General features: G+C 37.5%; 4 pseudogenes; all 4 read right to left on the bottom strand.

Annotated features, from left to right (window-relative positions):
- Positions 1–11,792, bottom strand: part of LOC125137424 (olfactory receptor 8K3-like) — a 12,659-nt pseudogene extending 867 nt beyond the window's left edge.
- Positions 11,793–39,189: 27,397 nt separating this feature from the next.
- LOC125137423 (olfactory receptor 1030-like) lies at positions 39,190–41,668 on the bottom strand (annotated as a pseudogene).
- A 24,085-nt stretch (positions 41,669–65,753) lies between these two features.
- LOC125137422 (polyadenylate-binding protein 2-like) lies at positions 65,754–66,552 on the bottom strand (annotated as a pseudogene).
- A 2,906-nt stretch (positions 66,553–69,458) lies between these two features.
- On the bottom strand, positions 69,459–70,194 carry LOC125137421 (olfactory receptor 5D13-like; annotated as a pseudogene).
- Between the last annotated feature and the right edge of the window lie 1,895 nt (positions 70,195–72,089).

The following is a 72,089-nucleotide window of genomic DNA, read 5'->3' as shown; positions in this document are numbered from 1 at the left end:
TCCTTCCAAGTCATTAAGGACTATAACTGTGGGAAGAACCACTGGAAAATATCTGGGTTTCTGGAGACCGCATCTGTTAAAGCTTTAGTATGCAGAACTATTATGTGTAAGATAATTCCAATCATTGTTGATAGAGCAACTTAAAACAAGACTCATGGAGTTCCTATTGTGGCTCAGCTGTAAAACCAAATAGTATATATGAGGACATGGGTTTGACCCCTCGCCTTGCTTAGTAGGTTAAGGACCTGGTATTGCCATGAGTTATAGTATAGGCCAGCAGCTGCAGCTCCAATTTGACCTCTAGCCTGGGAACTTCCATATGCTTAAGGTGTGGCCCTAAAAAGTCATATAAAAACATAAATAAACAAACAAGCAAACAAGACTCACCTCAATTACAGAACCTGGAGCCAAATTTAGAAACCATTGCAGCCTAGGATATATAGTAGCCATTTTATCTTTTCTGTCATGTTCTGATTCCTATTACAAGGTCAATACAGCCTCTCTATTTTTTTGTCAACAATATATCATTAGAAATATATGGCCAGAATGGAAATCCTGATATTTTTCAAAATATTTCTTTTTTTTTAATTTAAAAGAGATACTTGGGAGTTTTCTGGTGGCCTAACAGTTTAAGGATCACTGCTATGTTTCAGGGGGGTCACTGTTGTGGTGCAGTTTGGATACCTGACCACAGGAATTTCCACATGCCATGCCATGGCCAAAAAACAAAAAATTAAAAAAAAATGGGTTTGATCAAATGGGTTTGATCCAAGTTAAAAAATAAGTAAATAAATAAATTAACATGCAAACATGTAATTATTTAAACTGCATCAAATTTTAGAAGGAATTAAAGAAGTAATAGCCCTCTGCTTCTTGCCCTTACAACTTCAGTCTCTGTCACTAAAGAAAACTGTTGTTAAGCTCATTTAATAGGCTTGTCTTCATTATAACTCCACATATCCAAATGGTATTTTTATTCCACTCTTTTTTTGATTTTTTAAATTGTCCTCTCATTCAACTACATTTTTATGAATTTAAATGTTATTTAATGATTTTATAATGATATAAAATAATTTAGCTAGCTAGCAATAGTCCTTAACATGCCCACTTTATTGCACATAAATGTATTTCACTTTCTCTAGAAGAATGTATATGAGTTCCAGCACTGTGTGCTGATTTTTGAAGTTTCTCATATTTTTCCTGTGGTGCATATCAAGTAAGACTTGCATCTATAATCTATTCAATCTGAAAAAGAACAACAGGCAGGCATTCCCACATTCACTGTGACCCTAACTCAGTATCTCTGAAATGATTAATTTAACACTGCAGTCACATTTTCCTAGCACATTTTAAGTAACATGAAAACTTATTAAAACATGTTTGCTAATGTACCACTTAAAATCATCCAGTAAGCTATCATGAATATACTTATCTAACACACAGAAACATCACTCGAAATATAGAATTCTATTTCAAATACCTCAGGAGCAGGCAAAGTATATAATTATATGAAATATAAAAATGAAAAGGAAAGGAATAATAGGAAATAAAAGGAACTAGATAATGCATGGTTCATTTGAATTATCTGAATTTTGCTTGATTAAAAATACATGGACAGGATAACTAATTATTTGATCCAGATAAAGTCAACTGGACATGACATTCAGAGAAATGAAGCATATTTACTATATTTTGATTCAAAAGCTATACTTACGCTTTTTTTTTCATCTTCCATCAGGTCTATGCCCCATGTTTTGAATGAACATATTTTAAATTAAGGATAACATAGTCTCTGCTTCTACTTTTCTATCTCCTTTTTCCTTCTATTTTTTTTTAAAGTCAGGTGCTTCAAAACTTTTATGAAAAGTAATTATTCATATTTATATATTTATATATGCATATAATATATATAGTACAAATTCTCTCAGAGTTTGGATAATGACAGTCACACTGTAGCTCATTCTAAGAAGCCAGAAAAAAACTAATTTAAAAAAATGATAAAAAGCAGGTTAATGTCTACTATTTCAATTATAAAGGTGTAAATACACTAAGCATTAACATATTATTTACATCAGTTTTCAAACATATAAAAATGCTGTGCATTATGTTCAATCTGTGTTGATCCCAAGTATGACTATGGTTTAGTTTTAGAAAACTTACAAATATATCTCATAACCTTATCAGATGGAATTTTTGAAAAATGAGTATTTGAAGAGATGAAGAAATAATACTGTTTTGGATGGATAAAAATCAATGATATTAAGAATAAAATGGAAAGTCTATGATGATAGAATATTGTATAAAAACTAAACTGAAAAATGAGAAAAATTAAAACATTATTGAAAAACCTGACAGAAGTTCTATGTAAGTTGGTAGAAATACTATGTTGTCTATTTTGTATTATTTTGCCTTTGCCATCAACTTACTACAGACAGCACTGTAGTGGACACATCTATTTCTCCTCTTTTGTCATTCTGGATCACCTCTGACTTGACCTACAGCCATGCTGGCATCTGGTAACTTCCCATTTCAGGGGCTTGACTTCTTTTCCTGAGGTCAAAGATGCTGAGACTTTCCTCAGACCACTCTCAAGGTGGTTTGGAAATGCATGAGATCTAATGTGTTAAGAATGTAGAAAAAAGAATGTATACATGTATGTGTAACTGGGTCACCATGATGTACAGTAGAAAATTGACAGAACACTGTAAACCAGATATATTTTTTGGGGGGAGAAAAAAGCATTACACACACACACACACACACACACACACACACACACACACACACACATAGATAAAAGAAAAGAAAATGCACAAAAAAGAACACTACTCAACAAAGAAAACATAGAATTCAATGGATAAGTACCCCAGCTCTTTAGCCTTCATTTGGGCAATTCCTACCAGACATTTAAAGGAAAACTTCAAAACATCTTAAGTTGATTGAAACTTCATTGCATACAGAAGATGTGGTACATGTATACAATGGGGTGCCACTCAGCCATAAAAAAGTATGAAATAATGCCATTTGCATCACAATCAATGGAACTAGAGATGATCATACAGTATGAAGTTAGAAAGTGAAAGACCAATGTCATAATGATATCACTTCCATGTGGAATCTAAAATAAAGGACACAAATGAACTCATTTGCAGAACAGAAAAACACAGACTTTGAAAAACAAATTTATGTTTGCTAAAGGAGAATGCTGGGGGCAGGAATGGACTGGGGTTTTCAGACTGGCCTATGCACACTACGGTATGTGGAATGACTGGCCAATGGGGACCTGCTATAAAGTACAGAGAAGTCCACCCAACATTCTGTGATAATTTATATGGGAAAAAGTATCTGAAAGAGAATGGATATGTGTGCATGTGTAACTGAATCACTTTGTTGTACAGCAGAAATTATCGCAACATTGTAAATTAACTATACTTCAATAAAACTTAAAAATATGAAAAAATGCAGCAGCAATTTACTCTTTTTTGCACAATTTATTAACTTTCCTTCCTTCTCATTATCACACTCCCCACTCCCTCACTTTTTGCTTCCTAGAATATTTTATCTATATTATGTATATGTAATACATAAACATATATATTCTAGAATCACCTACCTAATACACATATACCAAGTAAATGTTACATTGTTCTTGACTCAGTCTTCTGTTGGGAGAATTTATACTCTGACAATCCAGTCTCATATGATAAGAGATAATGGTAAGGTTATGTTCCTGAATCACTGCAAGCCCTACCAGAAGCTATTATTATCTGAGGCATAGACACAGTATAAACAGTTCTGGCCTGATGATTAGCATCTTTACTTAGCCAAGATCTTAGGTGGAGCTTTAAATAAATGCTTACTTCGCCTTCAGAGTGCTTATGGCCTAGAGTCCTGGTATTTAAATTATAACATATAGAGACAATGTTGTTTACTCCTTTCACAGAACACATTAATTGTGGTAAAAACATATTCTTTCTCCAGAAATCTGTTATGAAAATGTAACTCACATTCATGGTATAGTTGTTGAGTCTGGCAACAGTGACTAAAACTCATATCTGTAATTTTAAATTGAAGAAGGGTCGATAATTTTCACTGGAGATATTCTAGTAATTATCCTAATCAGTGCCATCTACTCACCTAAACAAGGAATGCCTTCTTATTTCCCCATGTGATTACTAGTCTGACTGCAGTCAGAGAAATTTATGAGTGTCTTTCCCCATGGAGACAGTGCCCTAGGAACTTGAACACAATTTCATGGTTATTCTGAAAACACCTGAAATAGGAAATGATGTCACTGATCTTTGTTAATTAATTATTCAGGGTATCTTTGATTTCCCTACTGAGGAAAATTCTTTTAAATGTGATTCATCCGGTTTCTTTTGTTATTAGTTTGACTGTACTCCCTTGAATATTTGGATTTAAGTTTATTATTTTTTGGTAGATGCCTCAATCACACACATATTACTTCAACATTCAGTGTTTTCCATGATGGCTTATTCACAAGTTTTATGTATGAAGATGAAGATAAACCACTTTAACTATGCCCTATAGTTTTTTGAAAGATTCAGAAAGAATATAAACTCTGAATATGTATCTAATTTTATTTTTTAACTTGAGACTAAATTGAGTTAATTATACTTTGATTCCATACCACATAATCACTCCCAGTCCTCATTTCCCATACTTACTTCATTTTCACTTCCCCACATAGGAACCTATTCTACTAAAGATGGTAAATGTTATTAAAAAGGAATATAGTCATGTGATATAAATATAGTGTAAGTTTTAATGAGTGCTCATGTTGTTTTATTATTCACAACTTGAACTTTTGTTACCCAAAGGTTCTCATTCAACTGTTTTGGAAGCACATCCATTTTACTACTTACACACCAATATGTTGCTATCTTCTGTTTCATAAAATCACTAAGCTGAGTCTCCCCCACTTAAGATTTGTTTTTCCCCCATAGTAATAGGCATTCAGTGAGTTACCACTTCTATTTCTCCATATGTCCCTGCAATTAATAGCTTTGTATGTGTTATCACCAAGGATAGATAAATGAAAATGGGCCCCTGATGAGAAAAATAAGCAAAATTATTTTATTTAAATAAATATGGATATATTTCCAGATTTCTTTTATCAATATACATTCCATTGCCGGTACACAAGAACTTCATACTCAGCACATACAACTTATGAATATGTACTCTTTTTACATATAAAGGATTGCAATAAATAAATGAATCAGATTTAACTCTATAGAGCTAACATAATTTTGCTTAATCAATTATTTTAAAAAATAATCCAGATACTGGTCTTAATTTGGAATAGAATAATGTACTAAGCACAATCCACGTCAACAAAAAAAAGTTAAGATTAGGGAGTTCCCATCATGGCTCAGTGGTTAACGAATCTGACTAGGAACCATGAGGTTGTGAGTTCAATCCCTGGCCTTGCTCAGTGGGTTAAGGATCTGGCATTGCCATGAGCTGTGGTGTAGGTTGCAGATGCAGCTCAGATCCTGCATTGCTGTGGCTGTGGTGTAGGCCAGTGGTTACAGCTCCAATTCGACCCCTAGCCTGGGAACCTCCATATGCCATGGGAGGGGCCCGAGAAATGGCAAAAAGACAAAAAAAAGTTAAAATTAAAATGGAGACAGATAATGTCATAATTTTAATATAGGTTTTTAAATTTTCTATTAAATAGTTGATTTAGTGTTGTGTCAACTTCTGCTATATGGCATATTGACCCAGTCATACATACATATACATTTTTTCATACTATCTTCCATCATGTTCTATCCCAAGAGATTGGATATAGTTCCCTGTGCAATACAGTAGGATCTCATCACTTATCCACTCTAAAAGTCATAGTTTGCATCTACCAATAGTCAAATTTCTATAGCAGTGAGAATATTGACAATATTGGATAATTCCGATGAGATAAATACTGAAGTGACACCAATATGTAGCTGAAGCAGGCTGGATGATCACCAAATCTGTTTTCACTCCTTCCACCAGCCTCTCTTTCAGTACATCCCACTTTTTTTGAATTATTTCTTTGAATGGGCCTTTTCATTTCCATGGAGGTGACTTTTGGAAATACCCTTTGGTAAGCAAAGATGGCAGGTGTGACCTATGACAACATAAACAAATGTAGATGAGGCTTGAGGACTTCCAAGCTGGGGGCATTAGCTGCTCAAACCAAATTTGGCTAGAAATAGACCTTTTACAAAATATTGTTCTTTTTAAAAAATTATTAAACTATAGCTGATCCACAATGGTCCATCACTTTTTGCTATAGAACAAAGCGACCTAGTCATACATATTTATACATAATTTTCCTCCTACTATATTCCATCAAGTTCTATCATAAGTGATTGGGTATAATTCCCTGTGATGTACAGTAGGACCTCAGTGATTATTGATTCCAAATGTAATAAATAGTTTGCCTCTACCAACCCCAAACTCACTGTTCATCATCCCACTCCCTCCTCCCTCCCCTGTGGCAACCACAAGTATGTTCTCCATGTCCATGATCTGTTCCCAGAGTATTTTTCTTTTTTTTGAGCATTAGTAATCTGACCAAGGGATAAGAAAATTTCCACTGGAAACCTTAAAACTGTTAAATTTTGCTTTTGGATTAAAAATTCTGATTTATTACAATTTCTTTTTTCTTTTTGTTTACTGATGTAGTAGGGGCTTTTTCATTTGTTTGTTTAAACCAGATTGTTTTAGGATGTATGAAAAATATTGAGAATTTTTATTACAATCCTTCAAAATAAAAATTTCTGGGGAAAAAGCAGGGTCTATCAGTAAGGTTTGGGTTTTAAATTTATAGAATGACATTATTCTGAATTGCAGAAAATTGAATGATGTTTATTATTACACAAGCCCAAAATTGTTCACAGTGTGCCATCCAAGATCAATACATTTAGGGTGTTTTCTGCCTAGGAAATCCATTCCACCCATATCCGGGTCAAGCTTCTTATTGCTTCTGCTGCAGGTACAGAATGAGAGGCTCCCGTGGTTGCTGGATTTGTGGTTTCAAGATTTGTGGTTTCAAATCTTTCCTAACATTCATTATTTGGACACAAAGACTGTGGACACACCTGAGCACTCAGATAGGCATGACCTGAAAGTACAGGTGGCTTAATGCCCCAGAGGATGAGCTTTGAAAAATAGGACATGAGAGGTGGCAGATAAATTCTTTTTTCTAACTTACCTCACTGAAAATTGATGATTAGATTATGTTCCTGTGTGAGTGATTGATGGAGTCAATTAATCATTTCTGGTAAAGGGGTAACAAGTGATAAGAGAGTACATGTCTAGGTGTGTAACATGATTGGAACTTTGAACTACATACTTCTTGTTTATCTTTCCTTCAAAGGAGGTTTTGAGTGTGGTTTGTTTAGAACAGATTTTGTATCTAAGTAATGCAGAAAGGATATACAGTGTGTAAGCTTTTGTGAGACTATCTTATTGATTACTAATGGCAGGTGCAAGATTTTAGGTTGTCCATTTTCTCAAAATATGCCAACACAGATATTGATGCTTTAGACAGAATGACACCCCCCCCCCACCGGTCTGCCAAAGATGCCTAGTTCTGAATCTCTGGAATCTGTGACTATGTTGCCATGGAAGATAAAATAAGGTATTTGCTGATGTTATTGAGTTAAGGACCTTGAGATGGAGAGGGTACCCTGGATTATCTGGTGGGTCCAAAGTAATCACAAAGGAAAAAAGACACAAGAGAGGAGGGATCAAGGAGGAATATGTTATTAGTGAAAGCAGAGATCAGATTGATGCCCATGCTGGATGGAAGATGACATCAGGCTTGGGCTGTGGGCAGCTTCTAGGAGAGGCAAGAAAATAGTGGTTTTCCATACACATCTTGAAATGTATCCAATCTCCAGATACATTGATTTTAGCCCAGCAAGACTCATTTTGAACTTTTGCCCTCCAAAATTGTGGGATAAGAACTTCCTGAATCAAACCACTTATTTAATGGTATTTTGTTACAGAAACACTAGGAAAAGAATACAAGGAACAAGATAATTATTTTTTTGGGAAAAGTATATATGTAAACCAAATTAAAAGGTGGGAAACACTACAGCATTCATTCTTAATTTAATTCATTTTAAAATATATGGAGGATATGGATGAACCTAGAGATATCATACTGAGTGAAGTAACTCAAAGACAGATATCATATATCACTTCTCTGTGGAATCTGATTTTAAAATGATATGAAGGAACTTATAAAACAAAAACAAATTCACAGATTTCAAAACCAATCTTATGGTCATCAGAAGTGAAACCACTCATGAAGGGAAGACTTGGGAGGGTGGGAATAATATATCCACATTACTTTATAAAGCACATGATTAATGAGAATCTACTGGATAGCACAGGAAAATCTATTCAACAGTTTGTCATAACCTGTATGGGGGGAAAGGAATGGATATATTTATCTGCATGTATGATTTATTTTGCTATAAACCTGAAAATAATATCCAGTCCAGATGGTTCCAACAACTTATTTTCCTAATGACTTAGGCCATTTCCAAACCACAAATCCCAAGGCTACACATATGAAACTTTTCAAATTAAAGCATATTTGATAGTGGTTCTCTGAGTGCTTGGAAGAAAGTTATATGTGGTATTTTGCTGAGCCTAAATTTCTGTAAATATTGATATTGAACAGTAACCAATTTTATGTATGAGGTTCAGGAACTGGAGCTACATGTGCCCATTTTCAATTTTTGTCTCTGATGTTTGCATGACAATTGATGGAATAGCATCAGGTACTTCATTGATGACATCCTCACTTATTTCCTATTGACCAATTATATCTGTCATTTGACCACATTTAGAATCTGCTTAACTCAGTTTCATTTTTTTTAGAATATATACATGTACGTATGTTTGTGTACCTATATATGTGTGTGTGTGTGCATACATATGTGTGTATATATACATGTTTTCTAGTCCATATTCTACAAATCTGCACATACCCTCCATTTGCCTCAGAATTTCAGTACAGTTTTTTTCCTCATTTAACCATCCAGCTCCTGTTCATAGTATAATATGGTAACTATTTGTTAGAGTATGTTGAAAGTCATTACTAGGAAAAACAAGCCATTTTCTTCAATAAATAGCCCCTCTCCCCTACATTCACACTTAGTAAACTATGCTCTTTTATCTGTGCCCTGAGAGGTCAGCCCTTTCTTTTACAGAGTGTCTAGTGTAAGATAATTTTTTTAAATTATAAATAGTTCAAAAATTTTGAGTATCAATAACCTTGCCTCTATATCATTCCTTGGGCTTCATACTTGAGCAAATGATATTGAATGCTCTTGAGAAACTGTGAAAGCCTATGTAAAATTAGGTTTGCTTATTATATTAATTTACTGCCTATTTTATCTTGAAAATTAAAACATTAAGGAGTTACCACTGTGGCTCAGTGGGTTAAGAATCTGACTGCAATGGCTCAGGTTGCTGCAGAGGCACAGGTTCAAACCCCACTTAGTGCAGTGGGTTAAAGGAACTGGTGTTGCTGCAGATATGGCTTGGATTTAATCCCTGGCCTGGGAAAGTCTATATTTTGAGAGTGTGAGGTGCAGCCATTAAAAGAAAAAAAAACTGCAAAAAACTGGGAGTTCCCATCATGGCACAGAGGAAATGAATCTGACTAGGAACTATGAGATTGTGAGTTCAATCCCTGGCCTCACTCAGTGGGTTAAGGATCTGGTGTTGCTGTGAACTATGATGTAGGTTTCAGACATGGCTTGGATCTGGTATTGCTGTGGCTTTGGCATAGGCTGGCAGCTGTACCTCTGATTAGACCCCTAGCCTTGGAAACCTCCATATGCTGTGGGTACAGCCCTAAAAATACAAAAGACAAAAAAATAAAATTAACAATGTTCATACAAAAGCATTTACAAGAATGCCACATATATAAATGCAGCCTTGTAAGATTCAATTTCAAAAAGTATTGAATCAATTTTGGAAAAATGAGAAAGGTTACACAAATGTTATATCTGTTTTTGGTGTTGGTGGTATTATTTTATTCTGAAAAGAAACCTTTCAGGATTTCCCATCATGGCTCACTGGTAATGAACCCAACTAGTATCCATGAGAATGTAGTTTTGATACCTGGCCTAAATCAGTGGATTAAGGATCCATCATTGTCATAAACTGTGGTGTAGGTTGCAGACACTCCTGGGATCTGGTATTGCAGTGGCTGTGGCATGGGTGGGCAGCTGTAGCTCTGATTCATCCCCTAGCTTGGGAACCTCCATATGCTGCGGGTGTGGCCCTAGAAAGCAAAAAAGTAAAATAAAATAAAATATAATTCAATAATCTTTCTCATACATATTTTTAATAAAAGGAAAATATTGAGAGTTATTTGAGCATATATAACAATTGTTTAAAGTTATTGGAATATTTAAACAAAAGTATACTAATTTGTAAAAAAATTTCTAACAGGAAACAATACACTTAAAAATTTGACTCCAGAAGTGGTAATATGAAAAATGATTTTAAATTCTTATAATATTTACACCAAATATTTAGGATAATGTTTATTTATTTTGTTTTCTTACTATGACTTGTTTTCTTTCAATTTTTATGTAATACATGTGAATTAAAGGGGAAAAAAATCTTTGAGAATATGGATAGTCTTGCTTTTTTCAAAATATGCATAACATAATTAAAAACACACAAAGAAATTCAGAAAATACATTTAGTATGTATTTTAAAGCACTCAAAAACAGAACAGGAGAAGAGAAAAAATTAGGATAGTTTGGTAAAAATACAAGTTTTGGGCTAATTAAAAGGGTAAGTTTTTTAATGGTTTTCTTTTGAGCAGAAGAGAGAGACATTGATTTTACTTTTCACTGTTTAATCTCATATCATATTTCCATCAACCCTAGAGACTGGCAAAATAACGATCATCTCCATTTTCAGATATGAAAAAGGAGGGTGGCTGCTTAAGCCCTCTTTGTGTTTCATGATTAGTGTGGGGGGAAAGAAAAATAACTCACTAACTAGCCCTTGATTCCTGAACCTCAATTCCTAGTTTATAGCAATGAAGTTTTTTCAGAGAGGCAGGAATTTCCCCATTAATTGGAGATGAAGACAATTTTGGAAAGGCAATCTATTAATCTTTCCATGTCAAGTGTTTAGAAGAGTATCTTTCTTACAATATGTACTAAGTAAATTATTTTAAACTCCTAGAAGAATTAATAGTATTTTTATTCAATCTTACTCTTAAGAAACCCTGTGTATGATCCCATCACACTGATGACTACAGGATGTTATTCTTTGCAAAATATTCTGCAATATTATGAAGTGTTTTTCCATTGCCTCATTGACTTGTTTGCTGATGTCATTGCATTTCCTGGTTCTTACTCTTTCTGGTACTAATATTTCTCTGATGCATTGGCTCTTGCTCTGACATTACCAAACTGGCCCGTATCTTCAGTCATTTTAGTTTCTTTTCCTTAAACTGAAACTTGGCTCACCCTTGAAAACCTACTTTACTCCTACTTACTGCTCTGCTGACTTTCTGTTTGAAATGATCTCTATATTTTAAATGTGGCAGGTGAAGTAAGTCATCACCCTTGCTGGGAACATTGTTACAGATTTATTGCTATATCTTGCATTTGAGTACTCTCCTCTCCTGCTTTGAGGCTTAGATCCATATTCACTGTCCTCACATATACATCCAGGTCACTGAGGACTCTGGTATTAAGATCATTCTGCTTCTCTTCCATGAAGTTGTCATCCATGCCCATGAACACCACATATTCAGATGCTTGATCTCAGTTTCAGTGACCCCCATGACCATTTGAGCTTTCTACTTCCATGGCTCTACCTTGAAAATTGTTTTATATAGCAATTGGTCAAATGTTAAATATCCAAACTTAAAACATTCTTGGAGTTCCCATCATGGCCCAGTGGAAAGGAATCTGACTAGGAACCATGAGGTTGCAGGTTTGATCACTGGCCTCCCTCAGCAGGTTGAGGATCCAGCATTGCTGTGAGCTGTGGTGTAGGTCACAGACATGGCTTGGATATACCATTGCTGTAGCTCTGGGGTAGGCCAGCGGCAACAGCTCCAATTAGACCCCTAGCCTGGTAACCTCCATATGCCATGGGTGCAGCCCTAAAAAGACAAAAACAAACAAACATTCTCTTTCAATGACACTTTCTATGCTTTTCCTTTCACCTCAGTCGTGACACCACAATTCTTTATGTATCCACTCATATCACAATTCTTCTAACCCTGCTAATTATCGTTTACCTATTTGTCACCTCCTAGATTCAATTCTTACCCTATACAATTTAAACTCTGCAATTTTTTGCTAAATCTATCCTTTGCAGGATCCAAAACGTCCTCACACTCTTTCCTTACATATATGCCAAAATCTGGATATTTTGAAATGTTCTTCTCTTTGCTATCATTCCTGAGCAGAATAGCCAAGAACACTATTTAGGCAAAAGTGACTTATTATAAACTTATCACATTCAAAATCAAGTAGTCTCTCACTTGATCTACTTTTCTCCAAGTCAGTGTTTTTGTCTCCCAATGTTTATATGGCTATTTCAAACCCTTGTTTCCTTCCTATCCCCGACACCACTCCCCTCCCTCTCAATAGTTGCTAGCAATTCCAGCATCAGAGGGATGCCTAAGTAATAAAATGAAACTCTTTCTGAACTTCTTGTTACCAGTTGCACAAAACTACTCTTTCCACATCTATTCTTTCCATTTTTTTTGGGAGGGGTGAGGTGGGTAGAGGTGTGCTTTCTAGTATCTACATTTATAATTTGGTTCCCAAACTTTTGTATCCCATCTTCTTCCACTACAAACTTATTCAATCTTTCCCATTACTTTAAAAATAACATATATGCAAAAATTATCACTAGTGACCTGTGACTTCTCTTCTTTAACTCTATCCATTAATTCCCATTCTTCTCGGCATCCCTTCTGTACTAAGTTTCCCAGAATGTCATTTACTTTGTCTTTAGCATTTATAGGTATTCTAAAATGTCTTCTCAGGGTAATTATAACACCATTTCTCATTCCAAGTTCACTATACATCTCCTTCCTCCCAAAGGGAATGAAGACATCTTTTATGGCATCTCTGTAATACCAGACACCACTGACATCAGCTTTCATTATGAAAACCATTGTTTGTGTGTGGGGGTATTTTTGTTTTGTTTTGTATTGTTTGTTTTTTTTCCAAGTCACCAGAATCTCAGGGTTTCCCATCTTTCTGTCCACTCTTTACTCTCCTTGGTGGCTCTGCTTCCTGTGTTTATACTTTTAAAAAAGTTACTTTACAATTCTTTCCTAAACCAGCTCACATCATTTTTGCACACTCTGGTAGGGGTTCACATCTACTGCAAAGGGGACCATTGTCATTTTCATGATGGTGATGTGAAACTCTTAATTTCTAGGCCAAATTTCTCCTCTGAATTCCAGGTGTATATTTAAGAGGATCCCAGACAACTTCATTTAGATATTCCCAAGGTACCTAAGTTTAATATGTTCAAAAGAGAATTCAGTGATTCAAAAGGTATCCTATCCTGGAGTTCCTATCCTGGCTCAATGGAAATTAATCTGATTAGCATCCATGAGAACACAGGTTTGATCTCTGGCCTCACTTGGTGGGTTAAGAATCCAGCATTGCCATGAGTTGTGGTGAAGGTCACAGATGCTGCTCAGACCTTGCATCACTGTGGCTGTGACATAGGCCAGCAGCTACAGCTCCAATTCAACCCCTGGCCTGGGAAGCTCCATATGCTGTGGGTGTGGGCCTGAAAAAAAAAATCTATCCTATCTTATTCATATGCCTTAGAGCACATATTTTCTAACTCATTGAATGACATCATCTTCCAAATAGTTATCCAAGTAAGAAACCCAGAAAACATATTTCATATATCCCTCTAACTCCCACTAATATACACTAAATTTGTTCAACACTATTAATGATTTAAGCATTTTCCCCTCAAAATCTGTCTATTTCTAGTTTAAGTCTCTATTGCAACTTTCTGGATTATGGGTCTTCTCATATTTATCTTATCCACCAGTCATACCACCCTTTTTGTGCACATAGAAATTGAGTGTATTTTCTATCATGCAAAACTTAGCTTGTTGTTTGCCATTGACCATAGGATGGAGTCCAAACTTCTTAATGTGGCTATCTCAACCTTTGATTAAAAAGCAACAACCAAAAAGGAAAAAAAATGACAAAAAACATCTTCTTTGCAGACTAGTCTCTCTGCTTGTGATATATTTTACATAATCTCCATGCTCCAGCCATTACATCTACTATCAGTTTCTCAGATGTGACCATGGCTTTTGTACATAATTTAAGCAGAGTAATCCTTTTATCTTTACACATCTAGGTGACTACTATCTGTTTATCATACAGATCTCAGGTAATATCTTGCTTTCTCCTAGAGGCATTTCATCATCTCTCAAGTGTTACATCCAACAATTAACTCACCTGTAAATTTGTAACTAACTCTAAATTTCAAATTCTTGCTGAACAAAGACAGTGATTTTCCACACACACACACACACACACACACACACACACCCTACATACCTAGTAGGACTTAATTAGTACAAGGGCCAAATATACTAGTGGAATAATGGAACAAATAAATGCACGGTTTATGTTACTCCAAGCCCTTTTTGCTACCTCAGTTACCTTGATTTAACCCCACTATTGCTGACTTTAAATGACCCATGGCAAAATAAAAAAGGAGTCCAATATATCTTGAGGCTAACTCTGTGAATACCAAAAAAAGTTTCACTTCAGTGTAGTGAGTATACTTTTTATTATTTGTTGGCCCCTTTAGATACTGTTCCCTTGTACTATGTAATTTTAAGCAATTCCTGAACAAAAGAAAGTAATGATGTGCCACAAGCATGAATAATTATGTTACAGCTAATCTTTTGAGACCCAATTTGCTTAACAGGCAAGGACAATTAAAATTTCAGATCATTATGCTGAACCTAAGTATAATAAAGCACTGATAACAAACAATATGGGCTATTTAAATACATGGGAAAATAACTCAGAATACATTTAACTATTTTTACTTACTTCATATACTTTAGTAGGGGCTTTATTAAATTTTTAATGTTAATGAGAGGTCCCAGTATGTATTAAAAAAGTGAATTAATTTTTGCTCTTGGACTTTACAAAACTACCAAGTAATGATTTAGATTTCACCAAAAATCTAACCACATATCTGAAACTCAATACTCTATTGAGTTTTAAGGAAGTAGAGAACTTATATTCAGGAAAAAAAAAACTACCACATGGATATTTATAGTGACTTTATTCATAATTGTTAAAGCTTGGAAGCAATCAAGGTGTCCTTTGGTTGATGAATGAATAAACCATGGTGCATCAGACAATGAAATATTATTCAGAGCTAAGAAGAAATGAGGTATCAAGATATGAAAAGACACAGAGGAGGTTTAAATGCATTTTCCTAAGTAAAAGAAGCTATTCTGAAAAGGCTGTCAGTACTATGATATTCTGGAAAAGGCAAAACAATGGAGCCAAAAAGATCAGTGTTTTCCAGGGCTGAGAGTGGTGGTGGGGAGAGGGAAAGACAGAGAAGAGAGGAATTTTAGTGCAATGAAAATACTCTGTATAATATTAAAGTGATGGATACAAGTTATTACACTTTATTTAATTTTAATTTTTTGCTTTTTAGGGCCACACATATGGCATATGGACATTCCCAGGCTGGTTTGAATTGGAGCTGCAGCTGCCCACCTATGCCACAGCCAAGCAATGTAGGATCCAAACTGTATCTGTGACCTACCTGGCAGCTCACAGTAATGCCTGATCCTTAACCCACTAAGCCAGGCCAGGATCAAACCTACAACCTCATGTTGTATATTATATTTGGCTTCGTAACCTACTGAGCCACAACAAGAATTCTCAAGTCGTTACACATTTACCCAAATCCACTGTATACACAACAATAAGCATGAGCCTTAAGGTAAATTATGGACTTTGAGTGATTATGTTGCATCAACGCAGACCTAGTCTAACAAATGTTCCACTCTGATTGACAACTAGGAGGCTATGGATGTGTGTCAATAGAGGGTATAAGACCAATCTCAGTACCTGCCTCTTAGTTTTGTTGTAAACCAAAACTACTCTAAAGAGTTGTCTTTTAAACAAAGTTCAACCATAGTAATAGGGATGTTGTTAAGTGAAGAGTAGGTCATTTTTCAGGAAGTTTTAAACCCAAACCATGCACCTTGTTATTTTTTCCTCCAGTTCAATCATGAAAGAAAATCTTAGCTGATATTTGCACTATTGCATAGTTCATGTCTCAAGATAGTCTGAAATTCTCAATATTATAGTGAAATAAGATGAAGTTATGATTTTAAGGTGCTCGATTTGTCATTGCTCTTGTTGAAGCATCTGATGAAAATGGATGATTTTCATCTCTTTATTCTCCAACATTTGTTGTTTGTTGCCTCGTTAATCATGGCCACTCAAATGGGTGTGAGGTGATTCCTCATTGTAATTTTGATTTGCATTTCTCTAATAATTAATGATGGTGAGCATTTTTTCATGTTCCTGGAATGCGATGGAAGATAATGTGAGAAAAATTATGTAGATATATGTATGACTGTGTCACTTTGCTCTACACGCAAGAATTGACAGAACACTGTAAATCAATCAAAATAAAAATTTTAAAAATAACTGAAAATTGAAAAATAAATGCTTTTGGTACATATCCAGGTATACCATGAGCTTTTTAGGGTTATACCTGGCTCTGATATATCATTGTCATTTTCCTGAAGGATGCATTTTTCTTTCAACATGATCTTATTATTTTTAATTGTTCCATGTAATTGCCTATAATCTTTTTCTTCAAATGTTCTGGAGTTATTAAAAATTTAAATTAACACCTTCAAAAAAAAGGACCTCATTTTTTTACACCCTTGTGATTCCTGTGTTAAACCCTCTGATTTACAGCTTATGGAACAATGATGTGAAAGAGGCCCTGGAAAAACTGGAACTCAAAAGGTGGTTTGTGTGTTTATACTACACTTACAGGTACACACTGTATTTAATTTCTTTGTAAAATTATTTTGTATGATACAAGATAAATGATAATGTCTCAAATACTTTAATTGATAAAATGAGTATTTATTGTAAAGCCCAATCTTAAGAAATGTCACAATTCCTCAAATATGTCATACTTCATTATGTGTCTAGAATTTGTATATGTGACTCCTTCTTTGTAGAGGCAAACTTTCTTATGCTGCCAATTTGTTTTGTTTCATTATTTCATTCAATTAATAATTTGATATATTTAAATTTATTGTGTGTTTACTAAATGAACTTGGAACATTTAAGTGCTTTGTATTAAGCACTTAATAAAAAATACATTAAATATTTTCCATACCAATATATCTTATCTATTCATCATGGCATGGAGGTTAATTAGTACCAAATAACTGCTTCTAATCTCAATGTCATCATGAAGTAAAAACAATGGGTATTAAATCTAAGGAATGATTCCAAATCTAGTGCACAAGAAAATCTTCATTGAGTGGAGATTTCATTCTCAAATATAAAAAGATGCATATTGGGATAGGAAAATATAGCAGGTAGAGAATATGACAGTTAGAGCGGTCTGGAGGTGGAAAAGCCTCCATTATGGAGGTGGACATTTTAGAAGTAATGGAATTTTGAGGGAGGAAAAAATTAATTCTAACTCCTAAATTCTGTTGGCTAACCTAAATTAAGTTGGTATGTGATAGATTAACAAAGGAAAAAAACAATTTTAAATGTACCTAGTAATAATCCCTATAATATGAGAGATTCCAAAGATCAGTAAAATGAGGTATATGTGTTATCTTTCACAAGGGTAGGGTTAAATTAAAAGTGGAGGAAGGAAATTCACAGGAAGACAATATAAACAACTGTTTCATTGCCTGTACATAAACAATGTAGAATAGACAGAAATTGTATTTAATGCTTTTAATTTCCTCCCTATCTATACACCTAGTTCATGTTATTCTGTACATATCTATGGTAATATTTCCCTTCCTGAAAGAGATCCTTTATCTAAACAGTATTAGGCAGTTAAAGAGAAGATAAAAAAAGAAAAAAAAAGATTTTCCAAGCTGCCCACTTCTTAACAATATTTAACTCAAAATAATCTTCATACCAAGGATGCATATTTTGGTATGGAAAATTTTTCTCCCCTACAAAATCATGGTTGCAAAAACATGAATGGACCTTGATGGTATTATACTTCATGAAATAAGTCAGACAAAGACAAATACCATATTTTTCCCTTTGTATGAGGAATCTAAAATAGGTGAACTCAATGAAACAATAAAATTGTGGTTATGGGTCTGGAGGAGTGGGGAAAATCAGGTGGTGTTGTTGAACAAATGGTACAAATTTTCTATTTTAATGTAAATAGATTCTGGGGACCTAATTCACAATGTGCTGACTATAGATGACAATACTGTGTTATACACTTGAAATTTGCTATGAAAGTGTATATTAAATATTCTCAGCACAACAGTAATGAAAAGGAAATTATTAACCTTATAGTGGCAACCCTTTCACAAATTATACATGTACCAAAATATGCATTGTATACCTTAAGAAAACCCAATGTTTTCAGTTGCATCTCAATAATATTTGGGGAAAAAAAGAAGAAAAACTGTCCCAATGTTTAGGTTATAAAGAGCAATGGAATGTGCCCTGGCAAAATATATCATTGCATTTTAATTACAACTATCAACTCCTTTATTGACCTTCCAGGAAAAATTATTTCCCTTCTTACTCCTTCTGGATCCTATTTAAAACATTCCATTTTTGTAATTCATGATAAACTCCTTTAATCATTGTTTTAATAACTCCTCATTTATTAAATTCTTGACTCTAATATGAGATTGTGAGCATTCTTTGCTCAGTGATTGGACATTCCACTCATGTTATCCAAAGGTCAGCATATTTCTGGAACACAACATTGGAAAATGAACAATTGAATAATAAATTTAAAATACCAGATAACATTTCTGAATATCTATTAGAACACAATTATATTAGAACACATAATAAAAGAATTATGTATGTATAAGGTGTGTACTTGAATATATATATATACACACTTATGCATATACACACTTATATTATAAATATTATATAATTTATATATATATATATTTTATATATTTTAAAAAGTACATAAAAGGTTTCTGGATAATAAGGTAATTTTTAAAAATTTGCTTAATGGAGTTCCCTTTGTGTTGTAGAGGAAAAGAATCCAACTAGAATCCATGAGGATGTGGGTTTGATCCCTAGCCGTGCTTGTCCATCAAGATCTGGCCTTACCATGAGCTGTGGTGTAAGTTGCAGATGCAGCTGGAATCCCACCAATGCTTTGGCTGTAGTGTAGGCCTGCAGCTGTTGCTCCAATTCAACACCTAGCCTGAGAATTTCCATATGCTATGGGTGTGGTCCTAAAAAGCAATAATAATAACAATAATAACTTGAATAATAATTGCACACTTGGTAAAGAGCATTCATCTGTGTATTTTCTTAACATCTATATTTCATCAGTCTCTGTAGTAGTTTCTAATGATTAAAGCACTCAATCAACTTGTTGAGGTACATTGATATGCCCATATATTTGAACAATCAAATAAGACTCAGGATGTTTTTAATTATCCATTACAGTTTTAGACACTAAAAGCCACCAAATTAATTAACCACTATTTTTAAATGCCCTTCTGTGAAAATATTTCAAAAAGGAAATAAGCAAAAGAAGCTCTTTGGCTTTTCAAGGGAGCATGTGTAGGACAGTGTAAGATATCACTAGGTAACATACTGGGAAAAAATAAAAACTATGAATAATATATATTTTTATAATAGGTTTTAAAGCTTTTCCCCATACCATATTCTCTCAATTAACTTATACTCTTTTGAAACTCACTTATGAGCAGTAGCATGGAAGAAAATTGTTTGGAATATATAAATCCAAGAAAAGCAGAGTATCAGTGTTTAAAACTACAGGGTGTTAATTAATATATAATATGTAAGTGTTAAATAATGTACATTTTAGGGGTTTTGGCCTATAAACTCATTGTCATAACCACTTATGATTGCCTAGGTTTTATCCTAGATCATATATAAAAAATGACATCCAAAACTGAATAAAACCATATATACCATAATTTCCTGAGAACATATATAAAAAAAGTTGTGTCCCCAAAACAATAAAATTGTATGCACCAGATTCCTGGTTGTGGTGCAGCAGAAATGAATCTGACTATGAACCATGAGGTTGTGGATTCAATCCCTGGCCTCACTCAGTGAGTTAAGGATCTGCCTGGCATTGCCATGACCTGTGGTATAGGTTGCAGATGCACCTTGGATTCTGCATTGCTGTAGCTGTGGTGTAGCCATGCAGCTGTAGTTCTGATTCAACCCCTAGCCTGGGAAACTACATTTGCCATAGATATGGCCCTAAAAAGCAAAAAAAAAATTATGTATCATATCTTCCTGATAGCAACCCTAGATTAGATAAATTACTTCATGGTAAACATGTATACTGGAAAACTACATCTTGATGAAGATGAATAAAATACTTTAACATGCAAAAACATGGAGAAATCTCCCAAATATAATGCTGAGCACAGTAAGCAGGAAAAAAAGGGAAAAAAAACTGTATGATTTTACTCCTATACACATCACAAATTACAAACTAACCTATCTTGTTGGACATCAGATTGATATAGGGCTATGAGATGATTTCTTTTTAAATTTTTTGTTTATAGTTATTTCTCCAATACAATTTTTCTCCTACTGTACAGCATGGTGACCCAGTTATGCATACATGCACACATTCTATTTTTGCACATTATCATTCTCCATCATAAGTGACTACACAAACTTCCAAGTGCTACACAGCAGGATTTCATTGATAATCCATTCCAAATGCAATAGTTTGCATCCACTAACCCCAAGCTCCCCAGCCACTGCACTCCCTCCCCTCCATCTTGACAACAAGTCAATTCTCCAACTCCATGATTTTCTTTTCTGTGGAAAGGTTCATTTGTGCCTTATATTAGATTCCAGATATATGTGATATCATATGGTATTTGTCTTTCTCTTTCTGACTTACTTCACTCAGGATGAGAGTCTCTAGTTCCATCCATGTTGATGTAAATATCATTAGTTTGTTTTTTTTATGGCTGAGTGGTATTCCATTGTGTATATATACCACCTCTTCCTAATCCAATCATCTGTCAATGGACATTTTCATTGTTTCCATGTCTTGGCTATTGTGAATAGAGCTGCAATGAACATGTAGATGCATGTGTCTTTTTCAGGGAAAGTTTTGTCTGGATATATGCCCATGAGTGGGATTGCTTGGTCACATGGTAGTTCTATGTATAGATTACTAAGGTATCTCCAAACTGATCTCCAGAGTTCAGCTGTACCAGCTTACTTTCCCACCAAGAATGCAGGAGGGTTCCCTTTTCTCCACACCCCCTCCAGCACTTGTTATTTGTGGACTTACTAATGATGACCATTCTGACTGTTGTGAGCTGGTGTTTCTTGATAGTTTTGATTTGCATTTCTCTAATAATAAGTTATGTTGAGCATTTTTTTTCATGTGCTTATTGGCCATCTGTATATCTTACTTGAAAAAAAGTGTCCATTCAGGTGTTTTGCCCATTTATCAATTGGGTTGTTGGCTATTTCACTGTTGTGTTGTATAAGTTGCTTGTATATTTTAGAGATTAAAACCTTGTCCATTGCATCATTTGAAAGTACTTTCTCCCATTCTGTATGTTGTGTTTTTATTTTCTTTTTGGTTTCCTTTGCTGTGCAAAAGCTTTTCAGTTTGATTAGGTCCCATTGGTTTCTTTTTGCTCTTATTTCTGTTGCTTTGGGAGACTGACCTGAGAAAATATTTGTAAGGTTGATGTCAAGGAATGCTTTGCCTCTGTTGTCTTCCAGGAGTTTGATGGTGTCTTGTCTTATATTTAAGTCTTTGAGCCATTTCAAGTTTATTTTCGTGCATGGTATGAGTGTGTGTTCTAGTTTCATTGATTTGCATGCAGCTGTCCAGGTTTCCCAGAAATTCCAGCTGAAAAGACTGTGTCTTTCCCATTTTATGTTCTTTCCCCCTTTGTTGAAGATTAATTGACTGTACATGTCTATGTTTATTTCTGGGTTCTCTATTCTATTCCATTGGTCTGTATGTCTGTTTTGGTACCAGTACCACACTGTTTTGATGACTGTGGCTTTGTAATATTGCCTGAAGTCTTGGAGAGTTATGCCTCCTGCTTGGTGTTTGTTTCTCAGTATTGCTTTGGCAATTCTGTGTCTTTTGTGGTTCCATAATTTTTTGGATGGTTTGTTCTAGTTCTGTGAAAACTTTCATGGGTAATTTGTTAGGGATTGCATTGAATCTGTAGATCACTTTGGGAAGTATGGCCATTTTTACAATATTAATGTTTCCAACCCAGGAGCATGGAATATCTTTCCATTTCTTTACATCTTCTTTAATTTCCTTGATTAATGTGTTATAGTTCTCAGCATATAAATCCTTTACCTCCTTGGTCAGGTGTAATCCCAGGTAGTTGATATTTTGGGGTGCAATTTTAAAATTTATTGTATTTTTTCATTCCTTTTCTAATGTTTCATTGTTATTATAGAGAAATGCAACTGATTTCTGAATGTTAATCTTATATCCTGCTGCTTTCCTGAATTTGTTGATCAGTTCAAGTAGTTTTTGTGTTGAGTCCTCAGGGTTTTCTATATATAGTATCACATCATCTCTATACACTCAAAATATATGGGATGCTGCAAAAGCAGTGTTCATAGGGAAATTTATGGCAATACAGGCCTTCCTCAAAAAAGAAGACAAATCTCAAATCAACAACTTATACCAACACCAAAATGAATTAGAAAAAGAAGAACAAAGAAAACCTAAAGTCAGCAGAAGAAGAGAAATCATAAAGATCAAAGAGGAAATCAATAAAATAGAGATTAAAAAAAATAGAAAAATCAGGAGTTCCCGTGGTGGTGCAGTGGTTAACGAATCCGACTAGGAACCATGAGGTTGCGGGTTCGGTCCCTGCCCTTGCTCAGTGGGTTAACGATCCGGCGTTGCCGTGAGCTGTGGTGTAGGTTGCAGATGCGGCTCGGATCCCGTGTTGCTGTGGCTCTGGCGTAGGCCGGCGGCTACAGCTCCGATTCGACCCCTAGCCTGGGAACTTCCATATACCGCAGGAGCGGCCCAAGAAATAGCAACAGCAGCAACAACAACAACTACAACAACAAAAAAGACAAAAAGACAAAAAAAAAAGAAAAATCAATAAAACCAAGAGCTGGCTCTTTGAAAAGGTAAAAAAAAAAAAAAAAAAAAAAGAAAAAAAAATGGCAAACTTCCTGCTAGACTCACCAAGAAGAAGAGAGACAAGACCCAAATAAACAAAGTAACAAATGAAAAAGGAGAAGTCACAGCAGATTCTACAGAATACAAAAAATCATAAGAAAATATGATGAACAATTAATTATATGGCAAAAAAATTGATAAGCTAGTAAAAATAGACAACTTTTCTGGGGACTTGCAGGCTGTAAAAATTGAACCAAGAAGAAACAGATCATATGAGATGATTTCCTTTTTTTTTTTTGGATTTTCTAGGGCTGCTCCCATGGTATATGGAGGTACCCAGGCTAGGGGTGTAATCAGATCTGTAGCCACCAGCCTACACCACAGCCACAGCAATGTGGGATCTGAGCCGTGTCTGTTACCTACACCACAGCTCATGGCAATGCCAGATCCTTAACCCACTGAATAAGACCAGGGATCTAACCTGCAACCTCATGGTTCCTAGTCAGATTCGTTAACCACTGAGCCATGGCAAGAACTCCATGAGATGATTTCCTATATGTTAGTCACATTCATCTTTTGCCCTGGTTCTAATGGAGGGAAACATTTCAGAATTCTGTAATCTTATTTGCAGTGTACTTTTTCAAATGAAAATATTCCATATGTGTATTACACTCTAAATAGATTTTCAAAATCAAAGTTTATCCTCTTTCAAATTGTAAGCAACCGTGATATTTTAATTTTTGATCCAGCAACTCCTTGTACAGAGTGTTCACAATGTGTTTGGAAAACTCTCATGTTATTATAAGGGTTTACTCTTTCTGGAACAACCATGTCTTTATCCACCCATAGGCCCTTCTAATCTTTCCTCCAGAAGCATAGAAACATCATGTATTTTGGAAACAATATCGTGAAATAAAGCCTGTGTCATAATACTCAATATTTCACTGATAGAAAACTATCCTCTGAAAAATAAATGTGATCTTTGGAGTAAAAAGTTGCTTATGCACTGTGCTTTTAGTGTCACCAGGGGTAACCAGAAACATTTTGATATAGATGAATTCTTTTTTTTTTTTTTGGCTGCATTTGCAGCTTATAAAAGTTCCTGGGCCAGGAATCAAACCAAATCTGTGCCATAGCAAAGACAACGCCAGATTAATCTAGGGAACCACCAGGGAATTCTTTTAACTTGGTTGAATTTGATGTATAAAATTCTCCTAATAGATTTCTCCAATTGTTAAAGAGTTTCATTCTTAATGAGAATAGAAATTCTTCAGCAGCTAAATTGGGTTATTTAACTTATAATAATATTCTAGCCTCAGAAACTCAGGTTTAAACCATTAAGAAGGAGTAGATTGAAGTGGGGCTGCCTGGTCTAGTGAACATCCTAATTGCAAAAATTAGGTCTTGGTTAAACAAAATGTAACCAGAGGAAAAAAGCTGAGAGAATAACTAATTTGATGAGAATCAGAAGAAGTAAAAAGAAAACTTCACATCCTCTAAGTGTGTGGCAGAGAAGTAAGCAGTGGTTAATTAATGACTTGATTAACACACATGCATTTGTTTCTTGAATTTAAAGAGTGGGCAATTATTAGAAAGTAGTTATATGGTTTGACCTTTGCCTCAACAATGTCCCCCACAACAATACATTTAGTGTTTTAGCATTGGGCTCACCATGCAAAGAATGACACTGAAGTATAAAATCCATCAAAATTAGTCACTATGAATCATTCTTCCCAAATTTTAAAATGTACAGTTTCACTGGTTTTTGCCTGGTAAATGATCTAACTTTTTTTTTCCCACTGTACAGCAAGGGGATCAAGTTATCCTTACATGTATACATTACAATTACATTTTTTCCCCACCATTTGTTCTGTTGCAACATGAGTATCTAGACAAAGTTCTCAATGCTATTCAGCAGGATCTCCTTGTAAATCTATTCTAAGTTGTGTCTGATAAACCAAGCTCCCGATCCCTCCCACTCCCTCCCCCTCCAAGCAAGGGAGGATAATAGCAACTAATGAGTATAAGAAACAGACAGTAAAACAAACAAAGAAATCTTGTGGCCCTGTTAACACCTAAGTGAGATTTCTAAATAAATAGGAAAGTACCTGAAGTTCTCAAAAGCATAAACTAGTATATCTTTGACATATCTTTGTCAAAAGTATTTAGAATAAAGTAGATAATATGTTAAATATGTAATATTGTATAGTAATAAAAAGATAATATATGAAAACTCCTAGAATTTGGCAATGACTCTAAAATGGTCTCTTGACCCTCAAGTCCATTTGAAAGAATTTCCATAAACACCAGATATGGTGAATTTTATAAGCAGCCATTCATTTTAGAGTTCTCTATGATATAAATAGTTAAATATGCATTTCTATATTTAATTTCCACCTTTCCACTAAAATAATATTTAAAAAGCAAGATGTATAATGTGTATAAACCAGAATATGAATGAAATAAATGGGTATACATAAATGTAAAGCAACACAATGCCTCTGTTCAGAATATTTTATATGTAAACATATTTATTAGAATCTCATTTTGTTTAGAAATCAGGTAGTAGGTACAAGGAAACATGGTTATTTCTACACAATGTGATTTGAGTTGAATTTTTCTATTTTATGTGGAATTGCTAATTGTCACAAAAATTTTAATGGATGTGTGTGTGTTGTGCATTTGTGTGTTTGCATTGTCTACTATGGATTTAAAACAATGCACCTTTTGGTGGGATTGGTAAAGAGTAAAGAGTAAATATTGGTTGAGTGGAAACCATAAACTATTTTAACCAGGTAGAAGGATTGGTCATTGAAGAGAGTAGGAACAATAACATAATGGAAATAGTCTATATTTCTACCTCAATAAACCTATTACATGAAATAATCAGCAATAAATCATATATTTATATTTTTCACTTATTGCTGAGAACTAAACATTGAAAAAACCCAGGGGCTAGACATAGACATAGACATATATTCTAAATTATTCCAGAGACAACACTGACTGGGCAGATACATAGAGCCACAGCCAAGAAAAGCCACAAGTTGAGTCACACGTACTAAAGTTTCTGGGTAGGATTTTCTTTAATTTTTTATTATAGTTTATATAAAATGTTTTGTCAGTTTCTACTGTACAACAACATGACCCAATTATATATATACATACTTTCCTTTTATCCATTATCCTCCATCATGTTCCATCATGAGTGACTGGATATAGTTCCCTGTGCTATACAGCAGGATAAAATTACTTATCCACACCAAATGCAATAGTTTGCATCTACCAACCCCCAACACCCAGTCCATCCCATTCCCTCCACTTCCCCCTTGGCAACCACAAGTCTGTTCTTCATGTCCATGAAATTTTCTTTTCTGTAGAATGGTTTATTTGTGCCATATACTAGATTCCAGATATGTGATATCATATGGTATTTATCATTCTCCTTCTGACTTACTTCACTTAGTATGAGAGTCTCTAGTTCCATCCATGTTGATAAAAATAGCATTTTGGTTTTTTATTGCTGATTAGTATTCCATTGTGTATATATACCACAACTTCTGAACCCATTCATCTGTCAATGGACATTTAGGTTTCTTCCTACATGGAATTTTTTATTTGTATATTTTCCATATTTATTTTCTTCATTTCTCTAAAATAAAAAGTATCATCTCTAGTAAACAAATTTTCATGATATATTGTGGGGAAAATATTTATTAATTACATATTTTTACCACATATTGAATTATGGGAGACTTTAGAGATGTAAGTGCTAAGTGCTATTGAACAAAAATGATGTGCCCTCTTCTATAGATTCAAAAAGAAGCAATGCAGTATTGGCTATTTTCTATTCAGGTAAACTTTTCTTCAGTTAAAAACAGATATATGTTGGGAGTTCCTGATTTGGTACTGTAAGAATCTGAATGCAGCTGCTCGGTAGCACGAATGCCATCCCTGGCCTAGTGCACTGGGTTAAAGGATCAAGCATTGCTGTAGCTGCTGTGTAGGTCATAGGTGCACCTCAGATTCAATTCCTGGTCCCAGAACTTCCATATGCCATGGGTACAGTCATTTAAAAAAAAAGATACATGTTATTTTTTATAATAAAGGTATGAACTCAAAATAAGGGTTTTTTAGTGTTACTATACTTAGTGAATGTTTACCAATTTTAAAAGTAATCACTATCTGTTATAGTCATAAGTGACATTTGATGTTAATCCAAGGAAAAATGTGATATATATATATATATATATATATATATATATATATATATATGTATTTCCTGAAGTGTACATTTGTGTGTACAATATAGGGATGACTATAAACATTACCATAGCCAATTATTAAGCAGAATTAAAGGAATACTAATAGTCACATACATAAACCACATACCAAGAACTACCACCCTGTCTCTTCCACCTCAATTCATTGTGTGTCCATGTATATGGAAAAACACATTCATGCAAATGTGTATAGAATATTTGCCCATATACACATACATTCATGTTGTTACTGGCAAACAAAGAACATGGCTTACTGACATTATTTTTCTTCCAATGCCAAATGATAAAATTGCCAAACTGTATACAAATCAGTTTTATACGAGTAAATTTTTTTCCAGCCCTTCCTCAAGCTGTTAGTTTACTACTTTAATATAATGAATCTAAACTGCTTTTGTTGAAGTTCTCTGGTGGTGCAGCAGGTTAAGGATCTGGCATTGTCACTGCCATGGTACAGGCTCAATCTCTGGCCTGGAAATTTCTGTATGCCATGGGTGCTGCCAAAAAAAAAAAAAAGATTTTTAAGGGAACTTAAATATATCATCAATTCTTATTTTTTATAAATATTTTGTTTTTGGCTTGCTAAACAGAAAGGAAATTATAAGATGAATCACATTAAGTCTTTAATACTTGTGAGTCAGCCACCATTCTAAGAGTGAAGAGATAGCTCAGGTATAAAATAAGATTTTCCCAATTTTCCATCTATACAGTTTGTTAGTGGAATTCAGGAATTTCCTCAAACCACACCTATATTCACTATGAATGCAATTTGAGTTGTGTTGATATTGATTTTGATATTGATTTGATATTTGCCTTTCATGCATTGTTTTTGACATTGTTCATAGACTTTTAGGACTGGAAATATTCCTAAATGATGTGGGGAAGATGAACATTTCATAACGGAAGAAATAAAATGAATAAAATGGAAGAAAAGGAAGAAAATATAAATTACTAAGTGGGGAGACTTCCTGTTTCATTGGATTCCTGCTTTGACTAGATACAGATATAGTTAACTGTGCAGCTTAAAATAAAAAATAATTTGTGGTTTTCTTCTCGTCAGATCAAAGTGTTGACAATAGTGAAGAAATAAAGCTGTTTTGCTAAAGCTACTGCTGTATTCTCCTGGGGGTCATAGAGAACAGAAAATATAATTAATTGCAGTTCCCATCATGGCTCAGCAGTTAACGAACCCGACCAGCATCCATGAGGACATGGATTCAAATACTGGCCTTGCTCAGGGGGTTAAGGATTTGGCATTGCCATTGAAATGGAGTTTTAACTAAAAAACAACCCCTCCTTGGATAAGAAGGCAGCTGAAAGCCTTTCCAGCTATGCTCAACACTATACCACCCTTCTTGTAATAATGTAACAACTGCATGCCCTATATCCAACATTACTTATCAGTTCCACTTCTGTAACCTTGCTTGCTCACTTTCTTAGGGAGGAACACTGTCTGCTTGGGGATGGGGCGGGGGGGAGGTCCGGGATACTTACATGTGAAAAGCAAGACCTTGTAGTGTATAAAAGTTACTGAGAACAAAGACCTGGTGCTCAGACTCTGGAGGTGACTCCTCTGAGCCTATACCTGTGATGAATAAACCTTGCTTTTCCATATCTCTGAGTGCCATTTGTCTCCTTCCACTGCCATGGTTTTTGCAGTTTCTGCAACGTTTTTGGTGCTTTGGCCAGGAAACTGGCAACCAAGCTGGTTTCTTGTGCCACCGTTGTTGGGGAACCAGGGGAGGCCACGGTCTGCTGGCCCAGTGACAGGTGGATAGCATGCACTGGCTATTTTGCAGGATCCAGACCCTCCCTCGGGCAGTCCTGACCTTGGCTCACACCACTTCCCGAATGGACTCAGAAGGAGAGTGGAAACAGGTGCTAGGACAGGACGTCGGACTGGTGAGTGCCCCGGGGACATCTGCCCGAGTCAGGACCCATCATATGGTGGAAGGAGAGACTGATCACCTCTCAGTGACCAAAGAGGTCACTCAGGTCAGGGTTTGCTCCCTTGGGATTGGGAGGCTTGTCAATTCTGGTGTGTGTGTGTGTGAGTGACTGGAGAGAACAAGAGTCCATGCTCCACCATCTTTGGACTATGGAGCCAGAGTGAGTCCTAACCTGCAGTTCCACAGTGATATTCATACGGCTTATGGTGGCCCTCTTTGGAGGGATCCTGATGTTGGGTTTTATACAGTCCCACCTATGCTAAGAGGTGCCTGAAATATCTCCTCTGGGGGAGTGGCCAGGTGGACAAAGTGATTGCTACCTGAGGCCTTGTCCTCACTGTTTGTCTTGCATCACCATCACAGGGTGGGACTTCACACAATGGGTAAATCGGCTTCCAAGCCCACTGTCTTAGAGTGTATGCTTAAGAATTTTAAGAAAGGACCTTCTAGAGATTATGGTGTTAAACTGAGTCCTGGAAAACTGTGTACCCTCTGTACCCTAGAGTGGCCCTCCTTTGGTGTTGGCTGGCCTCCAGAGGGGACCTTAGATGTGTTCATGGTTGCAGCAGTATATGTTATAACAGGAGCCCCCGGACACCCAGACCAATTTCCATATATTGATCAATGGTTGGAAATTGCCTATTTGAGGCCCCCATGGGTTTGGTTCTGCACCACAGACCAGGGACAGTGTAGAGTGCTAATAGCCCAGTCCAAGAAGAAAACATTTTCTCAAAAAAAGTGCCACCTATTATTCAAGGGGAACCTGAGGACTCACCCCCTATGCCACCACCTTATGTGCTGCTGGCCCCACCTCTGGGAGCCAAAGGTCCCCAGATGCCAGATAGCCCACCGCCTTCTGTTCCTCTTCCTCCTTCTACTTCTGAAGTTCCTGAGGCAATGTCACCCCAGCCACCAGATTCTCCAGAACCAATGATTAGGCATCTCCAGTCAGCTCAGGGAGAAGCCACTCCAGCATTGCAAATGACCTTACAAGGAGACACAGGGACCATGGCAAGTTTCCCTCGATGGGACCATACAAGAGGGGGGATGAGTTTTTTATTACCAGCCCTTTTCCACTGCTGATCTCCTCAACTGGAAACACCATACTCCCTCATATTCTGAAAAGCTTCAGGTGCTGATTGATCTCCTAGAATTCATTTTCCAGACACACTGTCCTACCTGGATAGACTGCTGGCAACTCCTTTCTACTCTGTTTGACACTGAAGAGCACTGGCAAATTGTAACAGAAGCCCAAAAATGGCTTCAGGCCAATGTGGGGGGTCAAGCAGACTTGGCAAACTGGGTAAGGGAAGTCTTCCCAGAAGAAAACCCCCACTGGGACTATGACACTGAAGAAGGGAAATGTAACATAGAGAGGTACCGGCAGGCCTTCCTACAGGGGGCAAAAGCTGGGGTTAAAAGGCCTACCAATATAGCTAAGATCAGTGAGATACTACAAGTGCTGAATGAAAGCCCAGCCAAATTCTATGAGAGACTATGTGAGGCTTTCCAAATCTACACCCCTTTTGATCCCGAGGCCCCTGAGAACCAACAGATGATAAATGCTGCCTTTGTGGGACAAGCCCAATCAGATATCCATAAAAAGCTACAGAAATTAGAAGGATTTGCAGGAGAGAATGCCACTAAACTGTAGGAAATAGCCAACAAGGTTTTTATTAACCGAGACCAGGTGGCCCGCTGTGATGCAGAAAAGAGAATGAAACAAAAAGTGACTCTTCTGGCAGCCACCCTGTCAAAATCCATGCCCCCAGTGGGACCACCCCATAGGGGACAAGACCCAAGGCCAGGGAAAAGGAGTCCCCTGGAACATGACCAATGTGCTTACTGCAAAGAAAAGGGACATTGGAAAAATGAATGCCCCAACTGTCCTGAGAAAAAGACCAAGGCCCCACCTAGCCAGTACTGATCTGAGCCATTCAGCACCAACCTGATCGACCTAGCTGAGTCTGATTGGGGGGACCAGGCTCTCTCCATCTGGGCCACTGAGAGCCTATGGTCAGAATTCAAGTAGGGGGCCACCCCATAGACTTTATGGTTGACACAGGTGCTGAACTTTCTGTAGTTACACAACCTGTAGCTCCCCTCTCAGGGAAAGAAACCACCATTTTTGGGGCCACAGGTAACCAAACCCACAGGCCCTTCTGAGGTCCTCGATGATGTCGGTTAGGAGGCCATGAAGTAATATATGAATTTCTTTACCTAACTGACTGCCCAGTCCCCCTGATGGGAAAAGACCTGCTGGCTAAAATGGGGACACAAATTTTCTTTTCTACTGATGGATTGGCCCAACTCAAATTGACAGAACTGCCCTCTCCTTTAATCATGGCTCTTGCTATAAAAAGAGAAGAGGAATGGCGCTTGTACTCTTCCCCTTCAGAAATGGGGACAATCCCCCCAGAACTAGAGACTAAATAACCATTGGTTTGGGCTGAAGTAAATCCACCAGGACTGGCAAAATGCCATGCTCCTGTCTTGATTGATCTAAAACCCGGAGCTCAACTGGTAAAGCTACAACAATACTCAATTCCCAGAGAAGCTCTACTGGGAATCCAGGTTCACCTGGATAGGCTGCTTCAGCATGGACTGTTAATAAAATGTCAGTCCCCTTGGAACACCACTTTACTGCCTATAAAGAAACTGGGAACACAGGACTACTGCCCAGTTCAGGACTTGAGAGCCATAAATGAAACAACAGTCACATTACACCCATCTGTCCCTAACCCTTACACCCTGCTAGGGCTGATCCCCTCCACTGCTGAGTGGTTTACTTGCCTGGACTTAAAAACACCTTTCTCTGCCTCCAGGTGGTGCCTGCCAGTCAGCCCTTGTTTGCTTTTGAATGGGAGAATCCACATACAGGGACCAAGGAACAGCTCACCTGGACTAGACTCCCACAAGGATTCAAAAATTCTCCCACTCACTTTAGCGGCACCCTAGCCACTGACCTGGATGAATTTCCTGGACCAAAACTGGGCTGTGTTTTACTATGATATGTTGATGACCTCTTACTAGCTGGTACCATGGATGCTCAGTGCCTAGAGGGAACAAGAGCTCTCCTTTCCCTACTGATGGAGGTAGGGTATCGGGTATCAAAGAAAAAGGCACAAATCTGTAAAAAAGAAGTCAAGTGTCTGGGCTTTAACATTATGCAGGGCCAACGAATGCTGGGGACTGAAAGAAAGCAGGCAGTTTGTGCCATTCCTGTCCCTACCACCTGCCAGAAGGTTCGTGAGTTTCTAGGGGCAGCGGGATTCTGCCAGATATGGATCTCCAGGTTTTCAGACTTGGCCAGGCCTCTGTATGAGGCTCTAAAAGGGGAAGAAAAGACTCCCCTTGAATGGGGACCAAGCCAGGAGGCAGCATTTCAGACAATCAAAACCAAACTCACTGAGGCTCCAGCCTTGAGACTTCTTGATGTAACCAGAGAATTTAACCTTTTTGTTCATGAGAAAAATGCGATGGCTTTGGGAGTCTTAACTCAAGAATTTGGGCCTTGGCAGAGGCCAGTGGCATATCTGTCTAAACAAACTGACTCAGTTGAGGCCGGATGGCCTCCCTTCCTCTGAGCGCTGGCAGCTACCACCTTGTTGGTGAGAGAGGCTGACAAGTTGACTCTGGGACAAAACCTCAATGTTAAAGTCCCGCACTCAGTTGTAACCCTAATGGATACCAGGGACCACCATTGGCTCACACATGCATGAATGACTCCGTATCAAGGGTTACTAAGTGAAAATCCATAGGTAAAACTGGAGGTTGTACGAACTCAACCCAGCCACTTTTCTGCCAGATGAAGCGGGGCCCTCAGACCATAACTGCTTGGAGGTACTAGATGAGGTGTTTTCCAGCAGGCCTGACTTGACTGATAAACCACTCCAAAATCCTGACCTGGTTTTATATACTGATGGCAGCAGCTTTATGGAGGATGGAAAAAGGATGGCAGGATATGCTGTGGTATCTGACTTAAAAGTGATAGAAGCAGAGGTGCTTCCTCAAGGCTGGTCAGCACAGAGAGCAGAATTATGGGCCTTAATCAGAGCACTGGAACTCAGCCAAGACCAGCGAGTTAATATCTATACTGACTCATGGTATGCCTTTGCAACTTTGCATGTTCATGGAGCCTTATATAAAGAAAGAGGACTCCTCACTGCTGAAGGAAAAGGGATTAAAAACCAGGCTGAAATCTTAAAGCTCCTAGAGGCAGTATGGGAACCTAAAGAAGTTGCAGTTATCCATGTAAAGGCCACCAAAAGGGAGACAACCCAGTGACAAAAGGAAACCATAGTGCTGATGCAGCTGCCAAACAGGCAGCCTGGGGACAACGGCCAGACAAACCTAAGGTCTTGCTGGCCCCAGAAGTGCCAGCTGTCCCCAGATATTCTCCAGAGGAAGAAAAATGGATAAAGGAGGAAGGGGAAACTAAAACTAAAATGGGATGATGGGTCACATGGGACCAACGAGTTTATGGTCCAGAACAGCTGGCCTACAAACTAGTCCACCAACAACAGGAGCTAACCCACATGGGAAAAACTGCCTTAGAGACCCTACTGGGCCAGTACTATCTCATTGCTCATCTTCTTGTACTCTGCTCCTCTGTCTCCCAAAGATGCATAACCTGTTTGCAGAATAATGCTGGCCAGGGGCCAAACAGACCAGCTTGGGCACACTGTGGACTGTCCCCATTTGAGGATATGGAAGTGGACTTCACTGAGGTCACCCCTAGTAAGGAGTACAAATATTTACTAGTTTTTATCTGTACTTTTTCAGGATGGGTAGAGGCCTTCCCTACCCAAACTGAAAAGGCAAGTGAAGTAACCAAGGCAGTCCTGAGAGACATTATTCCCAGATATGGAATGCCTCTGACCATTGGGTCAGATAATGGACCGGCATTTGTGGCCAAAACAGTACAACAGGTGGCAAAAGCTTTAAAGATCCAATGGAAACTACACTTTGCTTATCGCCCTCAAAATTCAGGGAAAGTAGAACACATGAACTGGACCCTTAAACAGACATTGGCAAAGTTATGTCAGGAAACTGGTTGCCCTGGGTAGACATGTTGCTGGTGGCCCTCCTAAAATTGAGATGCTCACTCTGAGCAGGAATAGGATTCTCACCATTTGACATCTTACATGGTAGGCCACCTCCACTAATCAGTTTAAAAGGAAACACCAGGGAGTTGGGAGACTTAGAATTATGAAAACAATTACAAGGATTGGGGCTCACTATTTCTCAGATACATAAATGGGTCACAGACAGAATACCTGTGTCCTTAGGTATAACAGTACACCCCCACAAGCCAGGGGACCAAGTGTGGATAAAGGACTGGAAAAAGGAGACTTTGAGGCCGGTATGGAAGGGCCCCTATACTGTGATTCTAACCACCCCCACTGCTCTTAAAGTAACAGGAATAGATGCTTGGATCCATCATCCCAGAGTTAAACCAGCTGGCCCAGCTGATGACCATGGAGAGTGGGAGACTGCCCTCGATCTAGAGAGACCTCTTCACCTGACAATACAGAGGAGGAGACAATGATCTCAAAGCCCTGCCCTGACCACACCAGAAGCTGGTCAGTCAATTCATGGCTGAAGCTTGAGGAATCAGCTGCATGGTAAAATAAACTGCCTCACCTACTTTCCACAAGAGACTTTCTTACTGTTATATACTGTTATCTTATATCCAACATGAATGTTTGCTGCCTGTTGCTGTTAATCTGGTTCCCTTTGGTTCTGCCAGGATCCATTTCCTCATGTGACCCATACATTCAAGTGATACGATCAGATCAAGGGGTTACATGGACTTTGCTTTACTCCACTCATTTCTCCTGTTCCAGAGAAATTCATGGAAGTTGTACTCACAACAGGACCACTTATTCTATCTGACAACAGGGGGACCAATATACCTGCTTTGATCCACGATACTCACCAACTGAGGAATGGTTAGAGGTCTGGCGCTCTCATAAATCAGGACAGCTAATTAATCAGACGCAAATTACCAAGCCCAAGTTGCCAGTCTCAATACTTTTTGATGCCTTTGAAGCTATAAATGGGTCATGGACTTCTACTAGACCATGTGGAAGCCCGTCATGGGAAAGAGAATATAGGCTCCAGCATAAATATATGTGCTGGGGGACCACCTGGAGCAGTTGCTAGGAATGTGCTTACTGGAGCTGCATGACCTGGGCAACCTGGAATAAGGGAGACAAAACAGCTGTCCTTCAAAAGGGTACAGCCCCTCCAGACTGTCAGACAAAAGCTTGTAACCCAGTTAACTTCACTATTTTCAATTCTAGTGAGCCCAAATGGAAGGAAGGTTTCAAAATAAGCATTCACATTGACAGAAGAGGCCTTGACCATGGAGATGTGCTACATTTCCAGAGAATCATGTTTGCACTCCAAGCTACCTCTCACAGGGTCTTTCATTCCTTTTATGAAGAGACACAAAACACCCCACCTCCCATTCCAGCCACAACTAAGAACTTGTTTTTAGCCCTGGCAGAAACTATTGCACAAACTCTCAAGGTCTCCTCTTGTTATGTATGCAGGGGGAAGAACACAGGAGACCACTGGCCTTGGCAAGTCAGAGAACTGGACCCATTAGAGCCTCATAATGAGACTACATACCCCCAACTCACCAATGGGGTATGGCTCCTCAGAACTGCTATCATAGGGAGAAATTGTCTTGCAAAGCAGGGAGGATGGTTTAATGTTTCAGTTGGAAACCTAACATGTTTAGGCCTAAGGTATTATAATCTGACTGCCCAAAAGACTCGGTGGTGGTCATCCTCAAAACTCTCAGAGCCCAAGCCTAATCCCCTGTCCAACTTTTCCCACCTCTGACAAGCATGGGAAGATATCAGTGCTAATATCCAATGGCAGGCACCAAAGGGATTATATTGGATTTGTGGAAAAATGGCCTATTCCATACTCCCCCCCAACTGGGCTGGGGCATGTGTACTGGGAAAAATCAGACCTTCCTTCTTCCTGCTCCCACTATCACTAGGGGAACAACTGAGAGTTCCTATATATAGGGCACAGGGTGCCTAGAGAGACCAGAGGGCTCTCCAAATTGGAGACTGGAAAGATGATGAATGGCCCCCAGAAAGAATAATTCAATATTATGGGCCTGCCACCTGGGCAGAGGATGGCTCTTGGGGATATCACACCCCTATCTATATGCTGAACCGCATCATCAGACTACAGGCAGTTTTGGAACTTATAACAAATGACACTGCAAGGGCCTTGACTATATTGGCCCAACAACAAACTAAAATGTGTAGTGCAATCTACCAAAATCACTTGGCCTTGGATTATTTACTTGCTTCTGAAGGAGGGGCTTGTGGAAAATTTAACTTAAGTAATTGCTGTCTACAAATAGATGACACTGGAAAGGTGGTGGAAGAAATTGCTGACCACATGACTAAACTTGCCCATGTGCCTGTACAAACTTGGAAAGGATGGGATACAGACATTCTCTTTGGTAAATGGTTCTCTTGGTTGGGAGGAATTAAGACAATGTTTGGAATAATCATGGTTATACTCGCAGGGTGCCTACTTGTTCCCTGCCTTGTACCTCTCCTGATAAATATTATAAAAGGTTTTATAAAAACCATGGTTGAAAGAAAAACAGCCTCCCACCTGCTACTTATTAGAGGCTACCAAAGGGTTATGACTGATGATGATCTCTAAAGGGTGCAAATGCACCCTGAACATCAAGAGGGGGAATGAAATAGAGTTTTAACTAAAGAACAACCCCCTTGGCTAAGAAGGCAGCTGAAAGCCTTTCCAGCTATGCTCATCACTATATCACCCTTCTTGTAATAATGTAACAACTGTGTGCCCTATGTCCAAGCCAGCAGCCCTGCTAATCATGTACCCAACATTGCTTATCAGTTCCACTTCTGTAACCTTGCTTGCTCAGTTTCTTAGGGAGGAACACTGTCTGCTTGGGGATGGGGGGAGGTCTGGGATGCTTACATGTGAAAATCAAGACCTTGTAGTGTATAAAAGTTACTGAGAACAAAGACCTAGTGCTCAGACTCTGGAGGTGACTCCTCTGAGCCTATACCTGTGCTGAATAAACCTTGTTTTTCCATATCTCTGAGTGCTGTTTGTCTCCTTCGATTGCCACAGTTTTTGCGGTTTTTGCAACAATTGTGTGAAGACATTAATGTTTAATTATGTTTTGCTAGTGTTCTTTATATTAATTTCTCTTTTTGGCTGCATGTTGGACATAGTTCATAACCAAAAATAAATGAAAGATGAAACCACAAAATCAGTGGTAAGATATGGGTGCATATTGGTTAAAAATTAAGAGTATTAAAAGAAAAAACTTAAAAAGGAAGATTGGCATTTTCATCAAAACCCTGTGAATGAGGATTCCATTAGACAACTGCTATTACCTAAAGATACTGTATGGAGAGGAGAGGAATGTGCAGGTCTGAGGAGCACTGAGGCCGCCGCTGCTGCTGCTTTTGGTGGAGTCATCAAGGGTGGCACCCTTGGGGCCAGGATGGCGAGATCTGGCGGCCAGTAGGGGCACCAAGAGCAGCTTGTCTCCACAAAGGCAGCCTGGCGGCATTCCTCCCTACTCCCAGCGCGCCCTGAGCTTACCGCAGCACCTGGCCCTGGCAAAGGAGCAGGAGTGGAGCTGCCAGGGAGGGGATTGGGGCCAGGCAAGAAGGTGACTGGAGGAGGAGAAAGTGCAGAAAGGTGTCACATAAAGTAGGCTCTCCTCTGCTTCGGAGGCATTATTGTTGCTAAGTTTGACGCGAACCTGAAAATGAGGAGGAGCATCGTCGTGGCCCTTCACCCGGCTGCAGAACTCAGACCCCTGGGGGTCGGTGGAGGAATTGGCTCCAGGCTTGCCTTTGGGGTGGGGAGCAGAGGAAGAGGAGACGTTGCGGGGGGCGGGGGCGGCTGCTGCCCAGAGGGCAGTGGCTGCTCACGAATCTGCTGTGCCTGGAGCGGTGGCTCAGGAGGAGGCTCCAGGGCTTTCCCTGGCATCAGTGGCAGAGAGGGTGGGCTTGGCAGCAATGTGCCTGTGCCTGGGCAGGGAGCAATGGCGCTGTTCACTATGGGGCTGCCTCTGGAGCTTAGCTACCATGGCTGTGTACTTCGTGGACTTGGGCAAGGACATCTGGCTCACCACCATGGACTACTATTTGCGCAGCCAGCACTGGTGCTTCAAACTCAAGCTCTTCTTAGTGGTGCTTGCCTCACTCTCGGTGCAAGTGTTCAGTTTCCACTGGTTTGTGCAGGATTTCAGCACATATGTCAGGACCACAGCCACCACCACCTCCAGCTTCCCTCAGCCTGGAGTATATTACAAGGAAGGCAGCAGCGTGTCTGCAGCCCCGGAAGTTGAGGCTCATCCTTCCTCAGTGCAAAGGCAAGCATCCAATGTGAGCAAGAGCATCATCGATGCCACCAACAAAGGTGACAACTGCTGCTGGGCCACTTGAGCCACAGAGAAACACAGGTCTGTGTCCTGCTTCTTCTGCATCTGGCTCCTGCAGTCACTCATCCACATCTTGCAACTCAGGCAGATATGGAGAGTGTTGATCCCCTGGCTCTGGTGGAGTCATATGAGAAGATAAGCCGATTGTGCAGGAAAGGGAGGAAACAATTGGCAAAGCAAGTTCTAGAAAAGAGTGGAGGGTATCAGCACTAAGGGGATTCTTGTGAAAAAGAATGAGGAGCTCTTTTTGCGTGAAACTTTACATTCCTGTGCTAAGGATTGTGCTGAATCTTTGCACAGTAGAGAGAGAAAGTTAAATGGTGCATGTGTACATTTTTCGTGTTGGGACAAGATTCTAGAGACTCAAATTCCATTCCCACACAGTTGTCTGAATTTAAACTGTTCTGTCTTTGTAAAGAGGGTAGTAATATTAAACCTCTGTGTCCCAGGAGGGTCCAATGTGTCAAAGAGAAAGGACTAGTAGGAGGGTAAAGTAATAAGTGCTATTTAAGGAGTTCCTGTTGTGGCTCAGAGGCAACAACCCTGATTAATATCCATGATGATGCAGGATTGATCCCTGGCCTTGCTCAATGGGTTAAGGATCTGGTGTTGCCAGCAACTGTGGTGTAGGTCGCAGACATGGCTCAGATTATGCATTGCTGTGGCTGTGGTGTAGACCAGCAGCTGTAGTTCCGATTCAATCCCTAGCCTGGGAACTTACATATGTCACAGGTGCAGCCCTCAAAAGGAAAAAAAAAAAATTAAAAATAGAAGACAAAAGTGCTATTTAAGTACCTTTGAGCCTTAACTGAAATAGGGTTTTACTGAAACAGGTTACTCAAAAGAAAAAATACTTGATATCAATGCTTTATTCAAAATCAGGATCCCAATAATCTTTTATTATCTTCTTTGAGAAATTACTGGACTGAAATATAAAATTCCTCATTTGAAAAATGGAAACAATAATGGTTGCTACCTAAAAGATTTGTGTGAGCATTTCATGAGCTAATACATTTAAAGTGTGCCTGACATAGAGTACCCAGGAATGGTTAGCTATTATTTCTGTCATTTTCATCAATAAAAAATAATATTAAAACCCTTAAAAAGTAAAGATGCTATTCAGAGCAATAACCTGAGACTCCTCACAATTTTCTTTGCTATATAATTTGAATAAAGGGGAAAAATCAAAAAATTTTACCTGCTATGGTTGACAAGTTTCTGGAAAAATTTTTTGTAAATTATTAAGCCCTGAAAATCCAAATTGCCAACATTGAAGCATCATTTGGTAATTCTCTCTTTCATAAAGTGATACTCATATAAGTTCTGTGGATAAAATTACCTGTCATTTACTGATTTTATGGAGCAATAATAATGCTTTCTGGTCTTGTCTTTTATTTTCTATGTGGTATTTCATTTAAATGCACTGAAAAAAAAAACAAAAGCTAATGATTGGGCACACCCTTCTAAGTCTTACTACAAAAGACAAAATAATACTCAGTGACAAAAAGTGATTTGTTTTGTAAAATGCTCACAAATTGGTCAGGGAATTCACATATATTACATATCTGTGATTAAAATGTCTACCTTATCAGACAATTTCTCTTGAATGACTCTCTTTACTGGCCTTTTAACGGCAGTTCTGAAGGCTATAGATCAAAGGGTTTAATGTGGGACTCACAAAGATTTCAAAAACAGCTACAATTTTTCCTTGTTCTACAGATGCCTAAGAAGGAGTCCTCAGATACATACAGAACAGCAGTCCATAATATATAGTGACAGACTTCAGGTGGCACCCATAGCTAGAGAAAGTCTCAGGCCTCACTTCAGAAGAGCTGTTACTCACAATGGATGTGAAAATGAAAATGTAGGTAAGGATGATGGTGTGAGAACAGGTGAGGTTGAAACCAGCCACCACAAACATGGCAGTCTCTTTGACATAAGTATCTGAACAGGCCAGGACTAAGAGAGGTGGATCAGCACAGTAAAAGTTGATTTCATTGGGTCTACAGTAGGAGAGGTGGTGCATCAGAATGGTCTGTGCTAGACCATTTGCAAAGCCATAAATATTAGGAGTAGTGACAAGAGAGAGGCAGCCACATTGGGACATTTTGATTCCACAGAACAAGGGTTTGCAGATGGCCATTTATCAGTCATAAGCCATCCCTTTGAGCATATAGTAATCTATGATCACCAGGGCAATGAAAAGGTGGAATTGGATAATGCAGTCAAGGAAGGAAATGGCTTTTTTTTTTTTTTTTTTAGGAAATGGCTTTTCTATTGGATAAGAGATAAACCAGAATCTGAGGAGCAACAGTGGTGGTGTAACAGATCTACAAAGGAGAGGTGGCTAATGAACAATTTGTTGGAGTATGAAGTTTTGAGTCACTTTGTATTAACAAAATCATAATGATATTGGCATTTACTGTGATTAGGTAGATGACTAAAAATACCACAAAAAGGATGGGCTACAACTCTGCTACATCTGTTGGTGCCAGAAGAATAAACTCAGTCACCGCTGTGTAGTTGTCCTTTAACATTGTTTGCTTAGCTGCAAATTAGGTCTAAAATAAAGGAAATAAACATGCATTTGTCTTTTGTCATTTTTTTCCATTACCCACCCCATGTCATCTGATGCATACTCCTCTCAAACCTGTAAATACACATGGCATAAAGAAATAGCATGCAAATGATGTTTTCAACATCTTAATTAATATAGAGCTTCTTTATTTAAAATCAATCATATTTTAAATACTTTAATGAAAATCTTTTCATATTTGAAAAGCCTTTATCTTTTCTGAAAGTATCATTATCATAAATCATTCACTTGCAGTCCCCTTTAAACATTGCTTCTCTTTGAAATCATGACCCTTTGTTTTTCAATATACCTTTTGATGTGGTACCTAAAGCATCAGTCATTGAAGCTCAGATATTTTTACAGCTGAATGGAGTAAAAGAAAGTGGGACTGATATATGCACAGATCCTTACAGAACCAGAGTCTATCTGCCCCTCTAAACTCAAGATCATTTATTTTCCATCTGGTCTCTCACTCTGCAATGCATGGCCATTCCCCACACTTGTCTATCCCAAGTGGCCCTCATATCACCAAATATTTCTCAACTTTTAAGACTAAGCTCAGGATACACTTTCTTTTGTGTATTATATCAAATTATTAGGGGTAAAATTGATTAATGGGGTACTAGAGTAAATCAGCATTTTTTTTGTGTAAAAACAGATAAGCCAATATTACATAATAAATATGTGCATTTGTGTCAGTATAGACATTCACATATATTGTTGATATTAAATATTAAACAGTGGAGTAGTTAGGGGAAAATAATGTTTAAAAGGCTCCCTTGTTGGGGAGGAGATAATTAAGAAAAAAACTGACAAACATATATGCACATTATAATGATTTTGTTGTAACTCTACCTCATTTTAACTGTTGAAAAAAAGTAAGGAGAAAACTCTGTAACATGAAGTAAATTTAAGACATGTAAAAGTTCATATTGATAGTGATAATAGCATGACCCATACAACTGAGTCAGTATATAAGAAATCATAAAGTACATCTCCCAACATTTGTGCAGGATAAAAATGACCATGAAGACCATCATGGAAAAATCTACATTTTCCTTCCATAACACATAACCAGCTATGTCATTGTTATACTGGTACTTAAGAGCTACTGTGCCATGGATTACTTTGTAAGTTACTTTTAAATAAACCATTTCTGCTTTCTTGCCTCTTTGCATTATCTCACTCTGCACTTGAGGACTTTGGATATTAACCAGAGTGACAAAATGCAAGACAAGTCAATTAAATCAATGAAATCATAATCATTCTGTGGTTTTATAAGTTCATAAGATTACCACAATTGTAATAATAAGTAAGCATTATTTTGGTTCTGGGATTATTTTATTAATCTGTCTATTAAATCATTAATCAAGAGCCAAAATAATATCTTCATTCATTTTTAATGTAGGTGAATGAGGCAGTGCAGGCAATGAACATCATTTAACTTAGTACTTTATGATAATAACCTTCCTTGACAAAAACCAAGCACAATTCCTCCATGATGGAGCAAGGAAAACTCAGAAGTTTTAGCAAGTGGACAATAGTGGCTCAAGGGACAAACAGGCCTGGCACTCTTTACAGTCACCCTCACCCTGAGGCTCTGTTAGGTGGCCTTAGGTTTACTTCTTTTTCCATTATGATTCTACTCCATTGTATGTTTATAAATATTTGTATTCTGAGAAGAATAGCATAATTTAAATAAAGATATTTGATAATTCATCAGAATATGTTGGCCTTGTGTGAGAGGAGGGCTGTGGCTGCATGGCACAAGCCCTGACCTCAGCCTCTCCTAGAGGTACTACCTCCACTTCTCCTACATTGCCCAGTATGGATCTGCCCATACTGGGCAGTATGGATCCTGGGCTCAGTGGGACCCAGCAACATCAAGTCCTTCCTGACCAAACTCTGACTCTCCTGAAGAACTGAAACAGGGACAATGTTACCTTCTGGAGCCAGATGAATGGCTGGGATCACTGGCCCAGGACAGGGAGGCTGCTGAGTGGCTGGGGTTGGGCAGTCCAGAGCCCCACCTCACAGGCCAGATGTGGGGGACACATGAGGTGCTGGTGTGGGAAGAAGAGCCCTCACAGGCCCTCTGGATGTGGCTCCTGCCTCCACGACCCATTATTTTCCTGGGTTGGGTGGGCAGGACCACTCCCTTCATGGTCTTGTGCTTACTAACTGTGGGACAACTGCAGACATGTTTGTCCATAAACTAGCACTCAGCTTTACTAGTAAACACTGTGCCCAAGTGGCCTCAGAGCTCCAGTGGTGTGGTGGGCAGCTATTTGGGGTAAATCGAGACTTGGTTGGGAATGGGAGGGCATTTCTCTAGTTTGAAAGTTGAGGGAGCAAAATAAGAAAGCACAACCTCATAAGGTTCAGGCAGGTCTCAAGACCATGTCCAGATCCCAGACCTGGTTTCTAAAGAGTGACTCGATGTGTCTTGCTCTGTGCACCTCTTTATTCATGCCTGTTTCCAGTTGCCTGGCAGTAGGCAGGCTGTTTACATGGTCTGACCCCACAGGCCAGACAACTCCAGTGTGCAGAGGTTGGACTTAGAGATCAGTGTCTGATGTTTGCATCCTGGCTATGACATAGAGTTGGGACAAGTCGGAGCCATAGCTCAGGGCTGGCAGATGGGTGGCCTAGGCTACTCTAGTCATATGTAGGCTCTGGGAACCTCCAAACATGCTTACAAAATGCTGGATTTCTCAGACTGTACTGAGTTCTCCCCTGTCATAATCTTGAGCCTTTAAGAAGGAAGAATAGTCTGGGCTGAAAGGAACCCAGAGCTGTAGGTTGCATTCTCTCATTCCAGTTGTCCATTTAAAGAGACTAGAAACCATGCTGCATTCTCTTGGGGACACTTTGTGTTGTCCTAGCAGAATTTCTGTGTATCATTTTCAATCCCATTGCCTGTTTCTTTAGTGGTGGAACCATCCCCTTGTTCTAGGACGTGAACTTTGCTGACCAAAAGAAATGACCCCATTTTTCTGTCTTTTTCCCTCCTTCCTCCTCTTTTCCCTTTGCCTTAACTCCCAGTTGGGGGTGGTATACCAGAGATCCTTTGGGATAACCCTACTGTGGGGTCATCCTGCCTCTTAATTTGCTTCAGGCCAGGTGAAGTGCAGCCAGTGCCAGCTTGCTCCTGAGACCTCACTGCCTGTGTTCCAGGCAAAGCCTGGAGTAGGAAAGTGGAGATGGTCCAGCCCATGATGACCTCTAATCAACTGTGGCTACACAGACCCCTGGGCAAGGTCTTCCTGGGGACAAGCAGCTATGGAGCAATAGCATTTGATCCTACCTGGTCTGTACATAGGGCAAGTGGGGAGTGGTTTGTATAGGAAAACTGTTGGGGCTGGCACTGAGAAAGGAGACCATCCCCTGCCTGGGGCCAGCAGGGTGCCCACAGGAGCCGTGGGCCTCTTTCACAAAGCCTGCATGGAGCCCTTTGCAGCCTTGCAGCCTGCAGTCCCACTGTCAGAGTCCCCAGACAGGTCTGATGTCTGTGCTCTTGGGCCTTCCCCTTTGTGCTAGAACTTTTCTTACTGTTCTGCCAAGAGAAAAAATACTTCCCATGGCCTAGGAAACAAGGGGAAGGTGGAGGTGTGGTGGCTGATTCTCAAGGCTACATAGAGTGGGGTGTGTGGGGTGGGGACAGGGGCAGTTTTCCAGCCCTGGGAACTGGGGCCAGCCAGCCTGTCACTGCTCCAGAGGGGTGTGTTGGTTTGCCCACCCTTCCAAACTCCTGTCCAGTTAGATGAACCTGGTGTGTAACCACAGCTGAATAGGCAGGGGCTGACCCTCAGAGGGGAACTTGCAGGAGGGCCTGAGTCCCTGCTCCCATGGGAGGGGAGGTCATCATGAGTGTGGCCTAGGGGTGCTGCCACCATACCCACTGGGAATCAGACCCACCTGGCCAGAGTGAGGACCTCTTTCATCCAGGAACTGGGCATCACCAAGACCAGGGTCCAGCCCAGGTGGCCTGAGTGAGTGCCAGTGCTCAGGTATCACTTGAGAGGGGCCAGTGTCTGGGCATAGCCTGCTCCCCACAGTCAGGTGACCAGCTTTATGTAAACCCCCTCGGCACCCCTGGCCACTCCAAGCTGGCCAAGGAGAGTTTCCAGCCCCCAGGACAGGTAGGCACCCCCTACTCCACTGCTGGGAGCCAGGCAAACCCCACCAGATGCCGAACTGATCCTTGGACCTGGCAAGAGCCCGCAGTTTCCACAAAATGCTCAAGGAATGCCTCAGCACCAACTTGGAGGGCCACCACAGGGCCTTGAGGTTTCTGGGGCCCCTGAACTTTATGCCTTGTGCGTGGCTAATGATAGGACCTCTGCCTGCACGAGGAAAGCCTTGTACATGGAGCCTGTCCCTCTTTCTGTAATCCTGCATGAAGGTGAAGGTGGCCTTTTACAGAAGTGAGACCTGAGCCTCAGAGATGACTAGAAACGCAGAAGAAGAACCTGAAATCTGCAGTCCCTCACTGAAGTCCAGCTTTGGCTCATGCCTGCCCTAACCACACCAGGAGGAGACTCCAGTAGTGGCATGGGGTTCTGGTGTGGGTCTGGCTCAAGCTCCACACCACCTGCTTTCTTAGCCTGGCCCTAGCAACACTTGACTAACCAGCACACTGGTGTTCATTGAATTGCATTTTGGATTTTTACATGAGAGCCCTCCTTTCACCTTCTGTGGAGATATACAGATATATATGTGGGCTGATGAATGGATGAGCAGATGGACAATATGGACAGAGATCGATAAAAGACAGGCTCTGTGAAAAACACAACAAAAAAACCAGCCTAATCCTATCTGTGAAATAAGAGTGATTTCCCAGTGAGAACAGATATGATGAACCTAAAGAGTGTAAACAGATTTGACAAAGAGGACCAGCTCACTATGGTTCAATTATTTCTAGCAGAAAGTCAGACTATAAACAACAACAAATGCTTTATTGTTTTTAAAAGCTTAAGCTCATTGGGGACATAAGTATTTGCTACTTCCCAGTGTCATCAGGGAATGCAATCTCCTGAAATGATGAAGCAATGGGATTTATTATCTATTTTAACTTATGTCTAAATATCTTGATATTTCAAGGCAACATGGGGAAATATTAAGTTCTCTTGTTTACGATATGCAAGATAGAATATTGCATGGTATATGGAGTAAGTTTTCTTGTCTGGAAAAACATTGGAGAATCAATTTTTTTTTTTTTTTACTTTGGATTTGTTATTTCCTGATCCCGAGTCCAGTTCTTTATTTTTTAATAGGATAATAACTCATAGCAAATGGAATATTGTGGAAATGCAGATGATGTGAGTCTTCACTGGTGAGTTTTCTTTGTCAGCCTTCCCTACCCAGACCTGCTACATATGGAGGTTCCCAGGCTAGGGGTCTAATCAGAGCTGCAGCTACCAGCTTACACCAGAGCCACAGCAACACTGGATCTGAGCTGCATCTGTGACCTACACTACAGCTCATGACAACACCAGATCCTTAATCCACTGAGTGAGGCCAGGGATCAAACCTACAACCTCATTTTTCCTAGTCGGATTCATTAACCAATGAGCTATGACAGGAACTCCCCTGTTGTCTTTTCTTCTCTTCTTTTTCCACCTGGAGTTTAATGCTTAGAGTCCATCAGTAGAGCTCTTTGGTCTACTTTCCATCTGAGTTTGGCAAATGGAAGAAACCAGAAGCTCAGCAGAGGTGAGAAGAAGGAAAAAGTAGCTCAATTTTTTTTTTCATTTTCTCCCAGTTTCACAATGAAGTGGCTGGTGTGCCTGCAGACTTACAATGAAAACTCCTGCTGAGGTGTGTGTTGAGAAGAAAGTGGCCAGTGACATTTTTCCTCATTCTGTCTCTCATTGGATTCCTAACAGTAGCCTCTGCCTGGCTTGCTTTGGGACTAGGATGGAAATTCCCTTCTGCAGTTAGCCTCCGAGTGCTTCAACTTCTTTGACCAATTTACCAGTGCCTGTATTCTGGCTTTTCATTAAATTCACGTTGGTTAAAACATCTCAGTAGAATTTTGTCTTATGCAATGTTCCTGACTCAGGCCAGAGTGGCACACAGGAGTTACTCAATAAATATCACAGTGGATGTTGTAGCAGTATTAATAATTACTCATTTTTTTAAATGTTGAGCTATGCCTGGATTCACTATTGTTGGAGGTTAAATGAGCCACTAAATCATTCTCTTTTTGGGCTCTTAATTTGTTGAAGACTACACACAGGAGTCAGATATTAATATTACTTACATTATTACAGGTAAAATTGGATTTGAGAATGTGACTCAGACATGCTTTTCTGTCCCTTTACTTTGAATTAAGTCACCCAGGTACAGCAGAACACTGAAATAACTTGTTCACTCCTTCTTTTTCCAAAGCCATGACCCATATCCATGTTCTACTGAGAGGAGACACATATGTGAATCACATACAGAAGAAGAAGATGTTTTGTTTTGACAGCCAGACAGCTACAATGATCTTTTTCATAACCTCAGCAATCTCCATTTTCCCTACTAAGATGAGTGTGTAGGGATAAATCTGAAGTGTCTGAAATATGGAGAGAAATCTGAAGTGTTCTTCAAAATCATTCCCTCTATAGTTTTTGGAAAACCTGTGCCTCAATTATTTTTATCATAGTTGGCACCCCCTTTCATCTCTGTATGCATTCCAGAAAAAGGTCATCCCTGATTTCCTACTCTTATTCCCACTCCTTCCCATAACCAAATATCACCCCTTTGACTTCTTGTATACCTTAAGATTCCGTTTTCCTACACGAGGAAGGAGAAGGAGAAAAAGAAGAGAGCAAAGAGGAAGAGAAGAAAGTTACCCCCTCAATTGAAAGGAATTTCAAAGGAGTTTACAATGAAACTTGAAAAGTATTGGGAGCCCTTTTTTCTTAAAATCTTACAAACTTATGAATTACCTTCTTAAATAGAAATTTCAATTTGAGGGAAGCTACGACCTGCAATTGTTTTCTCAATAAAAGCAAGTAATTGCTCTGACCACTTTTTGTCTCATCCTCTACATTCACACTATTGACCCTTTAGAAGACCCCATTCTTTTTTCCCCAGATACATAGCAATAATAACATATGTTATATTTTAAATATAGGTGCATATATACACACATGTAGTTTTGTATATATAATGAATATAAAATTTGTGAATTTTGTAAATTTCACAAACCTAGGTACCCATTAAATAGCTAGGTCATATGTCTTGCAGTGTTTTCAGAGCTAGAATTACCCACAATATCAAAATTGGTACTATGTGTTTTGCATTTACTAAAAGACACTATGTGCATCTATTGATTAACTCATAAATTAAGATCCCATTTATTAAGTTGTGAGTTTCATAAATACCTCCAAAGAAATTCTAATGATGTCCCTTAGGTGATTTCTTGATAAAGTCTTCAGGGATAAAGCCCCCATGTTAGTTGTTCAGGAATAAATCCTCCTATTTGGGGACCTTCAGGGAGGCTAAGATTAACCCTTCATAGGTTAATTCTGACAGGTCTGAAAATCAGAAACTCATTGGAAATATTGATTTCTAACTATTTATTCTTTGGAACAAAATGGAATTAGTAGTAACTATAAGAAATGCCACATTAAGATAAAAAAGTAAGCAGACCCCAGACTCTTTCTGCCAAAGACAGCTGAGGACTTGTGCTGAGAAGGTCAGGCAAGTCTTGCAACCATACCCGCCTTTAGTTACAAGATCATTTCACAATATAGCTATGATTTAGAGTAGCTTACATGTGGAGTGTTAGATAATTTGGGGGATTTAAAGAGTTTATATATTATATGGAGCTCCTGTTGTGGATCAGTGGGTTAAGAACCATATAAAGTATGAGGATGTGTGTTTGATCCTTGGCCTCAATCAGAGGGTTAAGGATTTGGCATTGCCACAAGCTGTAGTGTAGGTCACAGATGCAGTTTAGATCCAGCATTTCTGTGACTATGGAGTAGGCCCGCAGCTGCAGCTCTGATTTGACCCATAGCCTAAGAACCTCCATATGGCACAGGTGTTGCCTTAAAAAGAAAAAAAAAAGTTCATACATTATAATGTATGGCATCTATGTTGTGACATAGTATGTCCATAAAAAAATAATGTTTGGCCTACTTAGTGTTGAAGGTATTAGTCACAACTCATATCTATCTGGAGATATTATAGTCCTCATGGGTTTTAGCTCTCCTTCAACACTTACCTATTGAAAAATCTCCTCTTTCTTTCATTCCAAATGCTTTTCTTTTTTTCCCTTTCACTCTTACTTAAATTTCTTAAAAACCTGTGCAATTCTTGTTTCATTTCTAAATTATTTTAACTTTAAAGAAAACAGTGAAAAAGTCTTCTTGCATCATATCTCATTTACCAAAGAGATTAATTGCTTAATTATAATTTGTTGAATATATTAATAGTGGTTATTTGGAACATATAATGATCATTAACCAAAAGTCACTTCACATCTCAATTTGTAAATTGGAATAATAATATATGTCCTGCCTCTCTCTCAAGTCATTGTAGACATCAAACTAGATAGTCATAAAACAACTATTCATTAGTGTTTAACATATTTTGTAATTAGTCACTGTTAGCTGTGCAGTGAACCAAACATTCAATACCCCTGCCCTCTTGGCATCCAGATTCTGCTAAAAGTCAGTAGTGTTGCACATGACACTGCTAGGAAGAAAAATATTTAAAAAAAAGGAATTTTATGGGCAGGAAGTTCAAATTTAAATAGTAACATCAACAAAAATTCATGAAAGATGATTTTTTGAACAACAAACTTAAGGAGGACAACAAGCGATAAGGCATTTTTAAGAAGAGTGTTCTAGAAGAGATAAATATCAGAACTACCATATGAAATAGCAATTCCTCTCCTGTGTATATACCTGAAAAAAAAAACAAAAATAATAATTGGAAGAGATACATACACCTCAATGTTCCTATCACCATTATTTATAATTATTAAAGTATGGACACAGTCTAAGTTTCTATCAACAGATGAATGGATAAAGAAGATGTGGTATATATTTGCTATACAATACTACTTAGTCATACAAAGGAACAAAATTTTTGCCATTCCCAGCAATATGGATAGACTTGGAGCGTACAATACTAAGTGAAGTAAGTCATACAGAGAAAGACAAATACTGTAATATATCACTTATGTATAGAACCTAAAGGATACAACAAACTAGTGAATAAAACAAAAAAGAAGCCAATTCACAAACAGAGAAAAAATTAATTGTTACCAGTGGGGAGCTGGAAGAGGACAATATATAGGGATAAGAGAAAAAAGGGTTATTATAGGATTAAATGAAATCATGTCTTTGAAACGACATTTTTAAAGCACTTTAGAATTTAAAGGATCTTTCTCTCAATAAAAAATTAAAATAAATATTATATGAAATTTATATTTAAAGACACCATATAGGATATTTCTTTGGAAATTGTAGGCATGTGGGTGTGTAGAGTGCATGCAGAACAGTGTGGAAAATCATAATTTCAACTTGAAATTTGGACGAATTATATTTTAGGTTTTCTTTTTCTTTCATAATGAAACTATCACCTCTCATATACCCAGAGCTCTTATTAATGTCCTTTCTGATGAACATGGATGTCTTGGGCAGGTCAGACATGAGCAGCATTCTTAAATAGACAAGTTGATTGACAAACACCATTTATGTAGGTAATTTATTTGATGCCTCAAAAAAAAAAAGCAAACAAACCCCAAACCCTAAGAGGTAGGGACTTGCTCCTAAGGTTTCAGCTAAAGAGAGAATCCACTAATGAAGTAGTGATGGACTAACTCACCTTGTGCCACATGGCGAGCAAGTGGCAGGATAGGATTTGAATTCTTGCTTTCACATACCCAGTTGATCTATTTTTCTTTTTATTTAGCTTTTTTTTTTCCCTACTATACAGCGTGGTGACCCAGTTACACATATATGTATACATTCTTTTGTCTCACGCAATCATGCTCTATCATAAGTGACTGGACACGGTCCCTAGTGCTACAAAGCAGAATCTCATTACTAATCCATTCCAAAGGCAATAGTCTGCATCTCTTAACCCCAAGCTCCCAGTCCATCCACCTCCCTCCCCTCCCCCTTGGCACCTATAAGTATATTCTCCAAGTCCATGATTTTCTTTTCTGTGGAAAGGTTCATTTGTGCTGTATAGTAGATTCCAGATATCAGTGTTATTGTATGGTATTTGTTTTTCTCCTCCTGACTTACTTCACTCAGCATGAGTGTCTCTAGTTCCACCCATGTTGCTGAAAATGGCATTATTTTATTCTTTTTTATGGCTGAGTAGTATTCCATTATGTATATATGCCACTTTGTCCTAATCCAATCACCTGTCAAATGGACATTTGGGTTGTTTCCCTGTCTTGGATATTATGAATAGTGCTGCAATGAACATATGGGTGCATGTGTCTTTTTGAAGGAGTTTTGTCTGGATATATGCCCAAGAGTTGGATTGCTGGGTCATATGGTAGTTCTATGTATAGATTTCAAAGGTACCTCTATACTTTACCTCATAGTGGTTATACCAGCTTCCATTCCCACCAACAGTGCAGGAGGGTTCCCTATTCTCCACACCCCATCCAGCATTTGTTATTTGTGGACTTATTAATGATGGACTTTCTGACTGGTGTGAGATGGTATCTCCTGGTAGTTTTGATTTGCATTTCTCTAATAATCAGGGGTGTTGAGCAATTGTTGGCCATCTGTACATCTTCCTTGGAAAAATGTCTATTCAGGTCTTTTGCCCATTTTTCCATTGGGTTGTTGGATTTTTTGCTGTTGAGTTGTATAAGTTGTTTGTATATTTTAGAGATTAATCCCTTGTCTGTTGCATCATTTGAAAGCATTCTCTCCCACTCCATACATTATCTTTTTGTTTTCTTTATGATTTCCTTTGCCATGCATAAGCTTGTCAGTTTGATTAGGTCCCATTTGTTTATTTTTGCTTTTATTTCTGATGCTTTGGGAGAATGGCCAGAGAAAATATTTGTAAGGTTGATGTCAGAGATTGTTTTGCCTATGTTCTCTTCCAGGCATTTCATGGTGTCTTGTCTTATATTTAAGTCTTTCAGCCATTTTGGGTTTACTTTTGTGCTTGGTGTGAGGGCACATTCTAGTTTCATTGATTTTCATGCAGCTGTCCAGGTTTCCCAGCAATATTTTCTGAAATTACTGTCTTTTTCCCATTTTATGTTTTTGCCTTCATTGTCAAAGATTAATTGACCATAGGTGTCTGGGTTTATTTCTGGGTTCTCTATTCTGTTCCATTGGCCTGTATGTCTATTTTGGCAACACTACCACAGTATTTTGATGAATGTGGCTTTGCAATATTGCCTGAAGTCTGGGAGAGTTATGCCTTGCTTGTTTTTTGTTCATGAGAATTGCTTTAGCAATTCTGGGTCTTTTGTGCTTCCATATGAATTTTTGGATGCTTTGTTCTAGTTCTGCAAAAGATGTCATGGGTAACTGGATAGGGATTGCATTGAATCTGTAGATTGTTTTGAGTAGTACAGCCATTTTTACAATATTAATGTTTCCAACCCAGGAGCATGGAATATCTTTCCATTTCTTTACATCTTTAATTTCCTTGATTAATGTTTTATAGTTCTTAGCAAATAAGTCTTTTACCAACTTTGTTGGGTGTATTCCAATGTATTTGATTTTCTGGTGCAATTTTTAAAGGCATTCATTGCAGCACTATTCACAATATCCAAGACAGGGAAACAACCCAAATGTCCATTGACAGATGATTGGATTAGGACAAAGTGGCATATATACATAATGGAATACTACTCAGCCATAAAAAAGAATAAAATAATGCCATTTTCAGCAACATGGGTGGAACTAGAGACACTCATGCTGAGTGAAGTAAGTCAGGAGGAGAAAAACAAATACCATACAATAACACTGATATCTGGAATCTACTATACAGCACAAATGAACCTTTCCACAGAAAAGAAAATCATGGACTTGGAGAATATACTTATAGGTGCCAAGGGGGAGGGGAGGGAGGTGGATGGACTGGGAGCTTGGGGTTAAGAGATGCAGACTATTGCCTTTGGAATGGATTAGTAATGAGATTCTGCTTTGTAGCACTAGGGACCGTGTCCAGTCACTTATGATAGAGCATGATTGCGTGAGACAAAAGAATGTATACATATATGTGTAACTGGGTCACCACGCTGTACAGTAGAATTTTGACAGAACACTCTAAACCATGTATAATGGAAAAAAATAAGAATCATTATACAAATTAAATAAATAATGTCATCCAGACTACAATTAATTTAAAAGTGCTTGTTACTATAACTTGGCTTAAAATCAAATTTATCTCCATGATTAGTTATTGTAGTTACATAATATGTTATTCAATTTTCCAGTATATCAAAATAATTTAATATTGTTATTTACTATTTCATTTAAATTATATTTTTAATCATAAATATATAAAGGCTACTTAAATGTGACAGTTTTGCTGTTATATATTTAATGTTAAATTTTATATTAAAATTATTATCTAAAGCTTATATGAGTATAATTTTTTTGTATGTATTATTACTATTTGAGATGATGTTAATTTTTTTTCTCACTAAAGAGGGCTTAAATATTTATAATATCTTTGAAAAAAATCTTATTTCATCAAATACATTCAACTTACTTTTAAAATAGTCTGCTCTTTCCAAATGTAAAGGGCTTTTTAACTGATAATTGATCTCTTTGACCAGACACTTTACGTTTCCAGTTAAAATCATCATTTAGTACTCTATTTTTTGTTTTATTTAATTTTTCCCATACAGCTCTCACTAATCCACAGAATAGAAATCAAAGCACACTTCATTTCTTGGACATGAAGAGGTTGCTGAGAAATATAACTGGAGAATTGACACATATTAAATTCATTCCTATTGTGAACACTCCTTACAGAGCTTCTCTCCTATTAAAGTGAGATACTGTCATAATTTGCTGAACATGTTTTCCTTATATTCTCCTCCATATTAGATTCCTTAATCAGTGTTCAGGGTTCTGTACATGTAGTAGTTGGAAATGCCCTGATGACAAATATTGTTTTAATTCATAAATCTTACACTTTATTGATTTATTGTTATCTATATGGGCACCAGGGAAATCCAAGAGCTAGTTGTTGGATTATTATACCTAGATTAAAAATTAATTTTGGAATACTAAATATTAAGAGGAAATACTCTTCTTTTCAACCCAGTATCATATTACCTTTCCTCAATTCATTTTCACTATGAATGAAATTTTAGGTGGAAATATTATCAAACTTTATGTAGAATATTAAAGAACTTAAGTTTGCCAAATGAAATATTGTGGAAAATTCCAGGAACATAGTCCGTGTCTTCTGGGCTTCAATTTTGGGAAAAAAAATCCCAAAATTGATATTATTTAAGAAACTTCTTGGCTTGCTGCTAGTTCTTCATTTCAAAAAATAGGATTTTCTTCCTATTATTTAGTACAAAATATTTCTAAATATTTATGACTAGAAAGAGAAAATAGGTCCAAGAGAGATAACTCTTGATAGTAATATGAAAACAGTATTTGGAGCCATGCAGCATACAGAATGAAAGGCAAGTGAGGAGTGAGTGGTGAGAGAAGCTTCACTTGGGGACCAGATGTGAGAGAATAGAGCAAAGGAGTGAGAGCCCAGCCAGGCCTGAGTCCCTGCAGATGCTCATCCACGAAGTAGCTATGATGGGAAGGTGTCCTAAAACCATGTAATTGGCAGAGGCCCTATCAGTCACAAATAGAGAAGTCTTCTGATGCCATAGATGCTATAAAATATAATACTGAGGAAAAATACTATAGCATAAATGAAAATGTATCATATAATAAGAATAGCATACCAACTTAACAAAGTATGGACTTAAAAAGAAAACACACAGGTATTGGGACAACAGGGAAAACTTTAAGAAACACAAAACACAAAAATGAGAAAAATACACAGAAACAAATAAAATAATTCTACGGGGTAAAAACTTGAAATAAAAGTAAAGTTGTACTGATAAAGATGACAAAACATGAGAGCTCAGATAAAGTGCTATTTGATTTTATTAATAACCTCTATTTAAGAGTTCCCATTGTCATTGTGGTGCAGTGGTTAATGAATCTGAATAGGAGCCATGGGGTTTCAGGTTCTATCCCTGGCCTAGCTCAGTGAGTTAAGGATCCAGTGTTGCTGTGAGCTGTGGTGTAGGTTGCAGATGTGGCTTGGATCTGGCCTTGCCATGGCTGTGGCATAGGCTGGCAGCTGGGAACCTCCATAAAACTTTGATGGTTTGACTATTTGACCCTTAATTGTCCATGATTCTGGGTATTGAGATTTGTTCATAGGACGCATTTGACCAAGGACTGTGGGGAGCCAAGAAGATACAAGGAACCAAGGAAGAGAGCTTGCCTGAATGGTACAAAACTGAGGGCAGGCTCCTAATCAGAAAAAGGGGCCTGCCTGAATGGTGCAAGCTGAAGGTGGGCTTCTGGACAGGCTAGAAGTCTGTCTGTATGGTAAAAAACTGAGGGCAGGCTGAAGCCTGCCTATACAGTGAAGAGCTGAGGCCTGCCTGTATGGTGAAAAATTGAGGACAGGCTGAGGCCTGCCTGTATGGTACAATCCAAGGGCAGGCCTCAGATTACACAGCTCTCATGTTGATGTTGATGGGGAAGAATTGGGCCTTTCCTGGGAAAACAATTTCCATGTTTGTGCCAGAGAACATGGATTGTTTCTCGGGTGACCTAGTCTTTCCTGTTGTTTTATTTGTTATTCAGTTTCCCTCAGTCTTTCCTGATTATTTACATAATATTCTTATTTTCCATTCTTATTTTCCTGTGGTGATTTGTGATTTAACAAAATTACAGTAATAATATAATGAGAATTTCATTCTAAAGCACTTTTCCCTATTTAAAACCAACTTAATTAAAACATAGTGTTTATCTACTAACTAGTTATATAGTCAACTTTAGAGATAGGATTTTAATGAGGTTCATAGAAGTTGGACATATATTATTCTTGATCCAAAAAAATCCATCTGTGAGTTTTGTCCTTGATTTTAGACACTTTTAGCAGTAGCTAGCTAAGTTGATTTGTATTTTCTCACACTGTCTCCCTGACAAGGACACTTTGAAGATAGACACTAGTCTGAAGACGAGATTTTTTGTGTTTGTGACTTCTTCAGCTTGTGGGAATTGGCTGGCAGTGACATGGTTTTTTCTGGATCTCCTCTTTTCCACATGATATGCTGCACCTGTTTGCCCTTGGATGGTACTCACTAAATTTAGTTAGACTAAAGATTTTAGAACATGATGTATTGCTACTGTAACATGTGATCAAAAAACAAAACCCAATGTACTTTTAACAGTGATGTAATCTGTAGTGTAAAACTATATATATAATTAGCAATTTATGCCAATAAAACTTGAGCAGTCCAGCACCCTGATAGAAGGGACAAAGAGGCTGTCTCCGTTCTTTCACTGATGCTGACCATCTCCGATCAGGATGTACACTCCCTGGCCACCAGATCAGGCCTCCAGCAAAGTATAACTGATATGAGGGAGAAAGGAAAACCCCCAGAAAATCAGCTAAGTGATGAGGAGATTCTCAGCCTCCAGGAAAAATACTTTAGAGTGTTGATGCTAAAGATGGTGCAAGACATTGGGAATAAACTGGAGGCAAAGATGGATAACTTACAGGAAACACTGAGCAAAGAGATACAAGATATGAAACTTAAACAAGAAGAGATGCAAAATACAATAACTGAAATAAAAAATTCACTAGAAGCAGCTAACAACAGAATACAGAATTCAGAAAAACGAATAAGCGAGGTGGAGGACAGATTAGTGGAAATTACGGATGCAGAACAGAAAAGAGAAAAAAGATTGAAAACAAATGAAGAGTCTCAGAGAATTCTGGGACAACGTTAAATGCACCAACATCCATATTTTATGGGTGCCAGAAGGAGAAATGAGAGAGAAGGAGACAGAAAAAATATTCCAAGAGATAATAGCCAAAAACTTCCCTAACATGGGGAAGGAATCACTCACTCAAATCCAGGATGCACAATGAGTACCATATAAAATAAAACCAAGGAAGAATACACTGAAACACATATTAATCAAACTGGCCAAAATTAAAGACAAAGAGAAAATCTTGAAAGCAGCTAGGGAAAAGAAACAAATAACATACAAGGGAAACCCAATAAGGTTATTGGCAGATTTTTCAACAGAAACTCTGCTGGCCAGAGGGAGTGGCATGATATACTTAACATGATAAAAGGAAAAATCCTCCAACTAAGATCACTATACCCAGCAAGGCTCTCATTCAGATTTCAAAGAAAAATCAAAACCTTTACAGATAAGCAAAAGCTGAGAGAATTCAGCAACTCTAAACCAGCCTTACAACAAATACTAAAGGAACTTCTCTAGGCAGAAAAGAACAAGAAAAGAAGGAAAGAATAAAGAGCAGCAAAAACAAATCCAAAGCAATTAATAAAATGGCAATAAGAACATACATATCAATAATTACCTTAAATGTGAATGGACTAAATACACCAACAAAAAGACATAGACTGCCTGAACGGATACAAAAACAAGACCCATATATATGCTGTCTTCAAGAGACCCACTTCACTTCTGGGGAAAAAAAATTGAAAGTGAGAGGATAGAAGAAAATATTTCATGCAAATGGGGATGAAAAGAAAGCTGGAGTAGCAATACTCATATCAGAAAAAATAGACTTTAAAATGAAGAATATTTTAAGGGACAAGGAAGGACATTATATAATGATCAAAGGAAAAATCAAATAAGAAAATATAACAATTTCAAATGTCTACGCACCCAACATAGGTTCACCACAATATATAAGGCAACTGCTAACAACCTTAAAAGGTCAAATGGACAATAACACAATAAGAGTGGGGGACTTCAACACACCACTTACAGCAATGGACAGATCAACCAGACAGAAAATCAATAAGGAAACACAGGCTCTGAAGGATGCATTAAACCAGATGGACTTAATAGATATTTATAGGACGTTCCATCCAAAAGCAATAGAATACACATTCTTCTCAACTGCACATGGAACATTCTCTAAGATTGATCACATCCTGGGCTACAAGTCCAACCTCTGTAACTTTAAGAAAATTGAAATCATATTAAGCATCTTTTCCAACCACAACACTATATGACTAGAAATCAACAGGAAAAAAACACAAACACGTGGAGACTAAACAACATGCTACTAAACAACCAATGGATCACTGAAGAAACCAAAGAGGAAATCAAAATATACCTAGCAGCAAATGACAATGGAGATTTGACACTCCAAAACCTATGGGATGCAGCAAAAGCTGTTCTAAGAGGAAAGTTTATAGCAATACAAGCCCACCTCAGGAAACAAGAAAAAGCTCAAAAAAAAAAAATAAAAATAAAAACACGCTAACTTTACATCGAAAGCAGCTCGAGAGAGAAGAACAGACAAAACCTATACTTAGCAGAAGGAAAGAAATCATCAAGATCAGAGCAGAAATCAATGAAATAGAAATGAAGAAAACCATAGAAAAGATCAATGAAATGAAAAGCTGGTTCTTTGACCAGATCAACAAAATTGATAAACTCCTAGCCAGACTTATCAAGAAAAAAAGAGAGGACTCAAATCAATCAAATTAGAAATGAAAAAGGAGAAGTAACAATGGACACCACAGAAATGCAAAGGATCATAAGAGACTACTATATGCAACTATATGCCAATAAAATGGAAAACCTAGAAGAAATGGACAAATTCTTAGATAAGCACAATCTTCCAAGACTAATCCAAGATGAAACAGAAAAGATGAATGGACCCATCACAAGAACTGAAATTGAAACTGTGATTAAAAAACTTCCAACAAACAAAAGTCCAGGACCAGATGGCTTCACAGGTGAATTCTATCAAACATTTAGAGAAGAGCTAACACCTCTCCTTCTGAAACTATTTCAAAAAATTGCAGAGGAATTGACACTTCCAAACTCATTCTATGAGGCCACAATTACCTTGATACGAAAACCAAAAATACCACAACAAAAGAAAACTACAGGCCAATTTCACTGATGAACATTGATGCAAAAATCCTCACCAAAATACTAGCAAACTGCATCCAACAATACATCACAAGGATTGTACATCATGATCAAGTGGGATTTATCCCAGGGATGCAAGGGTTCTTCAATATCCACAAATCCATCATTATGACACACCACATTAACAAACTGAAGAATAAAAACCATATGATCCTCTCAATAGACGCAGAAAAAGCTTTTGACACAATACATCTCCCATTGCTGATAAAAAACCCATCAGAAAGTGGGTATAACAGGAACCTACCTCAGCATGATAAAGGCCATATATGACAAATCCACAGCAAACATCATTCTCAATGGTGAAAAGATGAAGGAATTCCTGCTGAGATCAGGAACAAGACAAAGATGTCCACTCTCGCCACTACTCTTCAACATAGTTCTGGAAGTCCTAGCCACAGCAATCAGAGAAGAAAAAGAAATAAAAGGAACCCAAATTGGAAAGGAAGAAGTAAAACTATCATATTTGCAGATGACATGATACTATACCTAGAAAATCCTAAAGACTCTACCAGAAATCTGTTAGAGCTCATCCACGAATTTGGCAAAGTCACAGGATACAAAATTAATACACAGAAATCAATGGTATTTCTATACACTAACAACAAAGGATCAGAAGGAGAAATTAGAGAAGCAATCCCATTTACCATCACATCCAAAAGAATAAAATACCTATGAGTACCTACCTAAAGAGAAAAAAAAACCTGTACTCTGAAAACTATAAGACCCTGATGAAGGAAATCAAAGATGACACAAATAGATGGAAAGATACACCATGCTCGTGGATTGGAAGAGTTAATATTATCAAAAAGACTATACTACCTAAAGCAATCTACAGATTCAATGCAGTCCCTATCAAATTACCGAGGACATTCTTCACAGAACTCAAACAAAATATTTTAAAGTTTGCTTGGAAGCACAGAAGACCCAGAATAGCCAAACACATCCTGAAAAAGAAAAAATGGAGCTGGAGGAATCAGGCTCCCAGACTTCAGACTATACTACAAAGCAACAATCATCAAAACCATATGGTACTGGCACAAGGACAGACATATAGAGCAGTGGAATAGGATAGAAAGCCCAGAATTCAACCCATGCACCTACAGCCAACTCATCTATGACAAAGGAGGCAAGGATATACAATGGAGAAAGGAAAGCTTGTTCAATAAGTGGTGCTGGGAAAACTGGACAGCCACATGGAAAAGAATGATATTAGAACACTCCCTAATACCATACACAAAAATAAACTCCAAATGGATTAAAGACCTAGATATAAGACCAGACACTATAAAACTCCTAGAGGAAAACATAGGCCAAACACTCTCTGACATAAATGTCAGCAACATCTTCTCAGATCCACCTCTCAGAGTATTGACAATAAAAACAGACATAAACAAATGGGACCTAGTCAAACTTCAAAGTTTCTGTACAGCAAAGGAAACCCTAAGCAACACAAAAAGACAACCCATTGAATGGGAGAAAATCTTTGCAAGTGAGTCAACTGCCAAGGGATTAATCTCCAAAATTTATAAATGACTTCTGCAGCTCCATACCAAAAAAACAAAAAACCCCATCCAAAAATGGGCAGAAGATCTAAACAGACAGTTCTCTGAAGAAGACATACAGGTTGCCAAGAAACATGAAAAGATGTTCAACATCACTCATGATTAGAGAAATGCAAATCAAAATGACGCTGAGGTATCACCTTACACCAGCCAGAATGGCCATCATCAAAAAGTCTACAAACAATAAGTGCTGGAGAGGGTGTGGACAAGAAGGAACCCTAGTACACCGTTAGTGGGATTGTAAATTGGTGCAACCACCATGGAAAGCAGTATAGAGATTCATCAGAAAACTAAAAATAGAATGACCACTTGATCCAGCAATCCCACTCCTGGGCTCTACCCAGAGAAAACCACGACTCGCAAAGACGCATGTACTGTGATGTTCATTTAAGCACTGTCTTCAATAGCCAAGACATGGAAACACCCTAAATATCCATTGACAGAGGAGTGGATCAAGAAGATGAGGTCCATATACACAATGGAATATTGCTCAGTCATTAAAAAGAACGAAATACTGGAATTTTTAGCAACATGGATGGACCTAGAAATTATCATGCTAAGTGAAGTCAGCCTTAAAAAATACCTTATGTAAAAGCATTTACATGAAAGTCTCATTCAAAAATGCAGCCTTATAATACACAATTTCAGATAACATATGTAATGATTTTGGATAATTGAAAAGGCTATACATATGTTACATCTGTTTCTGGTGTTCATGATTTTGGAGTTATTATTTCATTCTGAAGATAAAATTTCAGGAGTTCCTGTCATGGCTTACTGGTAAAAAAAAAAAGAATGAAAGAAAACAACTAGTATCCATGATGATGAGGGTTTGATCCCTGGCCTTACTCAGGGGGCAAATGATCCTGCATTGCCCTGAACTGGGTTGTAGGTTGCAGACATGGCTCAGATCTGTCATTGTTGTGGATATGGTTTACAGAAGCAAAAGCTCTGATTTGACCCCTGGCCTGGGAATTTCCATATGCCACAGGTGCAGCCATCAAAAAAAGACAAAAAAAATTAAGAAATTAAAAGTAAACTTTCATATGAATTTCTTTTAATGAATGTCTAATATATAGTAAGAACTCAGTTTATTGACTTCACAGTGTGAAATCATTCACTTAAGTGACTTTGTCACTGAGGAAAATAAAAGTTGAATTTAACCCACCCTGTAAGACCATGAATTAATTTTAGAGCATCCAGCTGTTTTGTTGCACTGCTTAGCCTAGCTGCCACTAGTTATTTCAGCATTTAAAAGAAACCTTAAAAACTAAAAATAATTTTATTTGTAATGAAGGTTTTATTTATTTTTTAATGGCTACAACTTCAGTATATGGAGTTCCCATGCTAGGGGGTCAAATCTGAGCTGAAGCTTCAGGCCTTTGCTATAGCCACAGCAACTCCAGATCCAAACCACATCTGCAACCTATGTCAATGCCTGCAACAATACCAGAAACTTAAGCCCTGAGCAAGGCCAGGGATCAAACCTGCATCCTCATGGAGACTAGATAAGGTTTTTAACTTGCTGAGCCTCAAAGGAAAGTCCTGAAAGTATTCTTGTAAATACTGTTTTTTTAGTTTTTTAATTTTTATTTTTTAGATAAGGCACTTTATGCCAATTTAGGAAAAAGAGATCCCTATGAAACAATCAGTATCCACGGGCTTGATTTTATCATTGTGCACCTGTTAATGTAATTTGAATCAGAGGAAACAATTGTATCCACATGGTTTCCCTGTGTAGGATACAGTGAATAGGTTTTCTCCTTCCTAGTTTACCTTCAGGGAATTTTTTGTCTAAGGTCTAAAGAAGATGTGGAATATTCTTAAAAAAAGTGGGGATGGAGACTGAGGATTAATGATTTCCCAATAAACGTGGAAGTGTACTTTCTTAAGGCTAAGTTTTCTCTGGTGTTAGTGGCCCTTCCCTGTGAACTAATGAAACCATGGTATTCTAGCTTGCTCAATTTCATGTGTAGTCATGGAAACCAAGGCCAGGAAAGAAGAAATGGTTTGACTAAACCCTGTGATTGGAAAGTTAATCAAGAAACAATTTCTTTTTCTAACTATTTTTGAGTGTTTACATTTATTTTGCCAAGTATCTGACTATAAATAAACCAGGCCAATTCCAGGAGCATATATCTGGGAGGGTGTTTTTTTTTTTTTGGATAGTCCAAGTACAATGTTAAGTGCAAAGGCCATAATATCAGATCTACATTCAATGTGACACTGAAAGAGTTATTTACAAAAAGATAGATGTCTAAATATGAAAACTAAGTGGAAAGACTGAAATTGAACATAATGCACTAAGTGTACTATGGCTGGCTTATTGGATTGTGATTGTGATTTTCTCTTTGTGAATTTTGGAAGTCATGTTTTCCCTGATGAATACAAAATATGTCAGATAATAGGTTGATTGCTACAGTTATTTTTCTAAGATCAGAATATCAGCATAATTTAATGTTCCTATATGATTTAACAATTCAAATAAATTACATTCTAAATTAGAAATAAAGGATTTTCTTTAAATTGTCTTGTTTGTAGTTCAGGACAAACACCTCAGTCAAAATTCTCTGAGGTGTGATTCCCCAAAGTCACTCAGGTAGATGCAAAGTCACTCAGCATGATCCCAAATTTATTTGAAAGTCTGGTTCACTCTATGTTGTCCAAATTTATTGTTTTAATGAGAAAAATATAATTATCTTGAAGTCTTTACTGGAATACACTTCGGAAGATATTTTGATACCCTAGTATTATAAGCTACAATTTTTTAATGAAAGTTGTGTTTTAGAAATAATTTTCAAGAATCTTATTTAAATCAAAGATCTCAGTCAATAAATCTAGAAAGAATATCTGTGTTCTGGTGAGTTGTTAAACTAAGTGTAATACTTTAATTCTGATGTGGGAAAATCTGAAATCAGTAATATTTTTGGTAGAGAAACACATTTGCAAATCCAGTAGCAGTACAATGCTATATACTTAATTCAGTTAAGAATAAAAATATGAGTTACAGAATTCTATTTCTTACATCTTTAAGATTCTTGGAATGCAGTTGTCTTTGAGTGTTCCTTCTGTAACTTACTTGATGGATATTCAAGTAATATTACCTATTCTCTCAATTTTAAAAAAATATTTTAGGACAATGATAAAAATAATTTCATAAAACTGTAGAGAAATATGTCAGACCTTGATTTAAAATTTTGAGTTTAAAACCATGTGGGGGAAACAAGTTTGAGCAGTAAAGGAACTTGGAGTTATGGATTAATTACCAATGCTGTCTGGAAGAGTTTTGCCAGGAAGTTGATGTTAAAAAGTAGTGGTGCTTAATATTTGATGGGAGTAAAGGACAATGTGGTCAATGTGATGAAGATATGAAGTTATAAAAATGTGTTTTATGCAAAAATAATCAAAATAACTGGTATGAGTTAAAAAAAAGGAGTATCATTTAGAGTCTGGGTGATATAGTGACCTTTGAGATTATGGAAACCCAGACAGAAGGGTTAAGATTTCAAGTAATTTGTAAGGAGGTAAGTTTGAAAATGTGTAAGGATTTAAGCACAATTCTACAATAAAATTTAATGAAAGATAGTCCTGAATGGTAGATGTAGGCAGGCTAAATAAATATGACTGCTACCTAAGTGAGTAGATGGTGGGAGCTAGGGATAAATATGGCAGAACATGTTGGAGAATACTTTCATTTATCCTAACTGCCTTTCTCAAAACCTGAACCTGAGAAGAAAAGCAAATCAAAGAAATCCAGATTAAGATAGGGTAGAAAAATGGAGAAAAGAAGGTTTATGCATGGCTGGTTTGAGATGATAGTATAAATATGTATCCAAGAATAAAGCATTAGAAAAGAATCAGTTAAAGACAGCTATTTCCTCTATGCCTCTGCAATATCTTTTCTATGTCATATTTTCTATTTTTGCTGCTTCATATTTCTAAAGTTACAACTGGTGCTGCATTCTAGATTATTTTGCAATCATATTTTTGAATCAAATTATACTTATTTAAAAACAGAATTAGACATATAAGAGAATAAATTAAATCTGAGCTTACATTTGCTAGATGTTCAATTTAATCTTAGATGTTTAAAAAACAGCTATCTAAATTTATGCCTTATATAAAATTGTACAATAAAAACAAATATAAATGCTTACACTGTAGTATTATTTCAATAGATAAGGGAATGTGTTGCAGATTGATTAAACTACTTGTCAGAGATACATATTGATAGTTGTCTGAGGCCAAATTTGAACCTAAGTTGACCATATTACAAAGCCTAAGATCCTAATACACACTTTTTTTTTTAGTAAGGAGAATATGATGACATCTCTCTAGCCCAGCCCCTGTAGATGTGACCCTGTGGCCTGCTGTTAAAACCACTGTAGAGTCCAGAGCAGAAACTCTTATAGCTTATGGTTGAGGCACAGTATCCCACTCATGGAAAACCTGGGTCTGTAATGCTGATGCCTGTCCTATTGGCTCATTTGGGATCACCTTGATTTGTTTTCCTCTGAATAGGGACTAATCTAAGGCCAGGCAAGTCCTCACTGATTCTTTGTTTGAGAATTTTATATATGCAAACCCTTTGAGATGGCCACTAAATTTGTCACAGAGTATAGTAACACAGTTGAATGAACAAGAGCCAAGAAAATGTGCTTCCAGCTCTTTGGATGTTGTGCCATAGTCAACATTGCCAACAAAGACAGATGGAGCATCACCCTCCATCTTCTCCTCAATGGAAATGATAACCAGGCCAGTATTGCCTGGAGGTGGGCTCATAATCATCTGCTTCTCTACCTCCTTCTCTAGCTCATTTAGCTTCTCAGCTTCTCCCCGACTGGAGCTTTGATCACCTCCACCTCAGGGTGCTCCATGGTCCCCTCGGTGACACTCAAACAGTGCTGGCTCCTCTTCCTGGCTTCCAGGGGTTCCTAAGTCAGGCCTCAGGCCAGGAGCTCCCCCTGAGGGCATGGGGTGTGGTTGGCTCCTCTTCAGGGCTCAGGCTCTGATTTGTACTCCAGCAGCAGCATCTCAGGCTCCAGTTCCTCAGACTCCAAGCCATACTCATTGTCCCCTGGGCACCCCCGGACACCCCTCCCCATCCTCCCTGCCCTTCCCACTGGCCCCTCAGCCCCTGATGCTACTGCTTCCACTGCCATTGCTGCAGCTCCGAATGGGTGTAATTTATTTATTATGTAATTAAATCATAAAATCAATATGGGAAAAGATCAACAGTCAAATAAAATACATAAAATCATCACTAGATAATTCATGAAAAAGGAATACATACCACTTTAAACATGTAAGTAGATGCCAAAATTCAATTATATATATTTATTTATTTGTAATTAAAATATACAAATGAAATAATTTGTTTAATCAAAATTTCATGTATCATAAAAGTTCATTAGGCATGTGTTGTTCAGAATGTGGTCAAAAAGGTTTTTTCCAGGCTGAAGGGAATGGTAAGTTTGGTCAAGGTCATGAACTGTATATTGGCAATGCTATGAACATGGGCAATTTCAATACATATACCAAATGACTCAGCAATTCCACTTCTAGGAACTCACCCTTAGAAAATTTCAAAAAGATTTCTTTGCAGAATTATTTCTCCCAGAAAAAGACTGAGGATAACATAAAGAGGACTGGATACACCAATCTTAATATGACTTTGTACAATAGTTAAGCAGGTGAAGAAACAGAATGAGTTATGTCTACACAGACTGGCATGTAAAGATTTTCAGGAGGCTGAGAAGTAGAATGCAAAAAATAGTCATAAAGGCAAACCCATATATGTAAATATATTTATTTTTGCAAAATTATTACTTAAAGAATTTTAGAAACAGACTAGAGTGACTGCCTCTTGAAGAAATAGAAGACTCTGGTTTGGGATGTTAGGAAGCTTATTTTACAATATTGCATTTTGCATAAATTCAATTTTTATTGTATCAATATTATCAAAATGATTTTACTACACAAGGCAATTTATACATTCAATGCAATCCCTATTGACTTACTAAGGACAATTTCCATAGAACTAGAACAAAATATTTTAAAGCTTGTTTGGACACACAAAAGAACGAGAATAGCCAAAGCCGTCTTGAGAAAGAAAAATGGAGCTGAAGGAATCAGGTTCCCAGACTTCAGACTATGCTACAAATCTACAGTTATCAAAACCATATGGTACTCACACAAAGACAGAAATATACATCAGTAGAACAGGATTAAACCCAAGTACCTACAGTCAACTAATCTGTGACAAAGGAGACAAGAATATACAATGGAGAAAAGACAGTCCCTTTAATAAGAGGTGCTGGGAAATCTGGACAGCTAGATTTAAAAGAATGAAATTAGAACACTTCCTAACACTATACACAAAAATAAACTCAAAATGGATTAAAGACCTAAATTTAAGACCAGACACTATAAAACTCTTAGAGGAAAACATAGCCAAACACTCTCCGACATAAGCTACAACAATATCTTCTCAGATCTACCCTCTATAGTAATGAAAATAAAATAAAAAATAAACAAATAGGACCTAATTAAACTTAAATGTTTTTGCAAAGCAAAGAGAACCCTAAACAAAATGAAAAGACAACCCACGCAATAGGAGAAAATATTTGCCAATGAAGCAACTGACAGGGGATTAATCTCCAAAGTTTATAAACACCTCCTGCAGCTCAATACCAATAATAATAATAACAACAATAACAAATAAACAACCCCATCACAAAATGGGAAGATCTAAACAGACAATTCTCCAGAAAGACATATGATTGCCAAAAAAAACCACATGAAAAGATGTTCAACATCACTAAATATTAGAGAAATGCAAATCAAAACCACTATGAGATATCAGCTTACACCAGCCAGAATGACTATCATCAAAACATCTACAAACAATAAATGTTGGAGAGGGAACATTTGGAGAAAAGGAAACCCTAATATACTATTGGTGGGAATGTAAATTTGTGCAACAACTGTGGAAAACAGTATGGAAATTCCTCAGAAATCTAAAAACAGAATTATCATTTGATCCAGCAATCCCACTCCTGGGCATCTACCCAGAGAAAAACATGACTCAAAAAGATACATGTACTACAATGTCCATTGTAGCACTATACACAATAGCCAAGACATGGAAAGAACCTAAATGGTCATCAATAGAGGAGTAGATAAAGAAGATGTTGTGCATATACAAAATGGAATATTAGTCATTAAAAGGAAAGAAATAATGGCATTTGCAGCAATGTGGATGGACATAGAAATTATTAAGCTAAGTGAAGTTAGTGAGACACCAACATCATATGCTATCACTTATATGTGGAATCTTTAAAAAGGACACAATGAACTTCTTTGCAGAACAGATACTAACTCACAAAATTTGAAAAACTTATGGTTTCCAAAGGAGAAATATTTGGGCTGGGGGGATGCACTGGGTGTTTGAAATGCTATAATATTGGGTTGTGATGATTGTTGTACAACAATAAATGTAATATAATTAATTGAGTTAAAATTAACTTACACAATTTTTATAAAATAAATAGTAAAGGATTCATTAAGTGTAACCTGAAATAATTGTCAAAGCCATCTCTGGGGTATGAGTTTTCTGGTGACAATTCCAGAGAATCATCTGAGACCTTCACTTATCTGATAAGCTGGGAATCAGCTTTACTTTGGAAACAGACATATAAAATTATACTGTACATGGTAAAGTGTTTAAAATAATTTATAAATATGACAAATAATAGTCAAATAATTTTATTTTTTATATTTGGGTTTATATGTTGTTTACAGTTATTCTTCTAATCATTCATGTGTGCAACAATCAATAATCAACAGTCAATAAATGTCTTACTATAGATATATTTACTAAAAGTCTGTTGCTTAAAAGATTTGAATTTGAATAACTTATTCTACTACAAGAGTTGAACAATATGAAGCATAGGAAATCACATTATCTTCAGAAACAATATAATGAATCTCACAATATTATGTTGAGTGACTATGTAAATTTGTGACTTAGTTTACTGAATGTGTTATTCACACCTTTATTTTGAAGGCTATAGATCAAGGGGTTCAGCACAGGAATCACCACTGTGTAAGATGCAAAAGCCACTTTAACTGTGGGCCAAGAAGTTTTAGGGTTAGAGATCCAGTAAAGGAAAATGATGTTTCCATGTAAGATGGTGATAGCTGTCAGGTTGAGGCACAGGTAGAAAAGGTTTTCTGGTGTCCACTTGCAGAAGGCATACTCATAACAGTGATAAAAATGAGTGTATATGATGTCAGAATAATCATCAGGCTACATGATTCATTGAATATGTCAATAATAAGACATAGCCTCTGACTGATATAGGGTTTTGAGCAGGAGACAGAAAAATTACAGAGTGGTGACAGGATTATTCATGATGTTAGACTCATGATAAGATAATGTTAAGAAGAAAATATGTTAAGTGTCAGGGAACACACTTTACCCCATACGTAAGACCCAGCCACTAGCAGAACACAAAGCTTCTGACATATGGCAGTGATATAAAGAAAGGGGTTACAGATGGCCACACAACCATTGTAGATCATCACTGCTAACATGAAATTTCTGTTATTCCAAATATGCAAACAAAACAAAATTGCACAATACACCCAGAGAAGGAGATGTTTCTGTCCTCCACAAGCAAGTTCTCCAACCACTTTGGTGGAACTGTGATAGAATAATGGAAATCTACAAAGGACAAATGACTAAGGAAAACACATGATCATGTGGACTTTTGAATTGATCTTGAAGATGATTACCATGACCAGATTCCTCACCAGAGTGACTGCGTAGATAGACAAGAAAAACAGGAAGAGTGGAACCTGGATTTCTGGATATTCTGAAAAACCCAGAAGATTATTTGTGGGTATGATACTCTGATTTCCTTCTCATAACATCATGACCTCTGTTGGGTAAAGAATGAAAAGTTATTCCTAAAAAATAAACATTAATAGAAAAGAGAAACAGAGAAGGAGGAAACTTTATATGTCTCATTGATGTTGACAGAGAACAGTGATTTTCGGAGTTCCCATCGTGTCTCATAGTGGCTAAGAATCTGAGTAGTATCCATGAGGATGCAGGTTCTATCCCTGGCCTCATTTAGTGGATTAAGCAAATGGCATTGCCACAAGATTCAGTGTAGTTTGCAGATGTGGCTTGGATCCTGCATTGTTGTGGCTGTGGCTGTGGCTAGGCTGGCAGCTGCAGTTCCTATTCAACCCATAGCCTGGGAACTTCAATATGCTGCAGGTGAGGTCCTCAAAAGACACAAAAAAAGCAAAGAGAGAGAAAAAGAAGAGTGGTTTTCCAAGTATGGTCCTCAATAGAGCAGCAGCAGGAGCACCTAAGAATTGTTAGAGATGCAAATTCTCCAGTATCATTGCTAAATTCCAAAATCAAAAACTCTAGAATGGAGTCTGCAATTTATGGTTTAACTAGATTTCCAGGTGATATCGATGAATGATAAATTATGAGAATCACTAAAATATGTACTAATTATCCTGTTGTCTAAAATTCAGTCTTTATTACTATTTTTATTACAGAACTGACATATAAATTTAGACAAAAAATAAATTATAGAAAACAAATGCAAAAGAGGTAAAACAGAATCAAAGGGTAGCTTGTTATTGTTCTAAGAATGACACTAACAAAGGTCCCCTAGTTGCTCAGTGGTAATGAACTCAACTAGTATCCATAAGGATGCATGTTCAATCCTTGGCCTCATTCCCTGGGTTAAGGATTTGATGTTGCCATGAGCTGCGGCTTGGATGTAGTGTTACTATGGCACAGGCCATAAGCTGTAGCTCCTATTTGAACCCCCAAGCCTGGGAACTTCCATAGGCCACAGGCACTGTCCTAAAAACGACACACACACAAAAAAAAAAAAAGAAAGAAAAGGAAGAAGAACTACAAAATGATCCAGACAACACATGACATTGCAAATAGTGTCAGATAAATCTTAGTATAAATTTTTATGTTTTTGATTTTTTTCAGACATTATAAATAATTAAATACTCATAGAATGTATGAGTTTGGATAAATCTAAAATTGTATCTAGTCCCATGCCTTCCAGCTAGTGCTTAAAAGTTGATTACAGAAACTTACTTATGAAATGATCATGTAGTTGCCATCAAAACCTCCATTAATGGTACACTGCCTCTTGATGAAATTTTATGGGTCTTTCTTTGAGATTTTATTTAGCATTTTAATTTTTAATTATATTTAATTAATTTAATTGCACTAATTACATATTAATGTGTTTTTAGGTCATCGATTCTGATATATATTTTAATATTAATAAATATATACAATATAAAATATATGTAATCTTTTGAGCAATAGAACAGACATGTATTAATTTACCAACAATGTTTTCATACAAGATATGTCCTAAGATACAATGAACATTACATTTTTTTCAGCCAGTAAGAAATAATACCACTTTATGATGAGACAAATTTAAGGAAGATAAGGAGGTGAAAGCAGTTAGGACATAGAATAAATGACTGCAAGATATAAACATAAAACTGCCACAAAATTATATGGATGATTCTATTCCATCTTACTAGTTTTTTTTTTGGATCAAGTGTTGGTCTCTAGATA

This window comes from Phacochoerus africanus, chromosome 10, assembly GCF_016906955.1.
Source record: "Phacochoerus africanus isolate WHEZ1 chromosome 10, ROS_Pafr_v1, whole genome shotgun sequence".
Classification (NCBI taxonomy): Eukaryota; Metazoa; Chordata; class Mammalia; order Artiodactyla; family Suidae; genus Phacochoerus; species Phacochoerus africanus.
This window is presented reverse-complemented; position numbering and strand designations above follow the sequence as displayed.